This window comes from Crinia signifera, chromosome 1 (assembly GCF_055691185.1).
Source record: "Crinia signifera chromosome 1, ASM5569118v1, whole genome shotgun sequence".
NCBI classification, from domain to species: Eukaryota; Metazoa; Chordata; class Amphibia; order Anura; family Myobatrachidae; genus Crinia; species Crinia signifera.
The window spans coordinates 86,434,468-86,506,556 of NC_139217.1; positions in this window are offsets into that span (position 1 = coordinate 86,434,468).

Genomic DNA, 72,089 nt, shown 5'->3' on the forward strand with positions numbered 1-72,089 from the left:
GGGAGAGGCAGGCAGAACAGGGGCAGAATGACGTGGTGAGTAAATAGCAGGAAGAGACAGGCAGTGCGGAGGTGCAGCATCAGCAGGAGCAATGGCATGTGTGCGGCGTCCTGCACTGGCCGTGAGAAGAGTGAAGGGGAGAGTGGAGCTAGGAGGATGGCGAAGGAGAGACCTGGCACCCATGCAGCAGCGGGGACAGACCTGATGAGCGGCGAGCATCCAGAGACTCCCGGACACGGAACACATGTAAAGTAATCCGCGTCCCCTTGCCACGCTTTGGGCTTGGTGGCTCGCTGCGCTCCACGCTGACGTGGATAGTTGGGGTATGAAAAGTTCGGGAGGACGTGTAACCGCGTCCCCTCGCGGGGCTCGCTGTGCTCACCACGCTTCGCGGTGACGTGGATAGTGCACAATACCACGCGATAAAATCGCATGGGTGCTTTTAAAATGAATTGCCATCACATTTCATCGCATGGGTGCTTATACAATGAAAAACCACTTCGCATCGCACTGCAAAATGGCATGCAATGCGATGTGATGCGATGCAATCCGCGGCCAGGGGTGTACTAAAAATTAACTAAGGAAAATCACATCGCATTACATGGGATATTGCATGCAATGCGATTTTCCTACGGTGCCGTACATATGTAAATTGGGCACCCTGCAAATACAAGTACCTAAAAGTTAAATCTTAAACTCAATTCATAGGATCTGAGGACACACGCATATGAGAAGAACTTACATATACCCCAGAACTCATTTAAGAGCGCCCCAAAAAAGAGTCTTCTTTTGTATTTGTATAATCTATATACCTTGTGTGCAAGTTTCATGAATATTCTCAACGGTGCATTATTGTTACGTAGTGAAATATACAACCCATGCTATTTTGTTGTATGTTGTCAACCCCAAGAGGGTTAATCATTAATTCATGAATCTATCATTTTAAATTTCTTGTTTTCCATGACAAAGTTATTACTAACGCGAAAAAAATGCACTATAATTATCTAGGCAATGTTTTAATTGTAACATGTTCCTGGATGTGCTCTGCCTTGGAGGCAGATGAGGCTTAGGCTTCTATAAGCAAAACTTTAGAATGAAATACAGAGTAAATTCTATCTTTATTAATTAGATAAAAATGATTTTATTACATCTAATTTAAATACATTTTACTAGCACTTTAAACCTTTACTATATTTTTGATCTCTCGTAAAATCATCATGGGGGTTATTCTAGTCCATTCTTTCTGACAAAATCCTTCTTTGATGGACAAAACCATGTGCACTGCGGGTGGGGCAGATGTAACATGTGCAGAGAGAATTAGATTTGGGTGGGGTTTTTCTTCAAAGTGAGATCTAAATTGAAGTGTAAAATCATGCAGTCAGTATTTTCCCTGCACAGAAACAAAATAACTCACCCAAATCTAATTCTCTCTGCACATGTTACATCTGCCCCCCTGCAGTGCACATGGTTTTGTCCATCTAAGAAGGATTTTGTCAGAAAGAATGAACTAGAATAAACCCCCATGTTAGGATCATTTCTTGTTATTCCACAGAAGGAATAACTCACTTACTGCTATGTTCTTAACCGTTTCAGAGCAGGAGAATGCCCAGCATTTTATGGACATCCACATGAAAACGGGGTGTGTTCCCCTGGGAATGCAGGCGGGCTGAAGCTTGCCAGGGGTGGGCGGCTGACATCACATGATGGCGGACTCCGACAGAAATAACTTTTATTTTCAAAGGGGAGAGAAATCATTCAATGGTCAGTGGCCATTCTCTGGCGCAGCCCATTCTTTTTTCTTACTCCAGGGGTATGTTCAGCATTACAGGATATGCTTGGTTCCCCCCAGAAACTCCTACCCTGTAACATTTTGTTGTCACTCCATGGAGGGTGTCACTCAGTTGCAGTCCGCAACCCCCTAGTGATGCTAGATATCCCAGTGGTTAGTAAATATGATAATTTCTGAGGATATGTGGCATTTTTTACAAGAACATTCCAATCAGCCATTAATATGATTGTTAAATTGGCCTGGCTAGATTAAAGTACAGGCAGTTAGCAAGTTATTGGTTATTATATTGTGTAGTGCAGGAATAGTTACATCTATTGTCTAAGTGTGTCTCACTGGTGCTGCACTATGACTCCGCATGCCATACACCACTGCGTATTTTTTTTTTCATAATAAATTATGTGACTTTGTGTTGTCATTTAAATAAAAAAATAATAGCGCTTTTTTTATACAAGCTTTGTGCATTATATGCTTCTGTGCCTTTGTTGACATAATAAATATAAGGTCCTTTGTTAACATAATATATGTAAGCATTTGCGCTCACGCTTTGTGTTTGCTTTTTCAAAAAAGAAATTGCTCTTAATTATACAAGCTTTGTGTACTGTATACCACTGCAACTTTGTCGGTATAATAAATATAAGCAGTGTGATTGTCAGTTGCGAGTTGTAAATTAAAAAAAGTAAAACATTTTTTTTCAATTGTATAACCTGTGGGTTCTGTACCCCACTGCAACATTGTTCACACAAATATATGTGGTGTGACTACCTACTGTGTGAGTTATTTGTAAAAAAGTAGGTGTCGAATTAATCAATATCGGGAGATGAGCAGGAGCATCAATCAACTACTAGAGCTGAAGCTGCTGCCAGTTGTAACTGTGTAACATCTACTACTGTAAAGGTGGTCTGGGGGGGGGATTTCATGACAGGGAATGTGAAATTGAAATCTTTCATAATGTTAAAAATAATGAGTCGACCGGTTCAGTTGGTTGACATGTAAAAGGTAGGCCACCTTTAAAAGGTGGACACGATGAAAAGGTCACATAGAAGGTTTTTTTTTTTTGAAAAATACTTTTTGCCATCATTTTGTATTTTGAATCAGGTATATTTTTGGTAACGTGTTCCCTTGCAGACTTCACTCACCCGCAGGTTACGTTGTGTTTTTGTGGTGTCAGCCGCTTAGTAGCGCCATTGCATTTCCATCCGGCCCTGCGGTCGGTGCAGAGCTGTTCAGGGATAGTACCAGCATCAGGAGCCAGTTGGGTTGGAGATGACCACACCCACCGTCTGAAAGTGGTCCTCTCCCGGCAGCGCTGTGAGAGAGGCTGGACAATGTCCGTGCTACAGATCTGCAGCAGTTACGCTACTTAACGTTTCCGGTTCAGAATGCTCTGCTTCCATGTATATAACTGCAAGGGTCCTATCCACAGGCATTGCAGAATTAGCCTGTTCTGTTTCAATTAAAAATACATTTTACAAATTCAGAAAAAAAAACCTGCTGCAAATTCTTTGGAATTTCAGCTGATTTTATGTTATAAAAAAAAAGAATAGGTAGATGTGTCCCCTTTAAAAAAGTCAAACCAGTAAGCCAAGAAAGAACCCCAAGGCTCAAAACTTTGTGTTCAGTATTCCCTTAAGAAAGTCAATGAGTGTTTATATGGTAGCTATGTGTGAGTCTTACATTTCACACACTGGGCCTTATTCTGGTTGGTGCGGCCGGCCCGTACGCGTACGTTCCGGGTTTTTTAATGATCTGGGCATGCGTACCATCTCCAATGCGCAGGCGCGAACACTCCACAACGCTTACGAACGGGTCTCTCCATGCGAAAAAACCTGTACGCGAGAGTACGGGCATTGGGGGCGGCATAGGGGCGTGATGAGGGGAGCGGACGAAATAATGAGGGAAAATGGGCATAAATATGGGCGTACACGGGGGTGTGCACCAAAAATGAACGGTGCTACTACCGCACGATCGGCTAAAGCACCGTTCATTTCGGACACAAAACAGGCGGCCGCCAACCGCCACCTCAGACCACCCCTACAGATACCGCATGCCAGCGTGCGCCTGGGTTTGCTAATTTACGCTGATTACTACTCAAACACATACACCTGAATGTAATAAGCAATGCTGCAGTCTATTAAGTCCAAACCATGATTTCACTACCTGCAAGCCTACACACAGCACTCAAACACATTGGAAGCTTATCTTTCTATACTTCTCTACATTTAAAGGTTTGTTTAATTTAAGGTAAGAATCTTTTTAAGACCTGCTTATATATGCTAAGGTAGGTATTTGTTAAACAGTTATACACATTCACTACGTGCTTTCATAGACTTTACACAGTAGCACACTCAATCTACACAAGTCGACATGTGTCAACGTGTTCACTCTAATACAAACATAGGTTTTGTATTTATGATACAATAACATAAACCACATCTAACATTTTAGCAATGTTTTAAGCCCATGCCCACTATTTTGCACACAATCTTCAATTGAGTTAATAGAAAACAATAATTGAATAACAATTAGAATAATTAATTAATTGTCAGAATTATAGTTGAAAGGCAAGATTAGCAGGTCCATATATGTGAAGGGTATGCCAGCGTGCACGGACGTACGCTCACTCTCACGAGCGGTGACATAAGCTGAGTTTTCCATTGAAAACAATAGGGACCCGTCCGTGCAAGCTGGCGTACGCTCAGATAGCCGCAAGAAGTCGGTGGGAAGACGGACGAGAGACGTCCGTAAACGGTGGCGTACGCTCTGTTGTACGCCAGTTGTTGGAGTCTAAGGGGTGAGCCGTCGGTGTACGTTGGCGTACGCTCAATTGTACGCCACTCCCCTTCGACGTTGTTTCTGGCCGTACGTATGCGGCTGATTTGTGGGTGGACTTAACCTCAACGGCCGCGTACGGAGAGCGTACGCTAATATGGAACGTACGCACGTTTGGCCGCACCGATCAGAATAACCTCCACTGTCCTTATAGAGAAGCATCTTTCGCATTCTTCCACAGTTTGAGATAATTTGTGCCCAAATCCTAACAACAATTGCAAAGGCATCTGCTACATTTGTGAACTCAGAGTTAATAGAGGTAGGGATGTTAACCATCCAGGAACCTCCTCCATGTTACATAATTTTTGTCAAGGTTTTTTTTTTACAATATTATAATGTTATTTACATCCTCATCATCATTTATCTCATGGGACCCAAAACCAAGCACTTAAGCCAACGTGGAAGTCTATATCACTGTGCATATCCTAGTTTTTAATAGCCAACATAAAAGTGGGTGATAGGGACAATGCCCCACTTTTCTTTTCATGTTGGGCTGTGTTTTTTGGGTGCACCTCTAATAAAGTGAAAGTTTACTACTGAAAAATAAAAAAGTTAAGATTGGAATTTACCTTTAGAGAAGTATTTGTTGCATTGGGTGGCAAAGGTCTTCCTCATAGAATTTGTAGTTAATTTTTATGAACATGACTTTTTCCACAGTTACTACTTTAAAGTTTTTTTAAGAAGCTTGCATAAAACAGAGTATTCGCTTGTGCTGGAGTACGATACATTCTCCCACCTCTTTCTATGTTATTGCTAATTGTGTAGAGTTTGATGGTTCATTATAGTCTCACAATAATACATTCATTATTGTATATGAAAATCCTCAGGAAAGTCTTAACCTCCCAATACAGGCAAGGAATTGCTGTTTTGGTAAAATGGAATCAAGATGGAATTTGGTAACAGTGATACAACTGTCTTCTTGAACAAGTTGCATTGCTGGCCTTCTGGCCATAATAGCCCCCCTCATATATTTTCTTAGTCAATCAAACAATTTAATTAGCTAACTAATCAATCCTTCTTTCTTTTTCAGCAACTAGGGCAGTATGGATGTGTAATGGTTATCATTACTTTTTCACAGGCCTGAGATTGATTCCCGCTATGCCCTAACTGTGTGAAGTTTGTATTTTCTCCACGTACTCATGTGGATTTACTCTGGATGCTTCGGTTTCATTCCACAATCCAAAATATACTGGTAGGTTGAATGCTTACAACAAGAAGTTTAACCCTAGTGTGTGTGTGTGCAATAGATGGGCCAAGTGGTTCTTTTCAGTTATTAAAATCTAAACTAATCCTTCAATATTTCTTTTACAACATCTTAATAGAGAAAAGGGGATGAAAGAAGAATTTTCAATCTTTACCGTTCCCAATGCCCTCATTGATGAACATTTTTAGAACCAAAAATGAAAGTTACAAGAGCCTTCCCTTCCCTCCTTTCCCTTTCTCGCTTAAATTCCTAAATTTCCTTCCTCCCCTTTCATAAAAATGTATACAAGAGTAGCCTTTGGGTCATTTTTAATACACTTTATTGTGTCAGGGGTTATAAACAAAACAATACTTCCTGAAAATCCTCACTTCTGTAGAGGAAACAAGATATGACGCGGATGAGTACTGCAGCAAAAACAACAAAATCATAATGAAGATTAGCGAAGAGTTCAAAAACAGTTGCTGCAGAAGACTGAATAAGCCTCAGTGGTAGATGTATGATGCAGTAATAAGGGAGGAGAAGTGATAAAGTTCCTGGTACTTTATCACTGGCCAATCAGCTCCTGACCGTCCCTTTTTAAACCCAGCCCATTACTACAGGGTGTACACACAGGGATATTTTGGCTCATGGACAATTTTGACTAAGCAATTTTGAGAGAGAATTTGGCTAGATGCACTGGAGATTTTGACTAAGCGATTTTGTCTAAGTAATGATAGTCTATGATCTAATCAAAATTGCCTTGCCAATCTATGCTAAGCAATCTATGCTAGACAATATTGACTAAGCAGGAGAAAAGTAGGTAGATTTTGGCTAACCTTCTAGGAGATTCTGACTATCTAGTCAAAATCTCATGCCAAAATCTCAAAGTGTGTACACCCCTTAACAGTCAGGAGCTGATTGGCCAGTGATAAAGTACAGGCATTTTATCACTTCTCCTCCCTTCTTACTGCTTCATACATCTACCCATAGTGACAAATGACTTAAGTAGGCTTTTATGCTGTTAGATATTGTTTTTCTGTGTATTATCTACTTTGCAAACTGTAAACAAAAACATTAAAGCAGGAGGACTAAATAAAATGACCTCTACAGGTATTAGGAGTGTATTTCCTTTCTAAAATGTTACAAGCAGGTGAATACTGGTCACTTACTGTATATTACAATTATTCATTGTACACTGACTTTTTATTTTAACAGCTATGGAAAGAGAATACCATACAAAGGATGTACAAAAGAATGTCTCTCTTGGAAATGGGAAATTTACTAACAATAAACCGAGATTATGCTGCAGAGAGTTGTTTTCATGTGGGTCATAGACTTTAATTTGTAATAAACGGAATAATAAGCTATACTCAAATAATCTTTACAGCTAGTATACAAAAGTAAGCAATTTCCTCCTATCATTATGTTTTAATTAATTTCAGCCAAACAGGATTATCTAATTAAAATAAATAATCTTTTAATCTTTTACTGTTACTTTTTTAATGTTCTAGACAGACCTCTTAGTAAAGGACTATCCGGCAGCCCAGCATGAGTTTGATAGAGTAGAAGATGTAGCTCGAGACCTCCATTAATCATCACATTGCCAAAACATGTGCCGTGGCTTGATGCAAATTTGTAAAATGTCATCTAACACAGGGGTTAGTAGAAAATATATAATAGTTGTGGCTAGAAGATAAAATGCCTGTAAACATATCTGCAGAAAATTACATTAGACTCTTTACAGCAACGAATAATGGGCCTAATTTTTGTATGCAAAATTTTTTATGTTTGTATGCAATGGCCGATTATCAGGCAACGGAGCAATTATTGGCATACTGCAAATGTGCTGCAATCACCAAGGTGTTGCTGTCATCTTGAAATTAGGATTTCATGACCATTTGGAGGTGTCCACAGAGTGAGGGAGGAGGTTGGTAAAAGCAAGTGAGTCATGCCATCTTTGGGACGTGTATGTGCGAGCTTGTATCTGCAACATGGCATCTGAGTCTCTATTGCTATGTCCAGTCTGAGTAGCCATAGACCAATCCTTAGCCCTGATGTTCCTCATGTTTGCGTATAGGCTGTGAGGCCTTTTCATTTCTGGGCGGAAGCTTCACCTACTAACATCAGCATCTCCGTAGCTTAAAAAATCACAATTGCATTTGAGTACAAAGGTAAATTTAGCCCATTGTCCTTATCTGTGTTAAAAAGATCTGAATATTCATGGAGGTTCCTTGTAACATTGGAGCTGCATTTCAGCTCATAGAGTTAGGGATTTGATGAGGATCAATTGTGTCCTCAATGCTAAGAAAAACAGGCAGGTACTTATCCATCGTACAATACAATCAAGGAGGCTTCTATCTAATTGACTCCAAATTTATTCTACAGCAAGACAACAATCCCAAACATACAGCCAATGCCATTATGAACTATCTTCAGCATAAAGAAGAATAAGGAGTCCTGGAAATGATGACATGTCCCTAACAGCACTCTGATCTCATCATCATTAAGTGTGTCTGGGATTACAGGAAGAGACAGATGGATTTGAGCCAGCCTACATCAACATAATATCTGTGATTAGATCTCCAAGATTTTCGGGACATCCTCTCTTCTGAGTTCCTTCAAAACCTGTGTGCAAGTCTACCTAGAAGAATTGATGTGCCGTGTTTAAGTACTTTATCTTCAGATTTAAGTGTGATAATTAATTCACAATGTAGCAAAATCTGAACACCTTGTAATTTGGTTATCCAAATGATTTGATGGATTGTGCTAATAGTACTGAATTGATTTGCAAATATTTCAATTTTGATGTACAAGACCTACAATTCTAAAAAAAATATTTGAATGGATAGAACAGTTATTAATATAAATGTATAAAAAATTTCTTCTTGATATTTTAAATTCAATTTGAAACTGTTGTGTCTAGTAATATAACATAATAATACATGTAAGGCAATAAATAATTATGCATATCTGACTTATGTGTGCAAAATAAAGTATCATTTTGGAGTTATAATATAAGAATTTTTAGTTTAATATTAAAAATAAATTATGTAAGGGATCTGCTTTTTTAATATTACTTTATCATTACTTTTTATTTGGTTACAATAATAGACAGAATATACTACTTGTCAAACAATACAGATTAATCATGCCTTAAGCATCTGTAACTATAAAGTGTACTTAAGTTGGTATTAATATTAATATATAACATTAAGGGGGAAATTTAATTAGATGGGGGTTCTATTTCACATGGGATGTTGCTATGGGCAACCAATCAAAATCTACTTATTTATTTAGCACTTTCTAGAAGATAATAGATAGTATCTGACTGGTTGCCAATAGCAACATCCCATGTGAAATAGAAATCCCATCTAAATTCCCCCCTAACAGTCAATGCTCTTTTTTTTTTTTTATAATACTAGGGTCTTGAATCAAATATTTCAAATATTGTTTTTAGTTTATATTTCTTTTGTTTTACTATTACAGAATCAGATACTGTATAGTGCGACTGGAGATCAGTCATCACTTAATGCAAAACTTGCTACAGACATGACATCTTATCCCATGTGTACTTTTTACATTGTAGAAGTACAGGACATGCACAGCTAATCTCATAATGCAATTATTTGGTAATATAGGTCAGAGTTGAGGGATGGATGTATACAAAACTGAAAGACTTTGTGGATTAAGCCATGAAGGCTTAATGCTACATATTGTTAGATAGATGTTTGAAGCAGAAAGACAGGACAAAAGGAGCCAGTCTTGGGAGACAGAGTGGGTACACATTAGGCCAATGTGGACATGATTTGCCATAAGGGTGCTACAAATCCAGCATATTGCCTAATGTATATGCATGATTCCCTACTCCTATGGTGATATCATGGGTATCCCAGTGGAGGGCAATGAAGGACGGAATAAGATGTTCCATCATTCAGTACATTGGCCAGTGTGTAGGCCAGTCTCGCATATTCAAGCCCGCAGGGAATTTGATTCGACCATTGTGATGGTTGGTCATCGTTCTAGTGTGTACCCATCCTTATAGTGATACATATGTCTCCTGGGCCAACTCTGAATCTTGATCATGGGAAGAAAAGCCAAAATTTGCAAAGAGTAGTACTGTATTGTATGTAGATAGTGTCCATATTTTACACCTTGCAATAAAGTCATATAAGAATAAAGGTAAAGTTGAAGAGTGTGTCAGAATTCAAGTTTGATAATTGTGAATTACTTTTGCGACTATAGCTAGTATTATAGTTGACAATAACGGCCAGTTACCACCCACAAACGCCTGTCAGTCAAGTTGCGAGGAGATTGTGGAAAAAATGAATTGCTGATTTCTGTTTAAAGCAGAACCCATAGACTGGGTTCTGCTTTAAACAGAAAAATATTAATTCTTATTACATTCGCCAGATAATAGTAGAAGGATTAAATCATTAAAATAAAATAAATAGCTCACAAGTATGTCTTATCCTGTGTTTTATGTAGCTTTGATGAATGTTATTAATTAGTGGAAGTTAAATATTAATTAATTTCAATGTGACAAACAGTCTGTTCACTAAGAAAAGCTATTTATCTGTCTTCAAGTGTGACCCAGACTGAAGTGTTACTGACACAGAATATACTCCAGCTACTGACACAGAATATACTCCAGTTTTTGAAAAAACAACTTAACCCTTTGAAAATTGGCAAGTAAACATTTTTATTCATGATAATGTCCCGTAATGTTTACCTTTTATAGGAAATATAAGGTGAAATTGAATAAGATGAGAGATTCAGAAAGTGAGAGTTTTGATAAGAAATCTCCAGGTTTTTATAAAGCGGCAATCTTTTACACGGCAAAATCAGACTGGTTTTGCAGTGTAAATGATTGCCGCTTTAAAAAAAACCTGGAGATTTCTTACCAGATCTCTCACTTTCTATGAAATTTCACCCATAATCTTTTTTTACACAACATTTTTTATTTGGATTTATATAACAAATGTGAGAGAGGCTGGAATTTTTGGTGGCTATTTTGGGCATCTCTCACTTAGATGCTGGCACTCAAAGGGTTAAACTAATTTTTGTATTTATTCTTTATAAACCCGATGTCAAAACATATTTGTTAAAATTAAGCCAATTTTTTGAAGACTATTATGCAAACGGTATAGAACGTAAAAGATGCATTCTTGTTTTAGTTTTGAGTCATTAACCATAGTTTTAATTATTTTTTTCTGCCGCTTAGTCAATATGCATATTTTCTTAACTAAGCTATTATGGCACATTAATTATGCTTCACAATAGTCAAACATCTTAAAGGAATATAATGGTGGATCAACTGTTCCAGAATCAATTCCACCCAATGTCACCTGAGTGAACTTATTAGATTGCAGTCTATAATATTGAATTCTACAAAGCATTTAAATTGTGCTAACATTTTTTTTGCTGCGACTTTCTGTTTCCTCGTACCATACAATCAATGCCTCTGGTAATAACTGCTTTTTGATGAAGCTGACTTTGCCACTATTCATTTTGTTTCACCAGCAGTTGAAAGTTTAAATATGAAAAGTATATAAAGACGTCATCGCCAGGCAGCAGATGTTGTTTTCCATTGAAAAAAAAAAAAAAAGCTGAAAAAATTCCTAGTTCCTTTCAGTTGTGGATTATAGGTAAAGAAGAAAAAAATACTTATTTTACATTTTACAGACTTTTATTTATTAGGTGCAAAGAACGGATCTGCAAGTAAGAATGGTAGAAGATATTTAGCTTCAACCAAGGCAAGACAGATTAGACCTGTACATGGATCATATTACGGCATTGTATTAAGTAAAATAAATATACACAAAGGTTTCCTTATATGTTGAATATAACTAAAGTTTGTATGATGCAAATAGCAATCAAACCGCAAATAAGAAATGGAATTCCTTGTTTTCTCTATAATTTGTACATTTTATTTCATGTTTTATACAGCGTTGAATTATTATCTGGTGGTTTGGAGTCTGAAAACTGAAACTATTTAGGACAAACATCTGGTTTTACTTTGCGATATGCCTATTGGTGTTCATGGAACTACAAGCACCAGCACACTCAAGAGCTCCAGTGCATACTATCACTTGAGTACTACAAAGACTTACACCCATAATATAAATACTATAATGTTGTACTGGATTTAAAAAATAAATACATTTTTATTGCCCTAGTTATAAGCAATTATTGCCTCCCTTTCATATTTATTTACTTGGTATCATATTAGATGCTACCACAGCATGTTCACTGACTTACAGGAGCATACGGATGGCAAGAATTGGTTCTGGAACTCTCTGCCTGACGTGGACATGGGGATCATGTTGGCATACAGCAAGTCATGGGGTGTGACTGTGCAGCGTTATATTAATCTCAGCATGACAAGCTCTGGGAGGCGGAGCTGATCAGTCAAACCTTCGGGTAACTGGCCCAACCCCTCAAGCCATCATCCCTTCTTTCATTTGCCAGAACTGCCAGATGTCCAGTCCATCTCTGTTGTCTGCAGTGGCATGTCTATAATGGATTCAGGGTGTATAGCACCCATACTGCAAACCCTGAACTCATGTTCTTTGAAACATACCTCTCCATAGTTTTACATTGGCAATGGCAGCACTGCACAAATCTGTGTCACAGTTAGCTTGCTTATGTCACTATCTAGATACGAAGCTAGAATGTAGATTGCAAAACGAACCCCCTTCTCACTTAATTTGCCCTTGGTGACACAGTCACATCCCATGCAACTAGGACTTTAACACCACCCCTTATTGACATAAGAGAAAATAAAATGTGTGATTCTTGTTATTCTCAGGCCTATTCTCTGTCATCACTTTCAAATTTGCACCCCAGAGTGTTACAATAATGGCATTCAGGCATCAAGTGCAAAGAGTGAAACTGAATTTCCCCATAGCATGATTCCCTGACCTCTATGGGCGAGGTGGAGGAAAGGATAATGACAAGGAGGTTTGGCAATCCATGGTCAGTGACAGTAGCGTAGCAATGGTCCCTGCAGACCCTATTGCAATTTGATGGATCCAGCGCCAGCAAAGCCTGCGACGAGCTACAGGATGGGTACAGTCATTACAATGCATGACAATGTGTAAGAGGGATTATGGTGTGTGGCATAATGTTGAAGAGGCATTATGGTGAGTGGCATAATGTGTAATGACATTATGGAGTATGGCATGATGTGTGAGGGTCATTACGGTGTGTAATATAATGTGTAAGGGTGTTATGGTGTGTGGAATAGTGTGCAAGCAGTATTACGCTATGTGAAATAATGTGGAAGGGGAATTACAGTGTGTGGCATAATGTGGAAGGGGTGTTGCATAATGTGGAAAAGGCATCACGCTGTGTGGCATAATGTTGAAGGGGAATTACGATGTGTGGAATAATATATAAGGGGCATGTGTGACATAATATGTAATGGGCATTATGCCATGTGGCCTAATGTGTAATGGGCATTACGGTGTATGGCATAATGTGTAATTGGCATTATAGTTTAGGTTTCACAAGCATTTTTGGCAGGGAGGAGCAAGCATTATAGTTACTCCACTGGTCAGTGAGGATGATATACGGTCACTGATGGTGGGTGTGAGTGAGAGAGAATTTTAGTTACTGGTCTAGGGGATTTATAGACAAGAGGAATATACTGCCACTTTTGGGTAAGGGGTTATTCTTCAATATGTACCTGTGAACATAGGGATTGGGTGGAATGGTACTGAGAAATGTGATACCAATGTGGGGTGAAGGTTATTGCCACCAGAGTATCTGTTGCTAGTGGTTATTTTATTGCCCCTGGGGCGTAGTATTGTTACAATGATAACCAAATGGTTACCATTGCTCTGCCTCCAATGTTGACCCACACTGCTCAGGCAGGCTCAGTCATGGGGGGCCTGTACCCTCCTCACGCCACTTTTGGCACCTCTCTTGGTGATAAGAATGTCCAAATGAATAACTGTTACTGGGAAAATAGTGTGTTGTGTCTGGTAATTATATAACAGAGGAATAGGTAACGTTTTGATTCATTTTGTGGAATCAAACAAATCTAAAATGAAGTTTCAAATACTATTTAAAACAATAAATGTGTTCTGCTGCTGTGAGCAAAGGCCTTGTGCATGAGCGAGAACAATGTCTTCATTACAGAATGAAGTTGGCGGCTGCTGTTCTGTGTGTCATATTGTTTGGTCACTGGTAAATGACTTTGATTTCCAACTGTTATAATGCAGTTGCTATGTGTATTATCTTTGTTTATTATCTAGTGCCTCCAGTTGGCTTTATTGGATTTGTTTTCCGTTATCATTTCTTCCTGCAATGTTTGGATGTTTACAAAACCGCCCAAAAGTCAGATAAAACTGATCTGAGCCATTGGAGTGATTTGCTCAGCCATTGTATAAACACAGACATATTTACAGACAGAAGAATCCTGCATTTCATTTCACTATTTATGATGAGTAACACAGACTGCAAAATAACAGATGTGTAAGGTAAAAATAATGTACAATCGCTGTGTTTTTTTTTTTTTTATGTAAATTTTAAAAAAATGAAAACAGGACCTTTGTGAGTGCCTCGATGTTACACTTGCTAGGGGGTTTATTTGGATAGTTTCTGCATGATTACCACTAATACCCCTTTCACACCCAAAGCAAATTACCGGGTTAAAACTTTTCAACGCGGGAATTTGCTGAAAAACTTTCTTTAGTGTGAAAGGGTCAACATGGGTCTTAAACCCCCGGAACTCTGACCCTGCTCTTGATCAGCCGGGATTAAAGACCCATGTTGACCCTTTCACACCACAGAAAAACCCGGGGTTTTCAGCAAATAATAGGATAAAGGGTTTGGTGGACTCGCAAGGCTGCGTGTTCACAGCCTTGCAAAACAACCAGAATAACCCCCGAAATACCAGCAGCAGAAGCCCGAGTACTGTACAATATTTGTCACTTTAGTGATGAAAATAAGATGCATTTCATTTCACTATTTATGATGAGTAACACAGACGGCAAAATAACAGATGTGTAAGGTAAAAATAATGTACAATTTCACACCAGCTCAAGTCTCTGAAAGAGCGCTATCATAATATTAATAATTTTCTGCGCTAGCTGAACCAGAGCTGCCGTGGAATAGGTCTTGAACATACTTTGGTTGGTGGCAGTCGAAGATCGTGTTGAAATAGACACACGCCTTGGTATCCAGTAACGGTGTCACGTGGCAGGGATTCGCAGATTGGCGTATCTGGGGAACCACCGTGCCTAGGATCGTGACAGTATGCTTAGTACATACTGTATGATAATGGCAGAAACAATTCTTTAGGCCCCCATACACTAGCCGATTTTGGTCAGATTTCGGCCAGATCAGTCGGATCTGGCTGAAATCGGACCAAAATCGGCTATTTTTGATGTCCCCTCAGATCCAATGCGCGGTCCCGTGCGCATCGGATCTGCGTCGGGTGGTCGGACCTGCTGCACGTCCGACCACCCGACTTGGGACCTAGTGGGGCGGCACGGCGGTGGAGGGAGCAGGGGGGGCTGGGGACGGTGCGGGGGACACAGGTGGCATAGAGCCGGGCAGGGGGAGCCGGGAGCTGTGTCAGTACTGAATAAAAAAAAAAAGCCCATACAATAAATGGGCGGCCTGTGATTGGCTGAGCGCTCTCTCAGCCAGTCAGCAATTGGCTGAGAGAGCGCTCAGCCAATCACAGGCTGCCCATTCATTGTATAGGCTTTTTTTTCTAGCACTGACAGCTCCCGGCTCCCTCTGCCCGGCTCTATGCCGCCTGTGTCCCCCGCAGCGTCTGTGTCCCCCGCAGCGTCTGTGTCCCCGCAGCGTCCCCAGCCCCCCTGCTCCCACCAGCAGCCCCCCCCCCCTGCTCCCCGGGTTTTTTACATATGATAAATCGAGACGATTTATCACATGTAAAAAATGGCACATCAAGTGCCAATCTATTCAAGCTCCCCGGGGAGCAGCCGGGGAAGCTCAGGGGGAAGTCGGGGGCGACTTGTCCTAAGGACAAGTCGCCCTAGTGTATGGGGGCCTTTTATTACAAACTGTTCACTACAGATAATACTGTACACAGAGGATAGCAGCAAACACCAGGGACAGGGTGAAGGGGTACCTTACACTCTATTTTTATTCAGGGTTCTCTCATTTCTGGGGGACCCTGGATCCGACTCTGCGCTGTACCTTGTATAACAGAGCCAGACAGGTCACCCCTGGAAACAGCAGAAACTCTCTTATCTACACTCTGACACCTGTGACGCTCTCGGAGTCCGCTCAACTGCGCATTCACTGATTAACGTCACATGCACAGGCAGCAGCGACTCCCTTAGCATACCCATACTCAGGTGTCTCTATATTTACAGCTATCGACCAGCTAATTAGACCTATCCAGTCCAGACAATTCTGTCACTTACAGGAAATACAAGTACTAACTGAATCTAGCTAATTTTGACATTTATTTCCAATATAAATTGGTATTTGAGGTTTTTACTGTCTATTAGGATTCCATATGTGTATATGTACATACCGTGATTGATTGGAGTATTTCTCTCCATTGAATCCCCAGACAGATATACTTTGAAATAATATTTCACCATTTTCTCATGTATATTGTTCATCAGTGTTATCTGTTTGTCTTTGTCCTTTGTTTTCTCTTGACCCTTAATTAGGGCCATGTTTTAACTAATAAAATTTGTATTAACAGTAATCCATTCTCATTAGAAGGCTGTGCCCCACCCGGGAGTCTTTTTTCGATATCCTCCCTTGGATATCTAACCCTTTTGACCAGGATTAAGGCTCGCAAGGGCCGCAATTTAACTACAGTAATTTACGAAGACTCATACCAATAAAATCGTCAGTATGATTTGCTGAAGATATTGCTAAATGTAATGCGTAAATACTCCCACCAGAGCAAATGTGTTAGATGCACTTTAGTATGCCCAGTTCACAATATGCTCTCCAAGTTGTTATTGCTTGTGTGTGTGTGTGTGGGGAGGTCCCCTATATTCAGGGAGCCCTGTGCAACCAGCTAAAATTTCCTTTTGTTAATTTGGCACTGATTTTCAATACACTTGTTTGTGGTTTATAGAGAATCTTCTGAGACTTCACCCTTAGCTGAGACCCAGTATCAACCCAAGGTTTTGCCCCTTTGCAAAAACCTCAGCATTTGAACAGTTGGCCCCTAGGGCCTGACTCATATGCAGTTGCAATTTGTATGCACCGGAGCAGGTATCAGCCGTCTTCACATGTGATGCAATAGCACTGCTCTTGTGCCAAGGTACTTTGTGATGTCACTCGCAGTCAGGAAATAATCACAAAGTGATAGATGGGAAGGGGCCATTTGGGAGGGGGTAATGGGGAGTGGATGCAAAAGAGCAGGTGGGACTTGAGCATTTTTGAGCTGTATTTCAGCATCCATCTGCATTCTCATATTCAGAAAATATGATGTCAGGAGCTTTGAAGCTCCTGCAGCTATTCTGCAACACCAAAGACATACTAAGGGTGTCATCTATTTGGGGGTTGTGATAGCGTACTCTGTTGCTAAGATGTTACAGTGGCTCTGGTGCACATCTCTGTTCTTTTCTGGGTGGATACTACACCATTGCCTCATAGTTTCTTAGCTTTAGTAATCACAGCTGGGTAGGTATTAGCAATTACATCTGAATAAGGCCCCTTATACTGTCATTGACATAATTATTTATGGTTATAACCTGTTTTTGACTATTGATTAGAATGTTATTTATAATGAGTGATCCTGAGTGATGGGGCTGAGCTGATCTCGTGGGACTCACAGGTCTCTCCCTTAGCAAGTGTTTTTGCACACATACAGTATGATCTTATTCTGGTCCATGTGCACCCGTGCGAATTTGCACGGCTACGCAATGTTTTTGATCTGCGCATGGGCATTTATGTGCATACACTGTGTGTGAATGGCCACAGCGAGTGTTCACCAGGCGCGCGTGCACACAAGACTGTGGGCGGAGGATGCGGCCAAGGGAACGCCCAGCGGTTATTGGACATTTAAATTAAAACGGTGTGCGTTCCCATGGTACTCAGTACCAGTGTAATGGGTGCCACTTTGCGTCCTCACGTACAGAGCCATCTTAACAGCATTTTGGGCCCTAGGCATAGCAATGCACTGGGGCCCCTACTTAAGTAAGAAATCCTAACTTCCTGCGGTGTCTCTCCTCCTGCTATCAGCCATCCAGCAATTAGCATGCTTACAGCCAGTAACTGATTGGCTGGAGGCTGGTAGAGAATGTTTCCTAGCAGCTCTGATTTTTGTGTAATTCCCAATCAAAGCAGCTGGGGAGCAATCTCTACTAGCATCACAAGGAAGTCCAGGGGCACCAGCAAACCCCTGCTCAAAGGCCCCTGGAAGGGTGGGGCCCTAGGGCAGCTTCCCAGTAAGCCCATATGTTAAGATGGCTCTGCGTACACTGACTGCTAGGAAGCTTCTACATATTCGACTCCAAACCCACATTGAAGGGGATACGGTCACTAGGTCTACAAGCATTAGGTCGACACCACTAGGTCAACATCCATGAAGGTTAACATGACTGAAGGTCAACATGCAGGAAGGTTGACATGACTGAAGGTTGACATGGGTTAGGTCGCCAGGGTCATTAGGTCGACACAAGCATTAGCTCAAAATGGGGAAGGTCAACAGTCAAAAGGTTGACATGGGGTTTTTCATTTTTTTGAGCTGACAGGCGGTATTTCATGTCCTACCATCCACTAGACATGTTTCAGTGTCTATGTCGACTGTGTCGACATTCGGGTCAAAAAAAGGTGAAAAACCCCATGTCCGACCTTTTGACTATCGACCTTCCCCATGTCTACCTAATGCTTGTGTCAACCTGATGACCCTGTTGACCTAACCCATATCAACCTTCAGTCATGTTGACCTTCCTGCATGTTGACCTTCAGTCTTGTTGACCTTCCTGCGTGTTGACATTCAGTCATATCGACCTTCATGTTTGTCGACCTAGTTCATGTCTATCCAATGATTCATACCCCATGGAAGCAGCCGATTACAGATTATGGAGGTCATTCTTATTTGAGCACTCTCCTGCGCGTTCGCACATGGGAGCGCTGTTTAGCAACTGCGCATGCACATAAGCATTTATGCACACCTTAGAAAACATTCGATGATCGGCGACCATCAAATAATTTCCTCCCCGCACGCAAGCTTCTAATGGATGTTTATGCTAAACCTCCATTTGGACGCATGCGGGGGAACCCGGCGTGCGAGGGGGGAGGGTGGCGTTCGTGCAGGGCGGCGGGTGGCATTAAAAGCTGCACATTTTGCGGCTTTGCATGTAAACTAGAAATGTGTACTTAATGGAAACACAGACCAACATGTGCTAGCAATGTTTTTCTAAAAGTCCTTCTTAATTATTAAACCATGTCATGATAGTCATGATAACGATGCATTGTTGGAAACATTTCAATGCTTGACTTAATTACTTTATTTTCCTTTAAAGAAATAAATCACTGGTGCTAACACGTTTCTGTATATGTGAATGTTTGCAGGTTAGATAACTCGTTTAGGCATGCGGTGTAAAAGTACAGTATATCATTGTCACATAATATGGAAGTTGATAATTAATTTAATTTGGAACCTTGTCTGGGGGATTCTGTCTCTTAAATAATTATACCCAGTATTCCTCATCAGGAAATGATTTGTTGCAACAAGTCACGTATTAATTGTCTCATGATGAAATCATTCAGTGACGATCTCATAGTTTATGAAATACATGTGTATAGAGATGGGAACTATGTATATACAAAGAGATGGAGATGGGAACGGAGCAGACGTATAGAAACATAAACAAGTCTAGCAATGAAGGACCTATGACACTGCTTGGGTGTCCAATGTGCAAGTCTCAATAATCTGAAGATAGTCAAACAATGCCGTGTAAGATAAACACACGTTGTGTCCCTACAATGATGGTTTTCCAGCTGGAGTTCCTGGTGTCTCTTTTATCCCTAGTGCTAATAATTGAATTTCATGTTTTCTTATAGAATAAATGCATTTGAATAAAGTGAAGTCAGACGTTCATAGAGTCTCACGCTTTGGCAGCTGCAGGTGAGGAATGCAGCACAGTCCAAAATTCTAATTCCCACCAACTGCCACATCAAACACTGCCAAACATTTACTAAGAGGGGAGTTCTATTGAAGATAGGATGTTGCCCATAGCAACCAACCAACCAGATTCTATCTATTATCTTCAAGAAGGTGCCAGTTAAATAAGAAGTGAAATCTGATCTGGGCACGCTTCGGGCACGAAGCCTCGCTGCGCTCGGCACACTACTTTATTCTCCCACCAAGCCCTAGTGGATGGTAGGGCATGAAATACCGCCTGTTGGCACATGTCGGGTCAAAAAACAGTGAAAAAAACAATGTCGACCATGCGACCTGTCGACCGAAAGTCATGTTGGCTTTTTCACCTGTCTACATTCTATATGTCTGTATTTTGACGTTGTCGGGATTTTAAATGTCGGTATTTTGACCTTGTCGAGATTTTGACCATGTCGGGATTTTAAATGTCGGTATTTTGACCAAGTCGGGATTTTGACCGTCTGTCAATAGCTGTCGGGATTTTGACCTTCGGGATTTGGACCATCGGGATTTTGACTGCATCCCATGTACACAGCTACAGGTGATGCATAACAGTGATATCATCACTTGCAGCCAAGTAGGAATCACTGGGATGTAGCAAGTTGTTCTCACATAGGCAACTTATGCGAGTAGTGTTGACACAACTGTGCTGGATGGAAGTTTTACTATGCCTGTTTCAGATACTTCTTTTGCACCAAGTATAGGTCAGTGAGGGCCAATGCAAATTTACACTGGTGATATGGGGATAATGATGGCTTGGCTATCATACATATAGTGTGCTGCCTCCTCAGATTGGGTATAACCACATCTGGGGAGGCATGGCCACACCCACTGCAAAATAAAAAAAATATATTTTGGCCCAGTGGCTGCACTAAGTCCCTGATTCTAGTTTGCATGTTCGCGCGAGGGACTGATGTTGAAGCTCTGCACATGCGCATATTCTCATATATGCATGTGCCGTGCTTCTGTGCGGGTGCCTTCACCGTCCTGCACTGTCGGCATGTCACTTGCACAAGTGGGGACGGGATGGGGGCGGTGGCATCCCCATGCAAACACTGGGCATTCCCATGTATATAAATGCAACCATGATGCAGTGTTCCAGGGCAGGCGGCTGATGTCACATGATTGAATGAGGTGAAAGGGGAAATGGGAAAAGTACCGGTGCACAAGCAAGTCGCACTATGAATGAGAAAGTATATACACAACAATATATAAATTCCACAATTTTTATAATAGAATGCCTAGGTATATATTATTATGGCTGGTGGAGGTGCTCCCCTGAGAGTAAAATGGAGTAAATACTGTAGAGGAAGTACTCTCTTTTGTTATGGGCACAACTTAATTAGAATCTTTAAAACTTAACTAATTATATAGTAACGAAGAATAAAATGAACACACACAAAAACAAACTGACATACACATATACAGAGATTTATATATGGCGTTTGGAAATTGTCATACACCGTAACCTTACACACTCAAAATGTAGGTTGTGTGTATTTAACCCGAGAATTTCTCAGGGGAATTGAATGTCATCACCAATCTTCTCTTTGTAATGACATTAATAAAGGAGACATTGAAGATGTAGATCAGTGGATAAGTTCAATAAAAACTGTATCAAATAACAATATAAAGTGTAATCTAATTGGTACTTCTGTCATCCAATCAGCAACATTTGAGAAAATATCTTTCGGTAATATGCAAATAAAGGGATATTTTCACGTAAATGTTAAAAGGAAAAAGTAATAAATCAATACTGCGGTAGTATGCAAACACCCAGTAGAGCAAGTATGCAAATAAATAAAGAAGGGAGTAATTCCCATGCAGTAAGTTGTGCTCTGTATTCCGGGTCTTAAACCAATATAACACCCAGATCAACTGATACACAGTAAAAGATTGATTTACAAAGGTCATTAACCATCTGTACTCACATGATGTCAGCTGCCCGGCATTGATGATAATGATTAATGATGATCTCTAAACACATTCTACGGGCGGCGAGGCAACCTGAGTACTCCAAGTACTCAGTGTAGAAGAAGCTAGAGACGGATCACTGCACTGGCTGCACCGCTGGTGGTTCTGCCACTGGATTTACCGATATATCCATAAATCCTAGATACCTCTGGTTTACATTTAATAAGGCCTTGAGTTTTCAAAAGGTCTAGCTATTTGGTGGATGGGCCTGCAGGATTTAAATAATATTTAATAACAAACTCAGCTGGTTCGAAAGCCTGATGCTTATCCTCAGCATCAGAGAGGAAGTTGAAGATTTAAAACGTGGCTTTTTTTTTTTTTACCAAGATGACAATACATCACTCAAAATCCAACCATGAATTAATTAGAGGAACAAAGATTACGATTTTCGAACCGCAGTCCTCCGATTTCAGTAATAACAACTATTTTTTAAACAAGAAGAATTCTACTGGATAAAGTTCCTGAATTAGGAATTGAAACCATGTAAGTGTAGCTGGCTGTAATAATCCAATATGATCTCTGCCAAAGGAGGTGTTACCATGAACCGGCTGACGGGGACCATTGTACACATGCCGCATTTATTATTTCATATGATTTAATGGCTGAAGCCAAGGAAAAAGATCTATTTTTAACCACAATCAGAGAAACTGGATGCCCATGTTTCAATGGTTGCGCAGTATAGAAAATAAAGACTTAGTACAGTTTGTATACTAAAAATCACCATACGCACAATTTGTTATTAAATCCATACATACAGTACAGTATAATGCTGGAATACAGCCAGAAACTTTTTTTTTATGTTTCTAATTATAGTTAGAACTTGAAGCAGGTCTCACAAACAGTGCTCAGTTACAGATAAGAGGAACAATTCAGCTTATTGAGAGGGGAGGGGGAGTGAAGTTGCCAGGTTGCCCCTTGTTATATAGCACATATGTATATACAGTATCTAGGATTTGGACTATTCATGCAGGAATACACAATGCCTAGAACGGATATCACTCCCTACCAGGAGTAAGCCATATATTTTATCTGTTTGACACAGCTGTTTAGACTTACAATTTGTGCTACACTATTTTATAGCACTAGATATGCTACATACTGTGCACCCTGTTTTATAGAGCGCTATTATCTGACCTGGACATGTGTATACAAAGGAGGAATTCATTTTTGTAAAAGATCTCTGTAGATGATAAATTCTATAAATATAAAGTCCAATTGGGGAAAAAAAGCAGTGACTTGTTTATCTTTGCATCCCACCTGTAGTGGAAACAAAGCAAGGGGCAAATATACATTGCCCAGCATCAATCAAAGCAACATATAGGCGCCTATTCATAATTCCCTGCAATTTTGTCTCAATAAGGGCCAGATGTACTGGGTGTGGTATGGTGCTCCGACAGTCGGGATCCCGACAGTCATTAGTCCGACTGCCCGTACTCAGACAGCATGGCGAACACAAAAAAGCCCCTTGCAACGCTGAGCTCGCCATGCTGCAGGCACGGTTCCACCTATTTTATTCTCCCACGAGGGAAAATAGCGGGTGCCAGTCGGGCACCCGGCTGTCGACGTTTTGACAGTTGGGATCCCGACTTCGGGTAAATGACTGTCGGGATCCCGACTGTCGGGAACGCGTCCAGCACCCGATGTACTAAGCTTGGAAAGTGAGAAACTGGAGAGTGATTAACCACCAGCCAATCAACTCCTACCTGCCATGTTACAGGCTGGGTTTGAAAAATGATATATAGGAGCTGATTGGCTGGTGGTTTATCACTCTCCATTTTATCACTTTTCAAGGCTTCGTACCTCTCGCACTAAGTATCATTTCGTATTTCTGCATAATGTATTATCATCACTTACCAAAGCAATAAGAAAATACGGTACTGCTTTCCTAGCATGGCGCCCACGATCTAGATTGTAAGTGTGGGGCTGATATCTCAAGCATCTCATGCATCTTATGTGTTTGTGCGGCATAAGATGCATGAGATGATGCAATCGACGCAATCGACACAATCAACGAGATTAGCATCTCATGCATCTTATGTGTTTGTGCGGCATAAGATGCATGAGATGATGCAATCGACGCGATCGCGAACCCCAATTTTAATTGCTAACCCCCCCTCATGGGTGAAATGGTCCCCCCATTGTTAACGCCACCCCACTATTGACGCCAACCCGAAGCGTGGCGAGCGCGTCCTCTGACCTTTTCATACCCCCACTATCCACGTCGGCGTGGAGTTGATCTTATATAGTGTGGTGAGCGCAGCGAGCCACCGAGCCCGAAGCGTGGCGAGGGCACGCTTCAGGCTCGGTGGCTCGCTGTGCTCGCCACACTATATAAAAATCGACTCCACGCCGACGTGGATAGTGGGGGTATGAAAAGGTCGGAGGACGCGTACCGCCGCCCCTCGCGGGCTCGCTGCGCTCGCCTTGCTTTGGGTTGGCGTTGATAGTGCTGGTGGCGTTAACAATGGTTATTGGGGGCTCACGATTTTTTATCTCATGCATCTCATGGATATCATGGATCTCATGAAGCTTATGCATTTTATGTATGCATAAGATCCATGAGATTAAAAAATCGGGTCCATCGCGTTGATTGTATGCCTTAAGTACCTTAAACTTAAGGCATACAATCAATGAGACGGGCGCCGTGCTAGGAAAGCAGTACCGAAAATACTTATCAGGGAAACTTTTCAATATGTTCTTGCAAACACACGAGGAAATTTAAATATCACTTTCTGAGATGACTTGTGAGGTCAGCTATCCACATGTGAGTAGGAGGCAGGACCATATTATCCATTTTGCTGACTGGATTGAAGCCTAAGGCCCCCCCACAGAGATTAGGGTCCCATCTATGTATCCAGTAGTCTAAATGGCTAATGCCAGCAGTGGTAGTTGTGAGTGGCAGGCCCAGGTGCAAAAATATAATTTGGCCCCCTCCTTTACCCCTAACCCAAGAAGTCATTGCTACAATGGTAGCTCCGCCTCTGGCTAATGCTATCTAAAGATGACGTTAGCTTTGCAGACAAACTTTTCATAGTAAATTTGCCAAATTTGCAAATACATTTATTGGTAACAAATACATCTCCTATAATTTAATACATTATGGTATACTGAATTAATGCAGAAAATTGCTGCAAAAATACTTTAATAAAATAATAAATATGCCTCATATGGACATAAACTTAACTTTTTTTCTCATTCCCCAGAAGTCTTCATATTCATAGGAAAATATATATACTGTTACTAGACCAAAATACTTTTACAATTGAAAGGATTTTCTTTTTTCTCTACACTTGTATGTACAGTATTTATACAACAAAATGTTAATTGATGACAGAGCTGGAAGTCAGAGATAGACTACATGTACTGTATGCACAAGTTAATATAATTTGCTGCACCTCGGCAAGCACACACGCTGTGTACATTATTACAGTGGCAAATCGCGGTTCATTTCCGCAATCTTCGTACTTTATGTGTTAGAATTCCTTGAAGGTCTGAGAAGTCAAATAATTAAAATATATCACATTTCAGGAACAAATTATCACATATCACAACATACCCATACGTCTGTGAGCTATATATGTGATTAGTTTAGTTAGTGGATGTAAGATAAAGGAAAACTAATAATATCAATCTGTAGTCATAACATTAGTATTCCGTGTTGACCCGGGGGCATTTGGGCTGAACAGTAATTCTAGCAACTGTATAGCTGAAAATAGTATATTTTATGTAACCTTAAATTTATGCAATAATACAGAATAATCTCTCATGATAATGATTTTCTGATTGGAAATATCATGTTTTCCACCAATTAATTACGGTACAGCGGCCTTGGAGTTTTCCCAGTGGAACCACTCTAATGTTAATGGTCAGTCCAACCTATTCCAATGAAATATACTGTAAAGTTTATATGATTGGTTAGTGATTGTTATTGCCAAGTTCAATATAAATCCAATTGTAACTGACCAAAATAGACATCGCACATTGGGGTGCCGGACGGGTTCCCGACAGTCGGGATCCCGACAGTCGTTTACCCGGCGTCGGGATCCCGACTGTCAAAACGCCAACAGCCGGGTGCCCGATGGCCACCCGCTATTTTCCCTCGTGGGGGTCCATGACCCCCATATAGGGAGAATAGAATAGGTGGCTCGCTTAGCGAGCCACCGTGCCCGCAGCGTGGCGAGTGCAGCGAGCCCGCAAGGGGCTTTTCTGCGCTCGCCATGCTGTCTGACTCCGGGAAGTCGGGATCCCGATGTTGGGATAATGACTGTCGGGATCCCGACTGTCGGAGTCCCGTACCACACCCGCACAGTGGGCCTAATTTTGACTGAAAATTACAAGGAGAAACAAAAGAAGGATTTTAGCATCAGGAGCCGGGAGAGTCGGAACCCGAGTCCCGACAGAAGCGCCGGCAGCAGGCGGTACCGGCTGCACGGGGGGATGGGATGTGGGCACTTTGTTTGTTAACCCTGGAGGCAGGGGGGCACAAATTAATTAGTTACGCCACTGCTATGGCTGTTTGTTGATCACTCTCCATTTTATCACTTAGCTTAGTGCATCTGGCCTTTAGTCTTTATCAAAAGGTTTTTTAATTGCAGATTTGGTGATCTTTGAAACAGCCTTTAAACAAAAACTAGGAATATAAATTGCTTGCAAGAAAAATGAATGTTGTAACCAAAATAAGTAGGAAGGAGCAAACATTCTTCACTGTTATCCACTGTTATCCATAGAGGGGCTGATTCAGACCAGTTTGGGTCCAAATTCGGCCCCTTGTTCGATGGTGGTGGTGGGGGGGGGTTTGCACATGCACGTTTCTGCGCATGTGCAAACCCATGAGCGAACGTCTTCGTCGAGTCTCACACTCGCCAAGCTGTTTATTCCAGAGGGGGCGGGTGGTGGCGGACATGGAGCTGAAGCCAGTGTTGCCAGTGTTGAGCGTCCTCATGAAATCGCTACGTGTTCCCCTGGGGATGCAGGCGGACTGATGCCTGCTCGGGCGGGCGGCTAATGTCATATGACATCAGCACCCACCCCCTTTTTGGCCATCTCCATCTGAAGAGAAATAATTTGATGGTTGGTGACCATCAAATGATTTTTACCCCCTTCAGCAGCATGCAAGGGGATGTGTTCTCATTCTCGTGCTAGCGAGAGGATACAGGCAGCACTGGTGGTGGGAAGTGGGTGGTGCTGACCTGTTCACTAGGCTGCAAGTGTATACAGCCTAGCAAACAGCTCTGAATCAGGCCCAGAGTAATAGAATGCGTTTTAGTGACTAAGTATAGTATGCTTTTGGAAAATTATAACAATACTGATAAACAAATAGGGCTTTCTCTGAGGTAAATCACTTCAGAAGTTCAGACAATCTTTTGGATTTCAAATTCTTGATCATTGTAGGCCAAAGGTCCTGAAAACATGCACTTGGCATTTCATCTCCAGAGAAAAGGGACTGAGCAGTGGAATGTTCCTTCTCATTTGGTGCCAGCTCCAGATATATTTAACTTATATAAAAGCTATTACGCATTACCCAACTATTTTCCCTTATTTTGTACAGGAAGTCCATTCCCAGGAGGGTGAAATGAAATGATGGCTATTTTGTCTGCCTTAGAGCACTTAAAACTTTTATATACTGTAGATCTTTTAGCAGGCACCAACTTTATGAGTTAAATTCAACAAAATAGTTTATAATAATACAGTAACACTCGGTGGATATATTTTATTGGCAAATAAAACATAACGGGGGGATATTTACTAAGATCAAATGGGTAGGAATACACATATTCCTACCCATTCCTACAAATTCAGCTGATTTGCTGTATTATATACAGCAAGTTTAGCCAAATTCTGGTGTATGAATGAATACACCATTGATAGAACAGGGACATATATGACCATGATTTCTATGATGGTGTGCTCATTTACTATCATTCGTGCTGTACTGCTGAATTCGGATGGTAATTCAGCAGAAAATATGACTGGAAAATACTCCTTTATTTTCCAGGCGTATTTGGCCGAAGCCTGTACGTATCAGTCACATCCATGCAGGCTAAAAAAGTAGAAAAATACTCATTTTAAAACATGGCATGGGCCCTTCCCCCGCCTTGCTAAAACCAGCCCTGTGGTCATTGAACCGGTCCTGGTTGCAAAAATCCAGGTGGAAAAAAAGCTGGGGTACCCTGGTATTTCTATAACCAGCACCAGCTCTTGGCCCACATCTGGTTACAAAAATAAGGGGGACAAAAGGAGTATATGTTCCCCATATTTTGGAAACCAGCCCTGGGCTCAAACAGCCAGTGGTGTCATGCCACAGCTGGGGGACACATTTTACATAAGGCCCCCCTCGGCCAAAGGCATGATCACCCTGGCCGGCCAGCCTGGGCCGGGTCCCTGGGTGAGTGGGGACCCTCCTATTAAGGGGTTCTCTCCCTCCAGGGGTGGCACAGACACTTTCTATATATAGCTTTGGCTTCCTCTCACTAATCTGTATCAACACTATAGTATTTTGACTGGTGTGCTACCCTGGGCTTTCTACCTCATGTTGTTTTTTTGGGCTGCCGTACCCTGCACCTAGATATAGCTCTAGGGACCCCCAATATACAGAGAAGCCTTAACGATGGCTTGGGGACATACACATAATTTGCGCAAATATATGTAACATCGCTGAATTCTATTATCATGTAGTGTTTTAGACTGGTTACTAATACCATTCCATGCACCTGAATGGTATTACTAAACTAATTGAGCACCTGCCACTATCTATATGTAGTTACACAACAAAACAAGGGCCACTCCTCATGGGCCAGTGCTTTGATAATGCCCTCTCGGCTAAATTTTTCCTGCCAGCCCCAGCATAGAGGACTTAGAAATTATACTTGCATCAGCATGAAGAATGTTTATAACGTTTGAATACTATATGAAAATCTCATGATATTCTTATAGGAAATAAAGGTATTATTACAACTGTTATCAATTGTTAATAGTTTTATATTTATTTTTTAAGGTGTCTTGATGACTTCTAGAAGTCTTTTCTATAAGCTCAGTTACACTCTTTTTTTTCTTCTATAGTTGAATGAATGCACCCAGAAGGAATCTGTTAAGGTGCCCACACACTAGAAAGATCTGCGATCTTAAGATGTGTGCATAAATTAGCCTTCAAATCTTTGGTCCGCCCTGGACCAAAGATTTCAGGCAAGCGCACATCTTTACCAAAGATTTTTCTTTAGATCCTGTGTGCGTTCCTATGGATCTTTTGTTAAATCTTCTGATCTTTTGTGCAGCATGTAAGATCAGAAGATGCAGCTAAAGATCCACGGGAGCGCGCATCGGACCGATATCGGCCGATTTTCAACCAATTATCGGTAAATATCTTACGATATATCAGCCGAAATCGGCCAAAAAATCGTTCTGGTGTGTGGGTACCTTGAGGGTCTATATATTATTGTGGTAAGTAACGTTCTGTATCACTCCTTATTGCACGTACTGTATATTTAGCGGAGTATTTCGAAAAGCACTGCAGCACTGAATAAGCAAGAGAAATAAAGTGTGGTCATCCGTATCTATTTCCATTCAACTATTTGGAACAGTGAACAGCTACAGTAGTTGACCACTTTGTAGCAGAGTTTTTCCACTTTTGCCCTTTTATACAGTACAGCAGTGTCATCCAAGGATTACTGGGATATATGCTTAAAATCATATAATCCACATGAATGATTTTGTGTTACACTATTTGGGATGTTGAAAGTTCCTTATTATGCAAATATTTTATTAATGGTTTAGTGTTACTACTACAATATTTTACCTTTTTTTAAAACTCAAATTATGATGTTCCCTATTAATTTAATCATCAGATCCTTAGCATTTCTTATAAAATATTCATTACAATATATTTATTTGTTTTTAATATTTAGCGGTTTTTAATATTTAAGGGATGTTTCTTGAAACAGCAATTTTCCCAGGGTACACACAAATATTATGGATCTTCTGAATGTACTATGGAGGGTTAATATCAGATATCTCCAATATCTGCTGTGTGACAAAATACCTTTGAGTGAAATTTAATAGGATGAGAGTTTCAGAAAGTGAGAGATTTGGTAAGAAATCTCCAGTTGTTTTTTTAAAGCGGCAATCATTAACACTGCAAAATCTAACTGGTTTTGCAGTGTAAATGATTGACGCGTTAAAAAACCCTGAAGATTTCTTACCAAATCTCTCACTTACTTCCAAAAGCATCCGCAACCCCCATAGGCTTTTATAGTGGCTACTAAAGTGTCACATTTACTAAGCTTTGCATTCCTGTGCCTTTCCACGATAGGACTACGCCATCAAGCATTTGCGTCTCAAAAATCCTTAGGCTAAAAATAGTATTAACAGCACTATAATGGAATATACAGAGAAGGAAAGGGTAGCTATTTCAGCTGACTTACAGTAAAGGCAGGTAAGCAATGTAACAAAGCAATGAGGAAGGCAAGTCAAATGCTTGGTTGCACAGGGAGAGGAATCAGCAGCAGAAAGAAAGAAGTAATAATGCCACTGTCACCCCCCATAATAAAATGACCTGCATTAACATGACACCTGAAATTGTTTTTAGAAAACTGAAGATACCCTTATTTATTTATTTATTAGCAGTTTCTTATATAGCGCACACAATATTTGAACATTCACATCAGTCCCTGCCCCAGCGGAGCTTACAATCTATATTCCCTACCACATGTACATACACACACATTCATTCTAGGGTTAATTTTGTTAGGAGCCAAATAACCTACCAGTATATTTTTGGATTGTGGGAGGAAATCGGAGTACCTGGAGGAAACCCACGCAAGTATAGGGAGAATATACAAACTCCGCACAGTTAGGGCCATGGTGGGAATCGAACCCATGACCTCAGCGCTGTGGGGCAGTAATGCTAACCATTACACTGTATCAATTAGATCCCATCAGGGTGGTAGATAGAAGTGTCACATATAATAATAGGATGCTTAACTACTTTAGTACACGAACCAAAAGAAAAAAAACAAAACAAACAGAACATTGGAGTATTGAGCCTTGTTAATTGTAGGCCATGTAATCCCAAACACTAGATCTCTCTTCCTGAAAGAAGGGTGTATGTATCTGCAGCAGTGAGTGAAGGAAGTTCTTTCCAACACTAGAACAATTAAATGGGAAACAACAAACTTGTTTGATTTTCTCAGCTAGTTGAATTAACCATTTTTGTCCATTTTTTCTCCATGTGGGAGCAAACTGCCAATTATCATTTGCTCCGCAATACTACCCGATTACCATTGCAAACAGCCAAATAGTTGACTGTTGGAATAATATTGCTTTGGTGTATGGCCAACTTTGGATGCCGAGATTAGTGAATGGTGTGTCCAAGCTCAAATCTAAATTGTAGTATAAAAAGAAGACATATTTGTCAGCTACATGTAAAATAAATCAGCATTTACCCTGCATGATGGGAAAGTATTTGTTTTTATGTAGAGTGGACACTGCATGCCTTGAATAAATATTCAAGATGTTGAATTACCATCCACAACAATGAATAACAGAACGGAAGAAAGTACAACATGTAAACAGTAAACAGATGATGTCACAAATTCCTCATACATGCCAGGAACAAATTGGACAGATTTGTTTAAATAATGGTGCAAAGTTAAATTAGGATTAATAAAGTTGAAATGCAAACGGAGTGAAATTTTTTAAAACCAAATTTGAATGAAGGATATTTAGAAAGGAGAAGATTAGAATGAGGACTAGTTTGTGAGAAAAAGATAAGTGATTACTGGGTGTGAATGGACAGGGTATTATGCATTTTCTATGTCTTATTACCTGAAATAGGTAGAATTAGTGAGTGACCTATCCTGTTATAATTTGATAAGAACTCTTGCACCGTTCATAGATTAAATATTTTTATTTAATCTATGAACTAGCATCGCAGTGTGGTGACGGAGGCATAGGTGCCGATTCTGTGAGTGCTCAGGGGCCAGAGCACCCACGGAAATTGATGAGCACCCACAGGCCCGAGTCCCGCTGCTGGCCCGCCATATTAATTTGCTAGTTTGCGGCTAGCTTCCGCCATATTAATTTGCTAGATTGGGAAACAGTATGCCGGGAAGAGCGTATTCTGTCTGCGGAGTACCTGCACTGTGGGGGCATTTATGTACCTGCACTGTGGGGGCATTTATGTACCTGCACTGTGGGGGCATTTATGTACCTGCACTATGTATATATTTATGTATTTGGAACTCTGTTGCCGTAATTTGAATATTGGATACATTGGTATTATTTTGTGGCCACACCCCTTTCCTATGAAGCCACTCCTCTATATTTTTGGCTTGAGCACCCACCAGCAAAAACATAAATCGGCAGCTTTGGACGAAGGCCTCCCGCGATACCTTTGATGTGGTGTGTGGGGGGTCTCCTTCACATCCTGGCTCAGCGCGGCTGTCCCTGGAGTTTCACACTGGACGGGGAGGGGGGTAGGAGTCTGAGGTGGACGGCGGGCCAAAGAAGCCCCTAGGCCCAAAGGTGGCGATACCCTGCCCTGCGATGATGCAGCTGCCAGGTATTAGTGCATTTCCTCTTAGTACACCCTACCCTAAGTAGGGAAACTTTAATTTTAGTAACCCCCTTTATATTAGGAATCAATGTGGCATAAGAGATGTATACACTGCTTGTCCATTCACTGAGAAGCCCTACTCACATTGTTACCTATATGTGCCTGAATGCATAGAATGCCTTTTACTATATGCTGTTTACTTCTCTAGAAAAAAATGCTAAATCGGATGTTTCCTAGTGAAAAGGCAAAAACACCAGATTTCCTTATGAGGTATTTATGAGAATGATGTGAGAAATAGTATTATCCAGCTCTGCAGAAAGCAAATACACATAGCTTGTGGTAACTTCCATTCAGATATAACTACCATGATCGATTAGAAAATTGCGCTAATTTACTAACCTTTACATACAGTGAAATAGAAAAGAAAACACTTTATTTTTTATTGCTGAAAGGAACTGTTGCCTACGTAATGCATGCCATTAATCTAGTGATCCCTTGTTTGCTGTCTGTATAAAGATAAAAGTATGTTTTTCTAAATTATAAACTATATGTAATTTCGGTTAGAAAGAAGTTGTTTGATAAAAGGTTGTCTTTAAACTTACAGTTAATGTAGCGCCAGCGTCAAGACACAAAGTAATGTTTGATGTTATTCTGAATCACTGGGCATTGGCATCATTTTCTCTGTGCTAATTTACAGAATGTGCGAATATGGTATATATTGACAAAGGGGCTAGTCCCCGAAACGTTGGAGAGTTACCAATACAGTTTTTTGAAAACCCATTGAGTGCCGCGGTTTGTTTGTACTTGGATACAACTACACTATATATATATATATATATATATATATATATATATATATATATATACAGAATAAAGATTACTTCATCGCCATTCAGTCAAGCAAAGCAGCATTGTTGCAGGCAAATTATTGTGATGCAGACTTACTGTTCCCTGGCCTTGATTAAGTGCAATGACGTCTGCACACGGAGCCACAGAACATTAAAACTTTACGTTGATGCAGAATAGATCCCTATATAAGAAGTAGTTTAATAGTCACCCCAAAGCTCTCCAATTAGGTAGAGACCAAAGAATTCAGTTTCTATCATTTGAACTGAAGATAATCTATTGTTCAAAATTCCAGCTGCCATAAAACAATCAGCAAGGTTGGCATAGTGGTTAGCCCTGATGTCATGAGTTCAGTTACTGACAAAGTAATACAGAGTTTGCATGTTCAACTAGTGTTTTTGTTCTCAGTTTTCTCCCACACTCCAAAAACATACTTGTATGTTAATTGGCATCTGACTAAATAAAATAAAAAATAACCCTAGTGTGTATGTTTGTCCAATGTGATAGGAAATATAGGGGTAGATTTATTAAGCTCAGTGAAGTGATAAAGTGTCTGGTTTTTATTCATGGCCAATCAGCTTCTACCTGTCATGTTTCAAACCAAGCCTGTAACTTCACAGTTATTAGCTGATTGGCCGGTGATAAAAACCAGACACTTTATCACATCATCGAGCTTAATAAATCTTTCCTTTAGTGCCTTAGGGCCTTATTCTAGTTCACTCTTTCTGACAAAATCCTTCTTAGATGGACAAAACCATGTGCACTGCAGGGGGCAGACGTAAAATGTGCAGAGAGAATTAGATTTGGGTGAATTATTTTGTTTCTGTGCAGGGTAAATACTGGCTGCTTTATTTTTACACTGCAATATAGATCTCACTTTGAAGTAAAACCCCACCCAAATCTAATTCTCTCTGCACAAGTAACATCTGCCCCCCCCCCCCCCCCCCTGCAGTGCATATGGTTTTGTCCATCTAAGAAGGATTTTGTCAGAAAGAGTGAACTAGAATAAGGCCCTTATTCACAGATGCACATCTCTGATGGTGGGGTGAACAGACTGCAGGAATTTGAGGGCAGGGGGTGGAGAGAGCAGTCCAGCATTCCTGAAAATGTGGACATCTCCCCAGTTTTCTGGGAGTGGTGAGTCCAGGGTCTGCATCTTTGAACACAAATTTCCTGGCCAAGTCTGAACAGTTCCAGAAGCTATTCTGAGTAATCAACTTAGATGACCATTGCTGCCAACATCCCGACCAACGCCAATCCATTATCTTCAGAGGCAGAGCTAACTGACCCAGGTGATGTGTATCTAATGGTGCCCATACACTGCTGCAGCAAGGACGCATGTGATCCGTCACAATTTGTTGTGATGGATTGCATGCGTCCCTGCTTCCCACCCGTCTCTCCAGCAGGAGGGAAGTCCAAGGTCGGGTGGTTGGACGGCCAGCAGGTCTGACCACCCGACACAGGTCTGATGCGCACAGGACCACGCATCGGACCTGAAGGCATGTCAGGGACAGCCAATTTGGTCTGATTTAAGGGCCCGATTGGTCGCAATCGGCTGAAATCTGACAAATCGGCTCAGTGTATGGGGGCCTTAAGAGAAAAGGTTACTTACCGTTGGCTGTGTTCTCTAGTGCCAGCTTCGTCACCTAAAACTGCTGTTATCTGCCTCCCCTCATTGTTGAAGCAGGATGACAGCACTGTCAATTGGCAATATAGTTTGTTTTATAAAAATCTCTCTGTGGCAGCTGAATGATATGGCTGCCATGTTGAAGGCTGTGTTTAAAAAAATTACATTTAGGATCTGATTGGTTGGTATTTTGTCCACTTTATCTCTCTATAAGACTTAGTCCATAGACCCCATAATGCTATTGGAGCTATTTATTTGGTAACAATCACGGTAGCCGCCTCTTGCTTCGCACCAATACCAGGTGAAGGAGTTATGGCTTTACCCCGGTTCCATGTGTTTAGTACATGGACCCCTTAAGTTCTTATTTTTAAAAGGATCTGTTTTAAGGAGTTCTGCTTCGCAAAATGAGCACTGTGGATCTCTGACAATAACCGAGATGGGGTTTGAGAGTCTTGACTTCAACACTGCAATGAGCAATCTTATTCAGCAAATTAATATTTCCACTAAATTGTATAGTGTAGTGACATTTTTAGCTTTATTGTACTTTAACACTTCATTTAACATTTGCCAAGTACTTTTATGGTAAAGTTCAGTTACAATCTTTTCCATATAACTCATAAAACTTCAAAAGATGTATTAGAAAGTTATAAAGTCCAACGTGAAATATACTTTGTTTTTTTATTTTTATACAGACCTGTCAATAGTATATTTTTCTCTAAACGTCTATTAAAATATTATGCATGTGGATATTTCCAGATGATATTTTCCATATATTTTTGTGCATTTTATTATATTCAAATAAAACATAACTAGAAATTATGATTTTTTTCCCCTGTCCATTAAGATATTCTGTTACTCTCGAGTATGTCTTGCTTTCTCCGATCTCCTTGTTCTGTATTTAAGGTCTGGAAACAGAACACAAAGAAACAAGGGTAAAAGATTGTAAAGAAGTTTCAGAAATGCTTAACGCACCAGATATACTACTGGCCAGTAAATCCATGGTTGATTTAGTACTGTGTTTTCTGAAGTATATGACTATAGCTCATAGATCCTGGGATTTTATGTGCCAGTTATAAGATTTTATGAACATTTTATAACATTTTATAGACAGTTTAATCATTAGTCAGGACTTTCACTGCACCAGGTAATTTTATCAATAATGGTTGTCTACCCAGCTGTTCCCTATCATCTACCTTAGTGCTTTAAATTAAATTGTAACAAGAGCTATCATTTATTTCACATAAGGCCTCCAGAAAAGGTCAGCAGGATTCTAGAAACCTAAAATAAGTTACAAACTAAAGCCCCAATCAAAGAACAGTATTTAAATGTATTTACTGCTATTGATAAAATGAATATTGCACCAGCATATGACAATTGGTTAAAACACTATACGTAATATAATTACCAAGCTAGGTTTGAAATGACAGAGGACCCTACATGTAAGTTTACAACCTATTATAAAATATGAGTTTTAAGCGCTTTTCTGTACAATATATTGGCCCAGTAAGCTTGCAATGTAGAAAAAGAAAATGTTTTAGGAAATTATATTTCAACTATAATAGTGTTACATTATTGCAGTATGCTTAAAATACCTTGAATATTTACAATGACATTTCCTTAGTTTTGTTTTTGGAGGGATTGTTATCAAATTAATCTTAATTGATACACGTGACTTCGCTCATAACATGGAAAAATATGTTATGTAATATTGGTTTCTGTGTTACAGATAATAACTTGGCTTATTCTAGTTTAATAGTGGGTACAGATGGTGCGATTTTGCTTGCGATTCGATCCCGATTGGGGTTGAACTGGGATGGAATCGAATGGTACGCAAAATGCATTCGATTTGTGACTATATACTACAGATCTGTACTATATAGTCTTGCTGACAAGACTATTTTTCTATTCGATTTACATTACACTGGAGCGAGCATTGGGATTGAATCTGCATCAAATGTAGCAAAACCATTCGATGATATTCGATTTTCTATTCGATTTGGCTTCTATAGGCAAAATCTAATAGAAAAATAGAGCATATCTCATGGTGTGTACCCTCTATTTAAGGATACTGTCTTATGAGATAATGAGACAAATTAACATCTATATATTCATTCAATAATCTTATTTATTGGTTGAACAAACCTATGGGGCCTACACACGGGGTGATGTCAGGGCAATTTTTAAGCAATCTGTCCAGATCGCTAAGAAAATACCCCTATATCGTTCTGTGTGTAGGGGCCATAGCGGTTGAGATCCACCGGAGACACTGGCTCTGACAAATCGCTGTGCAGTGCTGTTTGCTGAGTGATCTTCCTGAGCGATCAAAGCGATCTCGCATTGCTCAGATCGGTCAGTAAAATCTCCCCGTGTGTAGGCCTCATAAGAACATGACTGTTACTTGGAAATTGTACAAATTGTATATCTGGTATAAAATTAAGGATATGTTTAAGATGTGTAAAAACAAGAATGATAATTTAAACTGCATGTAAATCAATAAGGATACATGGTAATTGTGAGAAAAATGCAATTATATAACTACAATGCTATAAATATGGGTTTCTATGACAGCATAATATACCTCCAGGCCCAAAATAGCTATAGCCCCATTTCCCGTGTAATACACTAATCGCAATTGTTTATGCACATAGTTATTTTGAACTCTTTCTGGACATACAGTTGATTTAACATAATTTTGCGTTTTTAATTGCATTGATGATGATGCTCATGTGAATATTGGTGCTTTGTCTGCTTTTGGTCTGTGTCTAAGTTCGGCCAACTACTCTCTTTATGCCACATCATACAATAAAATAATAAAATAACATAGGTTAGCTGATCCACATACAGTGTTCTGTCTGAGAAATGCTGAGTTTGGATAAACTCTGACCATACATTCAGAGCCTGATTTATCGTTGGAAGCAGTGGTTGCTCCGGAGATGGGGTTGCAGTGCAGTTCAAAATTTAAATAGGGGAGCCACGCCAACTGCCTCTTCCCGCCTTTTTCAATCCCATACTATATATTTTTTTCATGCCTACTATACAAATAGTTATTGCTTGCTTTCACTGAGAGAATATGAGTCAATGCTTAAAATTATTACACTAAAATTACTTTAACAAAGATGTCTGCAAAAATAATCTTGTAATGATAACCTCTCACCCAACTAGCAAAATGTGTGTATTTCAAGTCAAGAATTGCTCTTTCCCTTTGTAATAGATCATTCTGCTGCCACATAAAAAAATAAAAAATAAAAATCATATTGGAAATAGAAGCTGTAGCTGGGTTAAGAGACCTGTGTGCAGGGCTGTGAGGAACCCTTCCACTCTGCCATTGGGTGTGGTATAGGATCCCGACAGTCATTAGCCCAACGTCGAAATCCCGACTGCCCGGACTCAGACAGCGGGAGGAGCGTAACAAAACCCCTTGTGGACTCGCTGTGCTAATCCAAGCTGCGGGAACAGTGGCTTGCTACTATTCTATTGTCCCTCTATAGGGGTCATGACTCATGGACCCCCACGAGGGAGAATAGCCGGTGGCCGCCGGGATCCCATGTCTGGGTTTTAACAGTCGGGATTCTGACATCAGTGTAATGACTGTTGGAATCACAACTGTCTGTCAGCCATCCGGCTCCCCTGCCATTACAGCAGACTTTGGTCCAGATTCTGCTATTGTCTCTGGGAACATTAAAAAATCTCCAGAAAAATGTCCACCTTGACATTTTATGTCTTCAAACTTGGCCAACATGGACTACAAAGAGGTAAGTTTAATTATATGGAACCCTGGGGTCACATGTGACCTGCATACACTGCATTCATTGTAGAAACCCCAATGGCTGTAGTATCATTAATCCTTATGGATCAAATTATTATTTCCCTGTAGATTGTAATTTTGCATTCAGGGCCATCCTACCTCTCTATCTGTTATTACTCATTCTCATTTTTATTTCCAATTGTAATGAGCACCTGAATATACTTTATAAGTAATTGTTAAATAAATAAATAACATAGTTGTTCAGTAAAGTGGCCAAATTACTGTTAATGCTGGCCCCACAAGTCTCTTAGGATGCTTGTAAGGATAGGTACGTGTGTTGCAATCCTAAAATAGTAATTATACAACTGTTGTGCAGAATGATAGTCAGCTATTCACAACATATTTTTAATTAATCTTTCGCTATACTGTATATGTGTTGCAGTGTGAGCTAAGGCAAATGATTTAATATCTGTTAAAAATAACCTGTTATCAGAATAGAATCATGCATACTAGAAATATGCATTTTGAGCTTTCATATTTTTCTCCAACACTAGTTATTATTAGTTGCTTATTAACATTTATTTATACAGTCCCAAAATAGTTTACTTGTTATTGTTAATTATTCCATCCTGTAGAGATGGTTGGTCCAGATGGAAGCAAGAGTGTAAAGCATCCTGTGCAAGTCACAAATGACCTCCTCATATTTTGGATCTTTGCCAGGATCTGTGATTTTCTGAGGCAGGAGCCAATGATGTTATATGGCTGGGGGCCATGTAATAGAAACTTAGACGTTGAATTTGATTTTTCCACATTTGTATGATATATGAATATGAGTGAATATGAAGAAAACAAAAGACATAGGGCGGTATTCAATGAAAATACCTGCGAGGTGCAGCGAATCCTTTTTAGGATTCGCTGCACATTCGCCACGTTCCGGAGCCGGCGGGCTCCAGTATTCAACGTGTCAGGGGCTCGCTGCCCCTGACTGGCGAATATGAGCTCCTGTGGCGATTGCCGCAGGGAGCCTGAGGACGGTGCCAGGCAGAGAGATGGTAGTCTCTCTGCCTGCCCCAGAACTTTGTGGGGGGTAGGTGGGCTCCCCGGGTGCCAGGCAGCACAGGCTGCCCCCCGGGGGTGCCAGCAAGGGAGCGTATATTCACTACACCCGATCGTAACGATCGGGTGCAGTGAATATATGAATATGTAATGAGCGGCTCGGCTCCGGCGCCCTCTGCTGGCTGCTGTGTAAAAAAAAAAAAATATATATATATTTTTTTTAAATTAAATATATATTCATGTGCTTACAGCACATGAATAAAAATAGCATGCCCCTCCTCAGAATAAAATTCCTGATTTTTTTACACCAAATGTAAAAGACAAAACACTTTATTTTAAAAGTTCACATTCCACTTCACCATAAAAAGATAGCGATTGCTACTCAGTGAATCATGGTGAAAAAAACCTTGAAATGTATTCGCCATGTGGTCATTGAATAGGGTGATTCACCGTTTTAGTCAGAAATTCGCCAAACAGCACAAATTCGCCATAAAAACATGGCGAATCAGGCTCATTGAATACCGCCCAGTGGCACTAGGAACAGTCTCTAACTACCAGGTAGTTGGCAAATATAGTCCATATTCAGGTGGCTGCAAGTAATGCCCATTGATGTAACACACGGTTCTGTAGTATTGGAGATAATAATAAAACTTTTTAGCAGCAAAAGGAAATATGGCAGAATGGAGCAAGGCTGAGAGTATAATTATGAGTATCTAATTAACCTTACAAGAAGATAGCACTATGGAGCTCTTGACAGTTGACAGCTGATGAAGCTGAGTAATGCAGGGACTTATATAGGGAGACAAAGTTGCTGTTAGGTCCCAAAAGTCATGTGGAAAAGATCTAGACTGGAATTGGTTGAGCAGTGGTCCGATATTTTTAGGCAAGATGGCAATGCTCATGTAACGGCTCCACATAAAAAAAAAATTCTATATTACAGTATTATCAGGCCGGAACTTGCTCTGATGGCTAGTTGAGTAATGCACTGCAAGGAAGCACCAGCGTCTGATGCTAATATGGCTTAATCAGTCCAGCGTGTGACAGCAACTGAAAAAAAGCATTTTCACAGTTTGAAAACTTTTAGGGTGAGATTTAATAGGATGAGAGATTCAGAAAGTGAGAGATTTGGGAAGAAATCTCCAGTTTTTTTTAAAGCGGCAATCATTTACACTGCAAAACCAGTTTGATTTTGACGTGTAAATGATTGCCGCTTTAAAAAAACTGGAGATTTCTTCCCAAATCTCTCACTTTCTGAATCTCTCATCCTATTAAATCTCACCTTTAGTGTACAATTACTTTACAGATAAAACCCATGTACTATGTTTGTGAAACAGATCATGCTTGCGTCAGTAAAACCCTTTTTACTGTAATACTATAGACCATTTATCATCATTGGCATTCCCGAGAACTTGCTAGATTTCTATATTGAGAACATCTATTGAACGGCTGAATACGTAGAAACAGGCCAAGTCCTGAGTTTTTTTTTAGACAAATCATTAAGGTTATCATTTAATCACTTCCCCAAAATCAATCGCTTCCTTTAAGAGCAGGAGGAGAATAGTTCATCTCTCCCTCCCTGCTGTATAAGCTTTAAGTCTTTAATAAGCTATTGTTCATATCTGGGGTTACAGTCTCTTAATCCCGCTCAGAACATATGTTTAAATGGCTTAACTCTGTGCATGGTCTATTCTTTCCTATTTAAGGTGTCATGATGCTGATAACCTGTCAGTGTCCATTTACAAATAGCATTGGTGGCAATAAATAACCTAGCCTTCCTAATGCATTTTTATTCCAATTCACATTTACCTTTTAATCTTTTTTGTTTTTTTGTTTTAGATATTGGGTGAGATGCATTAAGCCTTGAAACGTAATACAAAAAATGGAGAGTGATAACACACCAAACAATCAGCTCCTGTCATTTTTAAAATACAGCCTGGAGTATGGTAGGTACTGTAGGAGCTGATTGGTTAGAGATTTATCACTCTTCATTTTATCACTTTTCAAGCTTAGTACATCTGGCCCATTGTCTCATACAAAACTAACATCAAGAACCTCATTTATATTGCATATTATCAGCAGCAGCCCAATGTTGGTCCAAGGTGTCACCACTCCTGTGTGTGTATCTGGCATCCAGTGGGCAGCGTTTAGGTAGTGGGCACTGTTCTAAGATTCCACAACACGGTTACAGCCTACTGTTTCAGTGCATCACCCCTGCTTCTTCTCCGGTGGCCCATCTTCACATCCCTTAGTAGGACTTGTGTGGTAGAACCAAAGGTTCTACCACACAAAAAATCAAATCAGCAACAGTTTATATGGGATAAAGTTAGAAACTGAATAGGGAGCTGGTACCCTTTACCCAGGTACATCCTTGTTGAATGGGCTTGGTGATAATCTAGGTCTGGCCTCCGAAGCAGCAGTTTCTCTTTCAGGCTTCCTTTCTACACCTGACATGATGGCTCTGCCCTGGCACCCAGAACTCAGCTTCGGGCTGTTAGTAGTCATCGGGGATTCCGTCACTGAGTGGCCACTTCATAGCGGCCACAATGATGTAGATTGTGCGCTGGGTCCAGTACCTGAATAACAATGTGCACCAACACCCTGGAGAACATCAGGGGATTGAGCAAGGGGACTGAGGAGAGAGAGGCTGGTGAAGCATTCATATACTCTCACCTCTTGCAGGATGTGCTGGGATACCAATCAGTGTGATCATTATGTATTTGTAAGCATTTTCTGCTGAAGAAGCATGGCCACACATCCCAATTTAGCCACACCCCCTCCCAGTACCTGACCCTATTGGAGCTCTTGACGACCAAGGCTGCCAGAACTAATTGATGGATAGCCCCAATCATTCACCAGTTTACATGATAACAGCCATTCACTGGCTGTAGGATGGGAGGCAACAAGAGAATGCTGTCTGGGCACTCAGTGTGGGCCTAGAATTCTTGAGCATCTCCTTTTTTAACATAGTGTAGGTTTGGATGTTCCTCTCAATAATATGCATTTCCCGAGATATGGCAAAACAGCATAATATAAAAACAATGGGGCTAATTCTGGTTGGATCGCATAAGTGATCCAGCCCGCATTATGCCTGATGGTAGCATTCTGCGCATGTGCAGGGTGGGTCATGCGATCACAAGGTAGAGCAGTGAATGCCTATGCCTGATTGACAGACAGAGGCATTTGCGGGGCGGGCCAGGGGCTTTGATGGCTGGCGTTTCTGGAAACAGGGGTGTGGCCAGGAGTGGCTGGACCGAGGGCTGTGCTGCGAGCCAGCCTGCAACAGGGAACAAGAGTAAGGTTAAACTAATTCAGGCTGAAGTCACAGTTCTATGTAATCTCAAATGTAGGAAGGGAGAAGTATGCATCTCCTCCTGCATTTGCAGTGCTTAAGGATCTCATATGATAAGCTACTGTGAGAAAGATTCACTGGGGTATCGATTATGTATAGTTTTTATGCACTGATTTCTTTTTTAAATTATGAAAGGCGGTATGTGAAAAATTACTCATCAAGGTATATTTGAAGAAGTCAGTGGTTATGGAGAATGCCTGCCCCAACTCACACTACAATATCAAGGGTGACAGTAAATGTATCAAGGTATTTTTAATCTTGGAACCAGTAAACAATTTGTGGTATGTGAGCAACCCATCACACAATATAAATGATCAATTATATTTCCTTTCTTAATGATACCCGTCCCCAACTCACAATATCAAGGGTGACCGTAAACACATCATGGTATGTTTAAGTTGATTGCTGCATGCTCCATTTATTTTTAGCATTCTGAATATGGACTTAAATCATCTAGTATCATCTAGAAAGGAGATACTGAAGACTTCTAGGACCACATTATTCCTACAGGGACACATAGGGTGAAATTTACTAAGATGTGTATTCTACTTCACATGTGTTGTTGCTATGGGCAACCAATCAGATCCTGTCTACTATCTTCTAGAGGGTGCTAAATAAATAAGAAGTAGATTCTGATTGGTTGCCCTTAGCAACATCACATGTGTAGTAGAATACACATCTTAGTAAATTTCCCCCAGTGTCTTTATATATAGATTTGGGTACTTGTGTATATCACGGCGCCCAAATTTACTACGTACGCAAACGTAGTGAAATCGCATTGCATTGCATGCCATTATGGTATGGCATGCGATGCTATTATGACGCTTATGATGGCATTTAATGTGCTATAGCATTAAATGACATACAATGTCCTTTATTAATGTCCCCCCCCCCCCTCCCCCCAGTATCGACGTGATTGCCACGCTTCGGGCACTATATAAAATCAACTCCATGCCGAAGTGGATAGTGGGGGTAGGAAAAGGCCAGTCGGACGCTTACCGCCGCCGCTCGCCACGCTTCGGGATGACGCGGACAGTTGGGGGGGGTGTCAAAATTATTTTACCTGTAATTCTATGTGGAGACCTGGGGAAAACGTGAACTGTTGGGGTTATTATTATTATAATTTTATTTATAAGGCGCCACAAGTGTTTCACAGCGCCGTACAAAGGAACAATACAGGGAGACAAAGCTTGGCATAACATTGAATAAATAACAAAAATACAGTACAAATAAAGAGCGCCACAGTTCAATACACATTACAGCTTGGATATAAGTAGTGAGGACACAATCAACATACAACTAGAGGCTTGATGCCAATTATGGAGATGAGTATGCGGACGAAGATGGTAACTGTGTGTTTGAGTATAGGAGAGCTGTGAGTGAAATGTGAAGAGAAGAGGGCTTTGACAACAGGAGGGAAGAGGGCCCTACCCGGAGGAGCTTACAATCTAGTAGGAAGGGGAGACAGACAGATTACAAGAGGTGCAAGCAAGTGGGTGGTGGTTAGATAGCAGGATGTTAAACGGCAAGGGGACGGAGAACCAGCTGGTTTATGCAGTGGAAGGGTACGCTTTGATGAATAGGTGAGTTTTCAGTGCCCGTTCGAAGCTTTGCAAGGTCGGGGAGAGTCTAATGGAGCGAGGGAGTGCATTCCACTGAAGGGGTGCAGCACGGGCAAAGTCCTGTACTCTAGCATGGGAAGCAGTGATCAGGGTGGAGGAGAGACGACAGTCGTCAGCCGACCGTAGAGGGCGGGAGGGTTTATGAATGGACATGAGGTTAGAGATATATGGAGCAATGGAATTAGAGATGGCCCTGTATGTGAGTGTGAGGATTCTGTAGGGGAATGGGAGCCAGTGCAGATTTTGTTGAAGGGGAGTGGCAGAATTAGAGCGGCGGGAGAGGAAGATAAGCCTGGCTGCAGCATTGGAGAGGAGCCAGTTGGGAGTGAGCGAGGCCGGTGAGGAGAACATTGCAGTAGTCGAGCCGTGAGATGACCAATGAGTGCATGATCAGCTAAGTTGCACTCTGTGAGAGAAAGGGCCTGATGCGAGCAATGTTGCGTAACTGGAACCGGCAAGAATGGGCCAGGGCTTGGATGTGGGGTGCAAAGGAGAGGGAGGAGTCAAGAGTGACACCCAGGCAGCGGAGTTGGGGAACGGGGGAGATGATGGTGTTGTTAACAGTGATAGAGATATTAGTAGGGGCCATAGCTCTGGGTGGGGGAAAGATAATGAGTTCGGTTTTGTCCATATTCAGGACTTGAGTTCAGGGGTTACTTGAGGACCGGGGTTGAGAACCACTGGGTTAGACCACAGAGTGTATGTTTCAGGCACTATTCTCTGTCTTAGTACATTTCTATTTATAATGACATACTGTATTCCTCATTGTCTCAACTAGTTACATTTTATATTGTTTCATTCTATGGTATTATTTAATCTTTTATAACAAAAACACTAAATAAAGAGAGCGCACTGTGTTAATCCGTTCAATTTAATAAAAAAGGATATAAAAAATTCTACACATAACCATACATATAAAATTATAATTATAAAAACAATAGATATTCAGCATTGGTATCACAGTAAATTTGATGTCTCAATAGATTTGATATTAGCGCTTTCTATGATTTATTATCACAGTCCCTTTAATATGGTGATTAATAGAAAATATTTTATAACACAATTTTAATAGGTGCTACAATGTATAATAATTCATCTTATACTAAATACTTTTTTTCTGTATACATATTAAAATGAATAAAGAATACATATAAAGTAATGAACGAGTAAACAGGAAAAGTGCTTTACCTGTACATTGCTATCTGATAAGTATGCTTATATGGTAATGTTAATGAGAACAGTGCACTGAGATGATATGTAATTAGTATACATGAGTGTATTTCGGTGATGTGAGTGGGAGTCCTGAGCTACAGAGAGCTTTCTTTAATACTTGCACGGAGTACAAGTAAATGTACAGTAATTTTTTTTATTCCTCTTTCTATGTCACAGCCCGGGTGCACAGAGGGGTAAATATACTAAAGGTTCAAAAAATAAAAAGAGTTGATGTTGTCCTTAGCAACTAAACAGATTCTGTCTATCATTTTCTAGGATGCAATACAGAAATGACAGACAGAATCTGATTGGTTGCTATGGAGGAAATCACCTCTTTTTATGTCTTTCAGATGAAATTTCTTGCAATAAAAATTTAATGTTTAAAAAAAAAAAAAAAAAAAAAAAAGAATATTTTCGTAAATGTACCCTTTAGTATCCTTGCTTCTTTGCAAAATTGGTTTTAAAGTACCGCCACATCTCATAATGTAAATGATGTCAGTGTAAAGGTCCCCATACACTATGCGACTATGGAAGAAGTTGCATTTAGATTTCCTTGAGCCGTCTGGGACGGTATGTATCGTATGAGGCCCTTCTGCATGTGATGTAGTGCATGCGATCCCACTCCCTGCTGCCAGGAGGGGGTCTGGCCCAGAGATCTTCCGTGCAGCAGTATGATCTCCATGTCCGATCCAATGCTCTCGGGCCAATGTAAAATCGGGTCTCAGGGACCATTTTACATTGATTCCAATGTAAAAATCGTGTTGATCGCATCACATGCGATTTGGTTGCATGCAATGCGATCTACGCGATTTCGGGGGGTCCCGATGGACACAATTTTTATCGCTGGCGCCATGCTAGGAAACAAGTACCCAGTTCTATATAAAAAATTCGGTACTTATGTAGTATCTGGGCGCCCGATTTTAAAATCGGGTCGGAAAAATCGAATCGAATCGCATCGGTCGCGGCCATTATAAGGGGCCGCGACGCGACCGATGCGATGCCCGCGATTTCCCATAGACAGTAATGTTAAAAGACGCGATGGACCCGATTTCCCATAGACAGCAATGTTAAAATTATTACAGTAATGTTAAATGATGTGCAAAATAAAATGACAATGTGAAATGGGCCAATATGGCCATTTCACATTGGATATGTTTTAAAAAAAATGTTTCATGGCCCCCCACCACCGTTAACGCCACCCCGCTATTGACGCCAACCCGAAGCGTGGCGAGCGCAGCGAGCCCGCGTTCTCCGACCTTTTCATACCCCTACTATCCACGTCGGTGTGGAGTTCAGAATAGAAAGTGTGGCGAGCGCAGCGAGCCACCGAGCCCGAAGCGTGACAAGCGCAGCGAGCCCCGCGAGGGGATGCGGACACCTGTGAAGCCCGCGAGGGGATGCGGATACCTGTGAAGGTATCGGCGTCCCCTCGCGGAGCTCGCTGCGCTCGCCACGCTTCGGGCTCGGTGGCTCGCTGCGCTCGCCACACTTTCTATTATCAACTCCACGCCGACGTGGATAGTAGGGGTATGAAAAGGTCGGAGGACGCGTACCGCCGCCCCTCGGGGGCTCGCTGCGCTCGCCACGCTTCAGGTTGGCGTCAATAGCAGGGTGGCGTTAACGGTGGTGGGGGGCCATGAAACATTTTTTTTTTAAACATATCCAATGTGAAATGGCCATATTGGCCCATTTCACATTGTCATTTTATTTTGCACATCATTTAACATTACTGTAATAATTTTAACATTGCTGTCTATTGGAAATCGGGTCCATCGCATCTTTTAACATTACTGTCTATGGGAAATCGCGGGCATCGCGTCGCGGCCCCTTATAACGGCCGCGACCGATGCGATGCCAGCGATTTGGGCGTAAATCGCGGGCATCGCGTCGGTCGGGTGTCCTTAAATTAACTAAACTTAAGGACAAAATCGGCAGCCCGGATAATTCACAAGTACCGGGGAAATGAACAGGACCTTGTTAACATTGAATCCTATGCAAAATTGCATCGCATCGCATGCGATATTGGATGCGATATCGCATGCGATATCGGATGCGATTCGATGCGATTCGATGCGATTTTGCCGAAAATCACGTTGAATCGCATCTGATTGTATGCCTTAAGGTAAGGCATACAATCAGAAAATCGGCAGCCCAGATACTACATAAGTACCAAAAATTCTGACATGACACAGAGGGACAGATTAACTAAGCTTGAACAGTGATAAAATGGAAAGTGATAAACGACCAGCCAATAAGCTCCTAAATGCCATGTCACAGGCTAGATATGAAAAATGACCGTTGTGTGGTGATTGGTTGGTGATCTGTTAGTCTCCATTTGATCACTTTTCAAGGCTTATACATCTTGCCCAGACATAGGTTGCAAATTGGCTGCTGTGCTTCCAGTTTTCTCTGTTTAAACATCATTGGAAAATCTGGAAATATCATTGTTTATTTACTAAGATGGGAGTTCTTTTAAAGGTGAGATCTTGCTTTGGACAACCAATCAGATTCTATTTATTATCTTCTAGAATGTGTTAAAAAAAAGGAGATCCTGATGGTTGCTATGGGCAACACCCCATCTTCACTAGAACTCCCATAATAGTAAATTAACTCCATTATCTGCAGGACTCTTGATCACCAAATGCCATATTCGCTGAATAAATGCTACTGGGTATGACACACTACACACCACTTGATTTAATGAGAACATTTAAAGTGGTACAAAATGTCTGTAGGCTAAATTATGAATAGCTACAAATGGCCAATAATCTGAGCGCAGGAATCTCTCTAATCTCTGCTTCAAAGAATTTAAAGACAACATAGAACACATGAGGGGCAGTTGTTTAATTTGAATGGCAACAATGGCCTAATTATGCTTTCTGTGCTTTATCACCAACAGATATTGGTTGGGCTGTATTCAAATCCATCAGAGATCTGGGTATGTACAGTAAAGCCACGAGAGAGGAATGTACAGTAAAGCTGTCATGATTGTGGGTTATGTATAGTAACATCACCATTATGTTGTCTATTTAGTAAAGCCACAGTAGGTCTGGGGTCTGTATAATAATGCCACCAGATAATTAGTGTCTTTCAGTGTAAAATCTAAAAAAAGATTTGGAGGTCCACATTCTATAGTGGCCTCCAATACATGTTTGCCAACAAATAGTAGTGTAGTTGGTAGTTTATATTTTGATTTGACTTGTGGTTATCATGATGCACATTTTATATAGGTCTCTAAAATGCCCTAATTTATACCCCAGCCAGTCCAGCTGTTAATGCCAGCACTCTCAGAGGGAAGGACCCTGTGGCTGAGCATGGAGGAAAAAAGCGGTGGTGGCTGGCCAGGGAAAAAGCGAATGGGGTGAGAGGGGTAAAGGTACAGTAATTTTAGGGGTGTGGTACAGGGGTCCGACAGTCGGGATCCCGACAGTCATTAGCCCGACGTTGGGATCCCGACTGTCCGGATTCAGACAACATGGTGAGCGCAACTAAGCCCTTTGCAGGCTCGCTGCGCTCTATGGGGGTCGTGGACCCCCACGAGGGAAAATAGTAGGTGGTCGTCGGGATCCTGGCTGTCGTTGTTTTGACAGTCGGGATCCCGACTGTCGGGACCCCATCTGGCAGCCAATTTTGGAGCGCAGCTTGCAAAACTGGAATGGGGGCATGGTGGTAATATTTATTGTCACCCTGTGCATGACCTTCTGTCCTACTGTCATCTTAATTGCATGATCACACCACTGTCAGCCATATGTCCCTCTGTCACCCTGTGTATTTCACCCTGCTTCTGCCTTTATATCACCCTGTATATGCCCCTCTGTCACTCATGTATAACATCTTGCATAATATACCAGAGGTTTGCGGGAGGCTAACAACTTTTGGGTATCCCCCCCCCCCACTGCATACTTCCTAGTGAAGTGGGCAGGATAGTTTAATAAACACTGTCAATCGCTGAATTCATGGGGAAGAGGGCGGAGCTATATTATTGCTTTGCATCATTTAGCTCAGCCTTTACACCATTGGCCTGCAAATTGAAGGTGCTTCCTTGTGTTTAGGGTGGGGCCTAATGATGAGCAGTTTGGCCCTACCTCCTAAAGTGGCTTACAGTGTCTCCTCTTTGGGATTCTCCTGGAGAAGAGACTTAAAAAGTAGGTAAATATAGTGTATATGTGCTACTATATCCCTGTGTATGTCCCTCTGCCACATATGTTCAGTATATGACCCTATTTCACCCTTTTTTATGTTCCTCTTTTACCCTGTGTATATGTGCCACTATTACCCTGTGTATGTTCTTCTGTCACCTGTGTATGTCCCTATGTCATGCTGTGTATGCCCTTCTATTACCTGTGTGTACCTGTATGTCCCTCTGTCACCCATGTATACTGTATGTCGCACTGCCCCTCTGTCAACCTATGTGTATTCACCACTGCCCCCCTATGTATGTCCCTCTGCCATCCTGCATGACCCTCTTTCTCCCTGTCTGTCTTCTTGGGTATATCCCTATGTCACCCTGCATATGCCCCTCTGCCATGTTGCTTTTAGTGAGACAACACCCCTTTTTGGGGATTGTATCTAATATCTAATGCCACTAAACTTCCCCCATCACTCATGGTGTGTGTGTGTGTGTGTATGTATGTATATATATTTAATTTAAAACATATTTCAAACATATATGCATATGTCATCTTTTTGTTACTGTTTTAGTTATGTAAGGTATGGATAGCAGAACACTTACATAGCAATTTCTAGTAACTAAGAAACATGGTTGTAGCTTCCTTTTCTATAGAGATAAACCCGGAACATAAATCAACATCTATTAAATAAAGGATAACATTAAGACAATTATCATTTAAGCCAAAGCAAAAACAGGCTAAGGGTCACAGTGCACATCCTTACTTAATGCCTAAATAATGTAAGCATTATGTTAGTATACTTATGCATATGTATACAATATCTGCTAAATGGAATAATGGCTGCTTGTTTGGAACCACTGGAGTATGGAATTGAGCTAGAATGGCTTTCAAAGACAGAAAGGAAATACAGTAATATTATCAAATAATTTGTCATAGAATAAGACACTATTTTTCCAGAAGCAGTCAGTTTTACATTAGCGGGTCCAGGATGAAACACAGATAACCAGATTAAGAAACAACTTTTTTTGGTAAAGAGAACACAACTGAATATACTGCAATACTGGGCGCTCCGCTTATGGACATATGGGAATAGGTTAAATAAGAAAAATACTTCCCTTCTCGTGGGTTCTTGTATGGTTGTTCTTTAAGGTTTCTCTAAAGTTTTCTTCCTAGAGGGACTGAAACTACCTAGGAAGAAAACTATACAGAAACCTTAAAGAACAATATACAAGAAAGAACCCACGAGAAGGGAAGTATTTTCTAATTTAACCTATTCCCATATGTATATAAGGGGAGCACCCAGTTTCCAGGTACCAACCCTTTCTTTTTTAAGTACTAACTTCAAGATCCCAGGCTAGATCCTAGCATACCCGGGCCGGATAGGCTGATTGTTTTTGAAGCGCTCGTTATTTTTCTAAACACATTTTATTAAATACACTGCAATGTTTAGTACTAGACTATTTTAGCTGAATTGATTGATTGCTCATGGCTTACAATCAGCACTAAAACGTTAGCAACTGTAAACCCTGTCTTTGGGGTGATTAAGATGAGAGAATTAATCTAATTATTTAACGGTTATATTGCAAGTGTGCACTCTGACCCGGATGCAAAGCTGCATCCAAATATATACTGTGTATATATATATATATATTTCAGTCAGCGACGGCGGCGCTCTCAGATTCAAAAATAACGACATTTTCTGCCAGTCATAGTGGTCAACATTTCAGTGCCTTTCTGCTGATCTTGATAAAAGTGCAAGGCCACTTAAACGTTGACCACTATGACTTTCAGCAAATGTTGTTATTTATGAGTCTGAGAGTGCCGCCATAGCTGACTCAAATATTACAAACTCTACTGGAACAGTAGTTGTTATTACGGAGGGCACATACTCCTTGTTTGCGGCGGCACTCAGGGATTCCAAACGTTCATGGCTTAGTGAAGGCACCTGGGCAGGACACCCAATTCTGGGGCAACAGAGTGCCAACAGTGAGATCAAGTATAAATATATATATTATATATATATATAATACTGTAAACAATAAAACAGCAATCATAACAATATTTAAATTGTAATTATATGAATTTGTTGTGATTAATTGGTAGATGTTGATGTCTCCTTCCCAGATGCTCTTCCCATTTGGATATATGCAATGATAAGAAGGGAGAAACAAAGGACAGGTATCCTCATGCACATTTTGCTGATTACTTTGGAGTTTCTTGATACACCTGGGAAGGTGGGATATGGGGTACTTGTGTATATGCACATAAGAACATAACACCTTGTGAGTGTTTCTTGAAGGGGTAGAACACCCCGCCATACTTCAAGAAATCAAATTAAATTAAAAGACACCTATAATCTAAATATTTATTGATGACAACCTCATTTAACCCCTTCCTGACACAGCCAGTTTTTGCCTTCCTGACAGAGCCCTTTTTTTTCAAATCTGACATGTATCACTTAAGTGGGGATAACTTTTTTTTGCTTTTACTTATCCCAGTGATTTTGAGATTGTTTTCTCGTGACACATTGTACTTCAAGTTAGTGGTAAATTTGGGTCGATACAGTCTGTGTTTTTTTGTGAAAAATACCAAAATGTCGTAAAAAAATGGAAAATTTAGCAATTTGCAAAATGTTAAATTTTCTGCTTGTGAGACAAATAATCATACCACTCAAAATAGTTAATAACTAACATAGACCATATGTCTACTTTATGTTTCCATCATTATTTCAACTTCCTTTTAATTTTTTTGGACACTAGGAGGCTTACAATATGAATAGCAAATTCTCAAATTTTCAAGAAAATTTCAAACACTGATTTTGTTAGGGACCAGTTCAGTTCTGATGTGACTTTGAGGGACTTGTATGTGAGACACCCCCATAAATGATGCCATTTCAAAAACTGCACCCCTCAGAGTATTCAAAACAGCATTTTGGAAGTTTGTTAACCCTTTAGGTGTTTCACAGGAATTAAAACAAAGTGTAGGTGAAATTTCAAAATTTCATTTTTTTTGCAGATTTTCAATTTTAATACATTTTTCTAAGGAACACAGTAGATTTTACTAGAGAAATGTGACTAAAAATTGATTCCCCCAATTCTTTTGTTTTCATAAATATCCTATATGTGGCCCTAGTGTGCACGTTGACCAAACCACAGGCTTCATAATAGAAGGAGCACCTACTTGATTTTGGAGTCTCCTTTTTATGAGATTATTTTTTAGGCACCATGTAGGTTTCTAGGCACCATAAGATGCTAAAATTTAGGAACCCCCCCACAAGTGACCCCATTTTGCAAACTACACCCTCAGGGAATTCATCTAGGGGTATAGTGTACATTTCAAACCCCCAGGGGTTTCACCAATTGTGGTACAACTGGGCAGTGAAAATGAAAAATTAAATTTTTTACACAAAAATGCAGTTCTGGCTCCAAATTTTTCATTTTCACAAGGAATGAAGGAGACAAAGCACCCCAAAATCTGTGCCCCAATTTCTCCCGAGTACGGCAATGCCTCACATGTGACCAAAAAATACCATTTGGGTGCATGGCAGGACTCAGAAGGGAAGGAGTGATTTTTGGATTTTGCAGCTCAGATTCTGGTGGAATGTTGGTGGGTGCTATGTCGCATTAGCAAGACCCCCGAAGCACCAATACAGTGGAACCCCCCCACAAGTGACCCCATTTTGCAAACTACACCCCTCAGGGAATTCAACTAGGGGTATAGTGTACATTTCAAACCCCCAGGGGTTTCACCAATTTTGATACAACTGGGCTGTGCAAATGAAAAATTAAATTTTTTACACAAAAATGCAGTTCTGGCTCAAAATTTTTCATTTTCACAAGGTATGAAGGAGAAAATGCACCCCAAAATCTGTGCCCCAATTTCTCCCGAGTACGGCAATGCCTCATGTGTGACCAAAAAATGGCAGGACTCAGAAGGGAAGGAGTGATATTTGGGGTTTGCAGCACAGATTCTGGTGGAATGTTGGTGGGTGCTATGTCGCATTAGCAAGACCCCCGAAGCACCAATACAGTGGAACCCCCCCACAAGTGACCCCATTTTGCAAACTACACCCCTCAGGGAATTCAACTAGGGGTATAGTGTACATTTCAAACCCCCAGGGGTTTCACCAATTTTGATACAACTGGGCTGTGCAAATGAAAAATTTAATTTTTTACACAAAAATGCAGTTCTGGCTCAAAATTTTTCATTTTCACAAGGTATGAAGGAAAAAATGCACCCAAAAATCTGTGCCCCAATTTCTCCCGAGTACGGCAATGCCTCATGTGTGACCAAAAAATGGCAGGACTCAGAAGGGAAGGAGTGATATTTGGGGTTTGCAGCACAGATTCTGGTGGAATGTTGGTGGGTGCTATGTCACATTAGCAAGACCCCCGAAGCACCAATACAGTGGAACCCCCCCACAAGTGACCCCATTTTGCAAACTACACCCCTCAGGGAATTCAACTAGGGGTATAGTGTACATTTCAAACCCCCAGGGGTTTCACCAATTTTGATACAACTGGGCTGTGCAAATGAAAAATTAAATTTTTTACACAAAAATGCAGTTCTGGCTCAAAATTTTTCATTTTCACAAGGTATGAAGGAGAAAAAGCACCCCAAAATCGGTGCCCCAATTTCTCCCGAGTACGGCAATGCCTCATGTGTGACCAAAAAATGGCAGGACTCAGAAGGGAAGGAGTGATATTTGGGGTTTGCAGCACAGATTCTGGTGGAATGTTGGTGGGTGCTATGTCACATTAGCAAGACCCCCGAAGCACCAATACAGTGGAACCCCCCCACAAGTGACCCCATTTTGCAAACTACACCCCTCAGGGAATTCAACTAGGGGTATAGTGTACATTTTAAACCCCCAGGGGTTTCACCAATTTTGATACAACTGGGCTGTGCAAATGAAAAATTTAATTTTACACACAAAAATGCAGTTCTGGCTCAAAATTTTTCATTTTCACAAGGTATGAAGGAGAAAAAGCACCCCAAAATCTGTGCCCCAATTACTCCCGAGTACGGCAATGCCTCATATGTGACCAAAAAATACCAGTTGGGTGCATGGCAGGACTCAGAAGGGAAGGAGTGATTTTTGGATTTTGCAGCTCAGATTCTGGTGGAATGAATGGTGGGTGCACCCCCAAAAAGTTGCTGATCAGTTAATTTATACTGATCAGCACAAAAGGGGGGGCAGCAGGGGGGGCAGCAGTCAGTTGCACAGGCAGCACAACCTTTGGTGCAACTGACAGGTATATATATAAAAAAAAAAACCCTGCACCCCCAAAAAGTTGCTGATCAGCACAGATATACTGATCAGCACAAAAGGGGGGGGGGGGCAGCAGACACAAAATATAGCACTCTCTGTCACTATCTGTCACTATCTGTCACTATCTGTCACTATCTGTCACTCTATGACACTGCAGCAGCAGCACACAGGAAGTGACAAGATCCAGGAAGCATCCAGCTGCTGGCAGCACGCTACCAGCCGTGATCAGGTAAGTATCAGGCAAGGATCAGGTATGTATATCATGACAGATTGGTCGGTGACCGCTCTGCATGCAATTCCAGACCGGAATTGCGTCTGCAGCGCAGTCACCGTTAGTTTAAATCACGCGCCATGGCTGTGATTTGTCCGTCGGTCCGACGGACCAATCACAGCCTTGGGGGCAGGTGGGGTGAGGTGTGGTCATCACCGGTGACCCCCTCACGCCCCCTCACACCCGGCGGTGATTGATCCCTGTGTTACCGAGCGTCAGATTCGCGTCTGATTCGCGTCTGATTCGCCGGTAACACAGGAAAACGCTGCGATTGGTTGTTCACATTGAACAGCCAATCGCAGCGATCGCCGACGGGGGGGCGGCATCGCCGCCCCCCCTGGGCATGCTGGGACATGTCTGCTGTCAGGGACAGCAGACATCGTCCCTCTGTCACCGCGTCCCTAGACGCGGTGACAGTTTAAAGTCATGACGTATATATACGTCATGTGTCGGGAAGTACATCCCGGCCATGACGTATATATACGTCAAATGTCGGGAAGGGGTTAAACTATATTACACGAGGATACCTGTCCTTTGTTTCTCCCTTCTTATCATTGCATATATCCAAATGGGAAGAGCATCCGGGAAGGAGACATCAACGTCCAGTTTTCCTTTTATAAGCGCCCTTATTCTTATAGTGAGAATATTTATTTTCTTTGTGTTCGATATTGGAGGGTGTCTGGTGGCACTCTCAATCTCATTTGAATAGAGGCAGCTAAATTGCGCAGAAAAGTTTTCCCCACAATTTGATAGTGATCATTGTTTTGCAATGTCAGATAAGTTTCTTGTTACTTTTAATTTGTTTAAAAAAATGATTCTCCTAGTTGGAATGCACACATTTATTTTATTCTGTGCCTTAAGCACAGTGCTTTAGCTCAATACATTTATTAAGTGAATAATACATTTCCTAACAGAAAACTCTGTGCTCTACATACATACATACCACTTTTTTGTGAAAAAAACACAGAAAGAAGATACAGAAATGTTAAATAATATATTGTACAGTATACTAATATTTTTTTTGTGTTCAGTTTATCACCATGTGATTTTTCTAATATATTATATTCCACATTTTATTTTCAGCCGTGTCTGAGAAATTACATGTGAATGGGAAAAAAACCTTCAGTTTGATATTCTTCTACCGGCTGTGGGAAAGAAAAATAATGATTAAATATAGATATGTGGGAATTGCAATCCCAACCACAATTTATGCGATTGGTTTCCTTTTCAAAAAGATTACATTCTAAAATACATTTTCACTGGAATTTCCCTGTGACTTTACTTTGTGTGTTACATTACTGTACGTGTCTCATTTTTCTCAGGAGACATAGCCACAGATATATACACATGCTCCATATACTAACCATTTAGTCTAGGTAAGACAGTAGCAGGTGGCTTTGTATTCTATGTATCATGATAGGGAAGATCGCACATTGGGGAATATTCAATTAGTCACATTAATTGAATAGCGGGTATTGGGGTAGTTTTGCCAGCAATTAGTTATGGAGTATACCCCAAGCCTAATTAAATACCCCCAAATGTGTCCACTTTGTCGATGCTATTCATTTGTATATATATATATATATATATATATATATATATATATATATATATATATATATATATATATATATATATATATATAGTCGACACAGGAACAGGCGGCACTCAGAGGATTTCCAAAAAGTTGACTTTATATTAAAGTATGACACCAACGTTTCGGGGCATGCGCCCCTTTGTCAAGGTGATGAACAGTGAATAAAGAATACATACAACATCTTACCTTAAGTAAGGTGAAAAACGCCGCCCCTCCTTCTCTGCAAACAGCGCGGGCTTCCCTGCTGCCTGCTGTGTCGCCTGGCGCCGGAAACAGCGAGGGTTGTGTTCCTGGATACAGTTGGAACGCAAGCCAGGAAGCTGGCTAAGCTGTGTGAAGCGCATGATGTAAGAAATAGTGCAGACACTTTCAGCTGAGCGGGATAGCCCGTCTGTTGCAGGGAGAAAAGAACGTTTACATATAAGTGCACAAAATAATGAAAACGTAAAAAACACGTGCAGCATGATGACATGATCACTAAGATCATGATATAAATAAGTGATGAGTAAAACAACTTATATGTGGACGTTGTGAATAATACTAAAAGTTAATAGTAAAAGATTCTGTAGAATATATAGAAGGGGGACTACATGTACATGGTGAACTGTGTCCACGTTTGTGACCCTATATGCTGACTAGCATTGACTGGTATTGCTAAAACAAGTTATGTACGCTGTAAAGCGCTGTATAGTACGTAATAAGGCTGTATACTGAACACAATGAAGCATGTCATCTTATGCAAATTATGGATATAGATATCTAAGGGTTCCTATATTTCCATGGCAAAAGAGCTACTAGCAGTATACTGAATGAAAAAAAATTAATGGAAACTAGACAAGAAGACATCAGGGGACAGCAGGGTTCATAGAAAAACTGAAAAAGGCAGTTTGTCATTGAGTCCAAAGGGTTTGGTGGAATTCAACCGATGAATCCACGTCGCTTCCAACCGCAGTAATTTTCCATCTCTGTCTCCACGGCGAATAGATGAAGGTACATGATCGATGGCCATATGTTGTAAATCAGACAGCTTATGTTGGGCTGTAACGAAATGTTTGGCCACTGGTAGATCTGTATTTTTTGAAGTACCGGCTAACGCTTTTTTAATTGAAGACCGGTGATTTGCCATGCGATCCCTCATGGGCCTATTAGTCTTGCCCACATAAATAAGTCCACATGGGCATTGGATGATATATACAATGTATGCGGACATGCAATTTAAGATGTAACGGATGGGATATTCTTTTTTAGTACTCGGGTGTATAAAGGCCGGACCTGTGATCATATCGGTACAGGTTGTGCATTTAATGCATTTGTAGCATCCATTCGGTTTTGTCAAGATATTACTATGACTGGCTTGCTGGAGAAGGTCCTGTCCGGTAATGTCCGTATGTACAATTACATCTTTAATGTTGCGGCCCCGTTGGTAGCATAACATTGGACGTTTATTCCGGAAGCACTCTAATTGTTTATCCGTTTTGACTATGGGCCATAGAGCTCGGGTGGCTCTGGGAAGAATCTTGCTGGTCGGGGTAAGCTTGGTGACAAACGGCATGGGTTCCTCACGGTCCTTGTGGGAGGTTTTGGAAGACTGGGTGAGAAGCGTGGCTCTGTCCATATTTAAAACTTCTGCCTTTTGTAATTGCAGTTGCTTGGAAGGATATCCTCTCTGTTGAAACTTGGTTATGAACGTGTCCAGCACTGCAGGTAGTTGGTCAGTTTGACTAGTGATCCTGGCTGCCCGAATCATTTGTGATTTGGCCAACGATTTTCTTAGGGCCATTGGGTGGAAACTGTTAGATTTTAACGTAGTGTTTCTGTCTGTGGGCTTGACGTAGAGTTCAGTTTGAATGGAATTGTTGATGATCTTGACACATACATCTAGGTAATTGATGACATTAAGTGACTGATTGTATGTCAATTTGATGGTAGACGTTCTGTTGTTGATATCTGCCATGAGTTGATGAAGTTCATTCTCTGTACCTGTCCAAATCATAAACAGGTCGTCTATGTACCTGTTAAAGGTCAGAATTTTGCTGGAAATGGTTGCATCACTGAAGAACATCTCATATTCCTGTTGGAACATGTAAATGTTGGCAAATGATGGCGATATGGGACTTCCCATAGCACACCCAGTTAACTGGCGAAAAAAATTGCCGTCAAATAAAAAATAATTTTTGGTCAAGATTGTCTCCATCAATTTCATAAATAATTCCAGTTGTAGGTCTTGCATATTATGTTCTTTGAGGAACTGTTCCATCACTGATAGACCATGTTCTTGTGGAATGCTGGTGTACAGACTGGCCACGTCCATAGTGACCAGTCTAGCATTATCCGGTATCTGTGTGATGGTAGACAGAGAATTAAGGAATGCTGTTGTGTCCTTAATATAGGATGGTTGCATAGTGATAATGGGCTGAACGATGGAGTCCAAAAACTGGGATATAGGGTGGCAGATGGAGTCTGGGGCACTGATGATAGGACGACCTGGGGGATTTTGCAGGGATTTATGTATTTTAGGGACCGTATAAAATATCGGTACCCTAGGTGCTTTTTGAGATAAAGCTTTACATAATTTATCAGAGATCAAGCCATCTGTAGTGGCTTTTGTCAGAATGACATCAACCTCCCTTTTGTACCCGTCAGTGGGATCATGGCTCAGCAATTCATAGGTGTTCTCATCAAGCAGTTGTCTGTAGGCTTCAGCCTTATAATCTACAAGATTCTGGATTATAAGACCCAATTGTTTGAGGGCCAACTGTTGAGCTTTGTTCAAATTATGATGTTTAGGATGTGATGCTTGATGGTATCTGGTCATGGAATCATCTACTAACCGTAGGTAGGATGATATAGAGGCGTTATTAGAGGGGGGATCAAATGTAGATTGACTACGTTTTTTTATGAATTCTTGTTGTACAGAGGAGGCACTCGTGTTATTAACAGATGATTGATGAAAATACTCTCTGAGTCTAAGATTTCTCCCAAACCGATTTAAGTCAGATTTCCACTGTAGCTCATGATGCTTAGTAGTCGGAACAAAAGAAAGTCCATGGTTTAATACCTGCATCTCCAGGTCAGTAAATTGCCTGTCAGAGAGATTATATACTATGGATTCTGTATCACCGCCGCTTTTTTTGCTGCTCCTCGCGTATTGGCCTCCCCTACGGGTGGTCGGCCGCTTGCTTTTCTGCTGTTGGTTTTTTTGGCGGCAGCGCCTAAAGGGTCCCTTGATTCGGGGGCATCAGAGTCCACTTGAAACTCGCTGTCACTGTTAGACGAGTGCACAGCTTGTCTTGATGTGGGGCCTTGGGTACGTCTAAACGGCTTGGATCTATGTGTACGATTATATGGGCGGTCCAAGGAAGTACCTGTAAGCCATCTATATACCAAATTATGGTCGTAATCTTCTTTAACAATTTGGTATTTGTTGCGTTTGAACTGAATTAGTTGTTTCTGGTATGTGTCAATCTGACTTTGTAGTTTATTGACCCAATCTTGACTTGTGTCGGTAGTCAACGTGTTTTTATGTTCAGCTTCAAACTTGGTTGCATGGTCCTTGGCTGCTAGTAATTCTCGACCAGATTCCTCCACGACGAGGACCATAAGGTCATGGCTACATTTATTTAAAATGCCAATCCATTTTCGACAAAAGTCGACATTGTGTCGACCGATCGTGGGAGTATTCCGGATCCTAAATCCGCGCGGTATCATCCCATCTCGTAGGTAGTCAGATAGTGACTACTTTTACTTGTTACTTTTCGTCCGGCGGATAAAGGGGGAGGTTTTATAATCCAGAATCTTGTAGATTATAAGGCTGAAGCCTACAGACAACTGCTTGATGAGAACACCTATGAATTGCTGAGCCATGATCCCACTGACGGGTACAAAAGGGAGGTTGATGTCATTCTGACAAAAGCCACTACAGATGGCTTGATCTCTGATAAATTATGTAAAGCTTTATCTCAAAAAGCACCTAGGGTACCGATATTTTATACGGTCCCTAAAATACATAAATCCCTGCAAAATCCCCCAGGTCGTCCTATCATCAGTGCCCCAGACTCCATCTGCCACCCTATATCCCAGTTTTTGGACTCCATCGTTCAGCCCATTATCACTATGCAACCATCCTATATTAAGGACACAACAGCATTCCTTAATTCTCTGTCTACCATCACACAGATACCGGATAATGCTAGACTGGTCACTATGGACGTGGCCAGTCTGTACACCAGCATTCCACAAGAACATGGTCTATCAGTGATGGAACAGTTCCTCAAAGAACATAATATGCAAGACCTACAACTGGAATTATTTATGAAATTGATGGAGACAATCTTGACCAAAAATTATTTTTTATTTGACGGCAAATTTTTTCGCCAGTTAACCGGGTGTGCTATGGGAAGTCCCATATCGCCATCATTTGCCAACATTTACATGTTCCAACAGGAATATGAGATGTTCTTCAGTGATGCAACTATTTCCAGCAAAATTCTGACCTTTAACAGGTACATAGACGACCTGTTTATGATTTGGACAGGTACAGAGAATGAACTTCATCAACTCCTGGCAGATATCAACAACAGAACGTCTACCATCAAATTGACATACAATCAGTCACTTAATGTCATCAATTACCTAGATGTATGTGTCAAGATCATCAAAAATTCCATTCAAACTGAACTCTACGTCAAGCCCACAGACAGAAACACTACGTTAAAATCTAACAGTTTCCACCCAATGGCCCTAAGAAAATCGTTGGCCAAATCACAAATGATTCGGGCAGCCAGGATCACTAGTCAAACTGACCAACTACCTGCAGTGCTGGACACGTTCATAACCAAGTTTCAACAGAGAGGATATCCTTCCAAGCAACTGCAATTACAAAAGGCAGAAGTTTTAAATATGGACAGAGCCACGCTTCTCACCCAGTCTTCAAAAACCTCCCACAAGGACCGTGAGGAACCCATGCCGTTTGTCACCAAGCTTACCCCGACCAGCAAGATTCTTCCCAGAGCCACCCGAGCTCTATGGCCCATAGTCAAAACGGATAAACAATTAGAGTGCTTCCGGAATAAACGTCCAATGTTATGCTACCAACGGGGCCGCAACATTAAAGATGTAATTGTACATACGGACATTACCGGACAGGACCTTCTCCAGCAAGCCAGTCATAGTAATATCTTGACAAAACCGAATGGATGCTACAAATGCATTAAATGCACAACCTGTACCGATATGATCACAGGTCCGGCCTTTATACACCCGAGTACTAAAAAAGAATATCCCATCCGTTACATCTTAAATTGCATGTCCGCATACATTGTATATATCATCCAATGCCCATGTGGACTTATTTATGTGGGCAAGACTAATAGGCCCATGAGGGATCGCATGGCAATTCACCAGTCTTCAATTAAAAAAGCGTTAGCCGGTACTTCAAAAAATACAGATCTACCAGTGGCCAAACATTTCGTTACAGCCCAACATAAGCTGTCTGATTTACAACATATGGCCATCGATCATGTACCTTCATCTATTCGCCGTGGAGACAGAGATGGAAAATTACTGCGGTTGGAAGCGACGTGGATTCATCGGTTGAATTCCACCAAACCCTTTGGACTCAATGACAAACTGCCTCTTTCAGTTTTTCTATGAACCCTGCTGTCCCCTGATGTCTTCTTGTCTAGTTTCCATTCATTTTTTTTCATTCAGTATACTGCTAGTAGCTCTTTTGCCATGGAAATATAGGAACCCTTAGATATCTATATCCATAATTTGCATAAGATGACATGCTTCATTGTGTTCAGTATACAGCCTTATTACGTACTATACAGCGCTTTACAGCGTACATAACTGGTTTTAGCAATACCAGTCAATGCTAGTCAGCATATAGGGTCACAAACGTGGACACAGTTCACCATGTACATGTAGTCCCCCTTCTATATATTCTACAGAATCTTTTACTATTAACTTTTAGTATTATTCACAACGTCCACATATAAGTTGTTTTACTCATCACTTATTTATATCATGATCTTAGTGATCATGTCATCATGCTGCACGTGTTTTTTACGTTTTCATTATTTTGTGCACTTATATGTAAACGTTCTTTTCTCCCTGCAACAGACGGGCTATCCCGCTCAGCTGAAAGTGTCTGCACTATTTCTTACATTATGCGCTTCACGCAGCTTAGCCAGCTTCCTGGCTTGCGTTCCAACTGTATCCAGGAACACAACCCTCGCTGTTTCCGGCGCCAGGCGACACAGCAGGCAGCAGGGAAGCCCGCGCTGTTTGCAGAGAAGGAGGGGCGGCGTTTTTCACCTTACTTAAGGTAAGATGTTGTATGTATTCTTTATTCACTGTTCATCACCTTGACAAAGGGGCGCATGCCCCGAAACGTTGGTGTCATACTTTAATATAAAGTCAACTTTTTGGAAATCCTCTGAGTGCCGCCTGTTCCTGTGTCGACTACTACATCCCTTGGAAGGCACCGGGGTACATTTCTGGAGGGGAGAGTGCCGGACCGCACAGCCTAACCTTACCCATTGAACTCATCCGAGTTCCCCGGAGTCAAGGCACCCCCACATTGAAAGGCAATTCTTGCCTCCCACGGTGAATTACCCACCACCTCCACCTCCTTCACCCCGTTCCCAGCACCGGAGCCTGCAGTACTGCACCACTGTACCACGTACCCCAGCTGTTGACACACGGCATGTCGACTACTGCACCGTCTACGTCTATGGACAGAAACACCATGACTATGTCTAATGCCAGCACCCCAGGCTTCCAAGGGCTTACCCTGGATAGGAAGGAACACTTCAGTTATTCAGAGGGTGAGACAGCCAAAGCCTTGTTTTCTCAGAGCCTATCTAATATGGAAGAAACCCCTAATACAGAGAACTTATACCGGCAATGGTACAAAATTAAAAAACGCGAGGTGGATTTCCTCCTACATGGAGTGTCACTATCTGACTACCTACGAGATGGGATGATACCGCGCGGATTTAGGATCCGGAATACTCCCACGATCGGTCGACACAATGTCGACTTTTGTCGAAAATGGATTGGCATTTTAAATAAATGTAGCCATGACCTTATGGTCCTCGTCGTGGAGGAATCTGGTCGAGAATTACTAGCAGCCAAGGACCATGCAACCAAGTTTGAAGCTGAACATAAAAACACGTTGACTACCGACACAAGTCAAGATTGGGTCAATAAACTACAAAGTCAGATTGACACATACCAGAAACAACTAATTCAGTTCAAATGCAACAAATACCAAATTGTTAAAGAAGATTACCACCATAATTTGGTATATAGATGGCTTACAGGTACTTCCTCGGACCGCCCATATAATCGTACACATAGATCCAAGCCGTTTAGACGTACCCAAGGCCCCACATCAAGACAAGCTGTGCACTCGTCTAACAGTGACAGCGAGTTTCAAGTGGACTCTGATGCCCCCGAATCAAGGGACCCTTTAGGCGCTGCCGCCAAAAAAACCAACAGCAGAAAAGCAAGCGGCCGACCACCCGTAGGGGAGGCCAATACGCGAGGAGCAGCAAAAAAAGCGGCGGTGATACAGAATCCATAGTATATAATCTCTCTGACAGGCAATATACTGACCTGGAGATGCAGGTATTAAACCATGGACTTTCTTTTGTTCCGACTACTAAGCATCATGAGCTACAGTGGAAATCTGACTTAAATCGGTTTGGGAGAAATCTTAGACTCAGAGAGTATTTTCATCAATCATCTGTTAATAACACGAGTGCCTCCTCTGTACAACAAGAATTCATAAAAAAACGTAGTCAATCTACATTTGATCCCCCCTCTAATAACGCCTCTATATCATCCTACCTACGGTTAGTAGATGATTCCATAACCAGATACCATCAAGCATCACATTCTAAACATCATAATTTGAACAAAGCTCAACAGTTGGCCCTCAAACAATTGGGTGAATATAAAGATGTTACTTTTCGTCCGGCGGATAAAGGGGGAGGTTTTATAATCCAGAATCTTGTAGATTATAAGGCTGAAGCCTACAGACAACTGCTTGATGAGAACACTTATGAATTGCTGAGCTATGATCCCACTGACAGGTACAAAAGGGAGGTTCATGTCATTCTGACAAAAGCCACTACAGATGGCTTGATCTCTGATAAATTATGTAAAGCTTTATCTCAAAAAGCACCTAGGGTACCGATATTTTATACGGTCCCTAAAATACATAAATCCCTGCAAAATCCCCCAGGTCGTCCTATCATCAGTGCCCCAGACTCCATCTGCCACCCTATATCCCAGTTTTTGGACTCCATCGTTCAGCCCATTATCACTATGCAACCATCCTATATTAAGGACACAACAGCATTCCTTAATTCTCTGTCTACCATCACACAGATACCGGATAATGCTAGACTGGTCACTATGGACGTGGCCAGTCTGTACACCAGCATTCCACAAGAACATGGTCTATCAGTGATGGAACAGTTCCTCAAAGAACATAATATGCAAGACCTACAACTGGAATTATTTATGAAATTGATGGAGACAATCTTGACCAAAAATTATTTTTTATTTGACGGCAAATTTTTTCGCCAGTTAACCGGGTGTGCTATGGGAAGTCCCATATCGCCATCATTTGCCAACATTTACATGTTCCAACAGGAATATGAGATGTTCTTCAGTGATGCAACTATTTCCAGCAAAATTCTGACCTTTAACAGGTACATAGACGACCTGTTTATGATTTGGACAGGTACAGAGAATGAACTTCATCAACTCATGGCAGATATCAACAACAGAACGTCTACCATCAAATTGACATACAATCAGTCACTTAATGTCATCAATTACCTAGATGTATGTGTCAAGATCATCAACAATTCCATTCAAACTGAACTCTACGTCAAGCCCACAGACAGAAACACTACGTTAAAATCTAACAGTTTCCACCCAATGGCCCTAAGAAAATCGTTGGCCAAATCACAAATGATTCGGGCAGCCAGGATCACTAGTCAAACTGACCAACTACCTGCAGTGCTGGACACGTTCATAACCAAGTTTCAACAGAGAGGATATCCTTCCAAGCAACTGCAATTACAAAAGGCAGAAGTTTTAAATATGGACAGAGCCACGCTTCTCACCCAGTCTTCCAAAACCTCCCACAAGGACCGTGAGGAACCCATGCCGTTTGTCACCAAGCTTACCCCGACCAGCAAGATTCTTCCCAGAGCCACCCGAGCTCTATGGCCCATAGTCAAAACGGATAAACAATTAGAGTGCTTCCGGAATAAACGTCCAATGTTATGCTACCAACGGGGCCGCAACATTAAAGATGTAATTGTACATACGGACATTACCGGACAGGACCTTCTCCAGCAAGCCAGTCATAGTAATATCTTGACAAAACCGAATGGATGCTACAAATGCATTAAATGCACAACCTGTACCGATATGATCACAGGTCCGGCCTTTATACACCCGAGTACTAAAAAAGAATATCCCATCCGTTACATCTTAAATTGCATGTCCGCATACATTGTATATATCATCCAATGCCCATGTGGACTTATTTATGTGGGCAAGACTAATAGGCCCATGAGGGATCGCATGGCAAATCACCGGTCTTCAATTAAAAAAGCGTTAGCCGGTACTTCAAAAAATACAGATCTACCAGTGGCCAAACATTTCGTTACAGCCCAACAAAAGCTGTCTGATTTACAACATATGGCCATCGATCATGTACCTTCATCTATTCGCCGTGGAGACAGAGATGGAAAATTACTGCGGTTGGAAGCGACGTGGATTCATCGGTTGAATTCCACCAAACCCTTTGGACTCAATGACAAACTGCCTCTTTCAGTTGTTCTATGAACCCTGCTGTCCCCTGATGTCTTCTTGTCTAGTTTCCATTCATTTTTTTTCATTCAGTATACTGCTAGTAGCTCTTTTGCCATGGAAATATAGGAACCCTTAGATATCTATATCCATAATTTGCATAAGATGACATGCTTCATTGTGTTCAGTATACAGCCTTATTACGTACTATACAGCGCTTTACAGCGTACATAACTGGTTTTAGCAATACCAGTCAATGCTAGTCAGCATATAGGGTCACAAACGTGGACACAGTTCACCATGTACATGTAGTCCCCCTTCTATATATTCTACAGAATCTTTTACTATTAACTTTTAGTATTATTCACAACGTCCACATATAAGTTGTTTTACTCATCACTTATTTATATCATGATCTTAGTGATCATGTCATCATGCTGCACGTGTTTTTTACGTTTTCATTATTTTGTGCACTTATATGTAAACGTTCTTTTCTCCCTGCAACAGACGGGCTATCCCGCTCAGCTGAAAGTGTCTGCACTATTTCTTACATCATGCGCTTCACGCAGCTTAGCCAGCTTCCTGGCTTGCGTTCCAACTGTATCCAGGAACACAACCCTCGCTGTTTCCGGCGCCAGGCGACACAGCAGGCAGCAGGGAAGCCCGCGCTGTTTGCAGAGAAGGAGGGGCGGCGTTTTTCACCTTACTTAAGGTAAGATGTTGTATGTATTCTTTATTCACTGTTCATCACCTTGACAAAGGGGCGCATGCCTCGAAACGTTGGTGTCATACTTTAATATAAAGTCAACTTTTTGGAAATCCTCTGAGTGCCGCCTGTTCCTGTGTCGACTACTACATCCCTTGGAAGGCACCGGGGTACATTTCTGGAGGGGAGAGTGCCGGACCGCACAGCCTAACCTATATATATATATATATATATATATATATATATATATATATAAAATATTTAACCCATATCTAGGGTTTTATACTTCTTCTTACAGAGAGGCCAATAAGATAAGAAACTCCTTAGGCATATGAGCAAACACCCAGTGTTGTTTGACTTGACCAAATCATTATGATCTTTTATTTTCAAAGTTCTACCCATGATCAACAAACACATTAAACTGCGCTGGGAACAGCCTTATTACAACTTGAATTTATTATTCAATCAAATTCATTATATATTACTGGCTAGTGAAAAAATTAGTAAAACGGTAATACACAGACAAACATTTAGTGGGGTATTCAACCACCCGCAGCCATCTCCCGATGAGGGAGATGGCTGCGGGGCCCTATTCAAGGCTGTCTTCCCAGACAGCATTGAACAGGGTAATTCGGCAGAACGAGTCCGACTTCACAAGCAGTCGGGCTTGTTCTGCCGAGAATGGCCGGGAAGTGACGACCTCCCAGCCGCAGCTCACCCTCTTCCTCACTGCAGCTCTCGGCCACAACAATTTCTCATCCCGCTGCAGGGACAGCCAGCTCGACAACAGTGGCCCATGATTGAATACCCCCTGACCAGATTATTAGTTAGTTTATCATCTTTTAGAAGATGCCTTAAGGTAGGTGTTAGGGATCATGCACTGCTACCCATGATTAGCAGCACCAAACAGGGAACACATTTAACAGTATTAAATAGACATAAATGAAATATATATATATATATATATATACAGTGGTCGAAGTGGGGCGGTATACGGGGGTATGGTATACCCCCACTTTAATCTGAAGATAAAAAAAAAAAGTTTTTTTTCCCCCTCAGGATGCTCTCTGATCACTCAGCAGCACATATTGTGCTTTTGTAATACCCCTGTACAACGGGGCAGTCTGGCAGGGGACGTTGATGGACAGGGGGGTGTCCGAAGGTGCGCACTATATTCACTCTTTACTTTTCCATACCCCCACTTCAAAATTTCCATACCCCCACTTCAAAATTTCCACTTCGACCACTGTATATATATATATATATGGAACAGAGGAAAGGAAGAAGGCGCTTCCCCAAAGAGGATTCACAGCGTGCCGGGAACCTAGGCAGGAATAGACCGCCGGAGGAGGGAGGCCTAGGTTCTCAGCACGCTGTGAATCCTCTTTGGGGAAATCGGCGTGGGCTGTGTTCCTGACGGTGCCCCGGACTTCCGTTGGACCTGCATTGGCCTGGTAACATCTATGATTAAACCATGTGGTATCCAGCCCACACTGTTGAATTATTTGGTACGAGCAACTTGTGACCATTTTTTACCACTGCTGTTTGCTGTACACTCGAATAAAACTGTTTTATGCACTATGGAGCGCCCCTCTCTTTATCTATTTTCTACAGACCTTTCCTACTCCTGAGGATCCAGGGAGTCATCTTTGGAGGGAGCGGCAGTCTTAATTTATTGGGACTTGGTGCTTTTTCAGCCCTGTGATCAGAGGCTTTCTGTGCTGGACTGAGTACATATTAGCGCTATATATCCACCTTCTGTGTATCTATATATATATATATCTATATATATATATATATATAGATATATATATATATATAGATATCTCTCTCTCTCTCTCTCTCTCTCTCTCTCTCTCTCTCTATATATATATATATATATATATATATATATATATATAGGCAATATATTGTGTAGTGGCCCTCATTCAGGTTGGATTGCATAATTGGGAAACTGTGCATGTGCAACGACTCTACTGTACCTGGATGACAGGTAGATTTGTTTGTAAGGAGGTGGTCAGTGTTTGAGACCCTTTTCACTCCTTTTCACTCCTTTTTCCCTGGGCGAGGCAAGGTCAAGTACTGTGTCTGCAACTTAATTTTACTTGGCCTCGTTAGACTTCTCGTGACTGGTGTTAGGGCAGACTACAACCACGTTGAATCTTCTGAATGCCCACCCATGACAATCTTTTTCTGTTTTTTATTTTTTTTATTTAACTTGCTGAAATAGACATTGCTCATTCTGATTTCCATAGGTTTTGCCTTAAAGATTATTTAAAAATTATTTATAAAAAATTATTTAGAATTTTTTGCAAGATTGACAAAATACCGCCCCCCCCCCCAAATTGGAATCATTCATAATGATACTTTTGTATTTATCTAAATGAACATGTTGCAGACTACTACTTTAAATTCTGTATTTTTAATCAGTTAAACAAGTAATGAAGGTATCACATGAATATATTATCAGTTTTGTGTATAAAGTTCTATCTGGTTCTTTCTGCTTTTAAAACATTTTTTAGTCTTGGAGAAAAATGATATTGCTCCTTCTAAAAATACACAGAAATATTGGATAGAAGCCAAGAAATCTAACAGTTCCTCCTGTGGCACATCACATAAATGGCTTTAATCATGTACTTGCTCCTGAATCTCAACTTATATTACTGATTAGTGCTCACACTGACTGTGTTTTGCAGTCCTAATCATTCAGATATAGTATATGTTATTGTGGGAATGTACACCTCAGCTCCCAGAACCTGCCTGAACCAGCACTGTTTGCTTATTTAACTAACTGCATTGATAGTCTCCATCTGCAACAGTTTAGATTCATTCCGTGAGTCCTTGAGGATCATGGGAGATCAAGGATTTATGGGACAAGTTTCATAAGACCTAGTTCATTTTGTGTAGACAGGGGTGTTTCTATACAGTAGACATATTTATAGCGACATCAAAAATGTATATTAATCTTGGTCTAGACAAGTATTTGAGTTCTTTTCTAAGATAATGTCGGATTACACTTTAGCTATATATAGTGTCTCTGCATTAACATGGATTCATCCCTCCTTGCACATCCGTAGTTAGAAAGTTCTGCGAGGGAAAGCTCCAATGTGCACTCCTCCTGCCCCCCAACTCCTGTCCTGGAACGAAAATATAATAAGTATAAATTATTAGTAAAATGATAAAATTGTAACTTATATAGAGACTAACGTATGGGCCTTCTCTTTGTTATGGGCTGAGCAGTCAGTATTTCTGCTTCCAAGGTGAACTTCAATATGGGAGAGCATATTGCTATAGTTACAGTACTCTGGGGTAGATGAATGAAGCAGTGCTGAGAGTGGACAAGTGTGCCACTGGAGATGTGTTCCATGACAACACATAAGCTTTGAAGTTGCATTTATCAAGCGCATTTTATTAAATTACACAGAGTAGCTGATTGGTTGCCATGGCACACTTATCTCTGCTTCATACAGTTGGTTGAAGAAAAATGCTTAAATATTTTTATCTGCGTCACCAATGCTAGGTTAATGTTACAAGCCAGAAAGTGTTATTCATAACAAATAAAATTGTGTGTATGTATATATATATATATATATATATATATATATATATATATATATATATATATATATATAGTTCCACAAGAGAAAAGGCACACGGACACCAGTCAACAGTTGCAAAGTGATGTATTGGGCATAGCACTATCTAGCGCTTTCGGGGACACCACCCCGTCTTCAGGATAACAGCCCTGTACAAACAAGTGACCAAACAGTGTTCCCCATCCGCCCACACAATAAATAGCATAACATTAATTACTCACCTGTCCAGACGCGGGAGCGCGGACATCGCGGCACCGGGATCCCTGAGACACTCTCCAGTACTTCCTGTGTCTAACCGGAAGTCGCAGGTGGAACGCATCTTGCGTTCCACAGCCTGCTTCCGCCTTGCACCGTCTTTCCTGATGCGTGTCAGGGCTTCTCCAATGCGCCGGATCGCCAACTCTCCCTAAACTGGGCAGACAAGCACAACAATAAATAACACCATAAATAAACAGTGAAAGCATACATAACATGATAGCAGACCATCATAGTACAAGACAACTTGAAAAACAGAAAAAAATACCATTATGCACTGGTCGACATACCGTGTCGACACCGTGTGAATAATGTCGGTTATCAGGAAAATTACTTTATGTCAGGCTATTCCAGTTGATCTTGTCATTGAGGCCACCAGGTCTGGTGGTCCCCAATCTTAAGATCCACTGGGTTTCCTTGATTAGAAGTTTCTTAGCCCTGTCACCTCCACGGGGGCTACTAGGAACCTCATCAATAATAAAATATTTTAAAGATTCCAAAGAATGCCCAGCTTGCTTAAAGTGC